The 67911-nt window shown below is 57.3% G+C and overlaps 4 protein-coding genes across 8 annotated transcripts in view; 3 read left to right on the forward strand and 1 right to left on the reverse strand.

Annotated features, from left to right (window-relative positions):
• Window positions 1-353, forward strand: part of LOC123364424 (zinc finger protein 773-like) — a 13670-nt gene extending 13317 nt beyond the window's left edge. The window contains exon 7 of the mRNA XM_045006553.1: window positions 1-353. This exon is cut by the window's left edge and continues 1476 nt beyond it. The gene's annotated coding sequence lies outside the window, so the exon portion shown is untranslated.
• Window positions 354-7618: 7265 nt separating this feature from the next.
• Window positions 7619-30972, reverse strand: LOC123363376. The gene is made up of 6 exons (XM_045004288.1): window positions 30778-30972; window positions 25229-25341; window positions 24820-24933; window positions 18231-18332; window positions 17692-17799; window positions 7619-10035 (listed from the first exon to the last, which is right to left on the reverse strand). Exons 2-6 carry the CDS (start codon window positions 25305-25307, stop codon window positions 7694-7696), a joined length of 2745 nt encoding a protein of 914 aa, XP_044860223.1. The 5' UTR covers window positions 25308-25341; window positions 30778-30972; the 3' UTR covers window positions 7619-7693.
• A 136-nt stretch (window positions 30973-31108) lies between these two features.
• Window positions 31109-36891, forward strand: LOC123363380 (tigger transposable element-derived protein 3-like). The gene is made up of 4 exons (XM_045004294.1): window positions 31109-31375; window positions 32717-32843; window positions 33643-33756; window positions 34888-36891. Exons 1-4 carry the CDS (start codon window positions 31298-31300, stop codon window positions 36507-36509), a joined length of 1941 nt encoding a protein of 646 aa, XP_044860229.1. The 5' UTR covers window positions 31109-31297; the 3' UTR covers window positions 36510-36891.
• A 14436-nt stretch (window positions 36892-51327) lies between these two features.
• On the forward strand, window positions 51328-65806 carry LOC123363382 (oocyte zinc finger protein XlCOF20-like). Of its 5 annotated transcripts, none has more exons than XM_045004297.1 (4): window positions 51328-51399; window positions 54064-54190; window positions 54561-54674; window positions 64167-65806. In XM_045004297.1, exons 1-4 carry the CDS (start codon window positions 51343-51345, stop codon window positions 65399-65401), a joined length of 1533 nt encoding a protein of 510 aa, XP_044860232.1. In that variant the 5' UTR covers window positions 51328-51342; the 3' UTR covers window positions 65402-65806. The 5 variants fall into 5 exon arrangements, with proteins under 5 accessions (XP_044860232.1, XP_044860234.1, XP_044860233.1 ...); XM_045004299.1 differs by lacking the exon at window positions 51328-51399 and adding an exon at window positions 51424-51479; XM_045004298.1 differs by lacking the exon at window positions 51328-51399 and adding an exon at window positions 51761-51867.
• The last annotated feature ends 2105 nt before the right edge of the window (window positions 65807-67911 follow it).

Consider the following 67911-nt stretch of genomic DNA (forward strand, 5'->3'; position numbering starts at 1 on the left):
TCTCCAATGAGCCCCTGGCGCCCAGCCCTGCCGTGCAGCCCGGGGACGTGGTGGGAGCCCAGAGAGCAGGGCAATGGTAATACCAGGCCGTTCCCCCGGGGGCTGGGAGCACGGCCCTCCCTCCACCCTGTTGTAAACCCCCATGCGACTGACTGATCTGCAACGACTGAGCTGTGCCAAGCGCTCGCAGAACGGGGCTCTGGGCCAGGCTCCGCAGCCTCTCGCTGGGGATCGCCAGCCACCAGGCGTCCGGGGCCATGTGCGGGCATCAAACCCCTGCCAGGGCGCGGGGAGCAGAACCTGCCTTGGGGGCTGGTGTGGGGAGAAGGGCCAGCAGCAGCATTGGGGGCGGGGGGCTGAACTCCCCACAGGTGCTGGGGAGCTGCGGGAGCAGGCCTGGCTGCTGGGGCCCAGTGCTGCTGGTGAGAGCCCTGCTCCAGCTCCCTGACCCTGCGGCCGAGGGACGTGCCATGGCCCACAGGGGGAGGGATCTGGATTCTCACCCTGAACCCATCCCTGTGCTGCCTTAGCCCGGCTTCTCCCCGCCAGCCCCGGCGTGTCGCCCACTGGCCTTGGGGCTGCGACTCCACCCTCCTCGCCCCGTGCGGGCGTAGATGGGAAACCAGGGCTAAGGGTGCCCGCAACACCACTGGATGAGAAACAGTGGGAGCCTCTTGGCTCTCGTGGGTTGGGCGCCTGTGGGGGTCTGTAGAGGTGTGTGACATTGATATAATCTGGGACCATATAGAACATGGTTTGCAACCAAGGTCCTGTAGTAGCACCAAATCTTGTGTAAAGGGGTCATGAAAGGTGTCTAAGACCAGGTTCTGGGTTGCTGGTTATGATTGTGCTGTCTGGGTGCATGTGTCATTTTGTAGTTGAAGTTATGAATATTGGCTCTATACTGTCTGTATTTCAAACTTGTGCTCTGCTTCTGGGAGACACCCCAGACAAGTTGGTGTTAGCTCTGCCTAGCCTGCTTGATGGCCCATTAAGGACCATCAGCTACACAATTGACCCATGGAGAGAAGGCAGATACACCTTGTAACTCAGCAAAGTGCAGGGACTGGCCCATGTGACTCCAGACTCCATTTTGCTGTAATTTTCCACAGTAAGGACAAAGAGGTTCTTACACCTGGAAAAGCCTATAAAAGGCTGATGCCTCATCTCCGTCTTGTCTTCAGTCCTGCTTCTTACCTCTGGAGGGATTTTGCCACAAACTGAAGCTCTGAACAAAGGACTGAATGACCCATCCCAGCGGGGGATGTTCCAGAGACTTGATTTGAACCTGCAGTTTATTCCATCACTGCTACAAGCCTGAACTAAGAACTTTGCCATCACTGTATGTAATTGATTCCATTTAACCAATTCTAGCTCTCATCTCTATCTTTTTCCTTTTATGAATAAACCTTTAGATTTTAGATTCTAGAGGATTGGCAACAGCGTGATTTGTGGGTAAGATCTGATGTGTATATTGACCTGGGTCTGGGTCTTGATTCTTTGGGATCGAGAGAGCCGTTTTCTTTTATTGGGGTGTTGGTTTTCATAACCATTCATCCCCAGGACGAGTGCACTGGTGGTGATACTGGGAGACTGGAGTGTCTAAGGGAATTGCTTGTGTGACTTGTGGTTAGCCAGTGAGGTAAAACCGAAGTCCTCTTTGTCTGGCTGGTTTGGTGCCTTAGAGGTGGAGAAACCCCCAGCCTAGGGCTGTGACTGCCCTGTTTAAGCGATTTGTCCTGAATTGGCACCTCAGTTGGGTCCCGCCAGAACCGCATCGTCACAGGGGATTGTCACATTTACAAGCTCTCGTCAAATGTGCGGAGCAGAAAGGTTGGCTTGGAATGAAAGCTGAGATGACTCTGTGAGCACCTCAAGGGTAACAAGGGGCTGCACTACAGTCAGTGTCAAACCAACTTCACATCCTTTTCTGCCCGGACCACAAGGCTGGCGGGAGGTGACAGAGCTCGGCTTTAATACGGTTTGTGACGCTGTCTCCCATGACCTCATTAGCGCCCTAGAGAAAGAGAGGCGGCAGGAGCCTACGGGTGCATGACTGGTTGGAGACCCGCTCCCAGAGAGTAGGTACCAGTGGTTCACAGTCAAGCTGGAATCCCAGAACGAGTGGGGTCCCACAGGGATCTGCCCTGGGTCCAGTTCTAATCAATACGGTTATAAATGATTTGGCTACTGACAGAGAGAGAACGCTGATAAAGTTTGCCAATGATACCAAACTGGGAGGGGTTGCAGGTGCTTTGGAGGATGGAATTGGAATTCAAAAGGACCTGGACACTCTGGAGAAATGGTTTGAAGTAAACAGGATGAAATTCGATAAGGACAAATGCAAAGTGCTCCCCTTAGGAAGGCACAGTCAGTTGCACACACACAATGGGCAGTGACTGCCGAGGAAGCGGGGCTGCGAGAAGAGATCTGGGGGTGCTAGTGGATCTCCGACTAAAAAGGAGTCAATAATACAAAACGGGTGCAAAAAAACCCAACATTGTGGGATGTGGCAGAGTTTGGATTTTTTCATACTATTTTGGATGAATGTGTGTGCCTCAGTTTCCCCCATGGGCTGCATGGTTAACAGTGGGGGGAGGAGGGGGAGGTTTACTCTTTGCGGAGACCCAGGAGTGGCTGATGCCTGGCTGTCTGGGACCTGGAGAGGACAATGGCCACTCCATCTGCCTAGCCCTTTGGTACCTAGCAAGTAACGACCATGGATGGCCCATCCTCTGCAGGAGGCCAGCCAGTAGTGACCAACGGGAGGACAAAGGATGGAGTGGGGGCAGCTGAGTTGTTATGTGTGGGCTGCTGGAAGCAGGATTCCCTCTTCTGGACTGGAGGTCAGAGAGGGCCCTGGGCTCAGGACTGGCCCGGATGGACTATGCTGTAACTGTGTGTGTGAACTAAGAATGTCCTATGTTGTGTTCCCGACATCTAATAAACCCTCCTGTTTTACAGCGCTGGCTGAGCGTCACTCCACTCTGCGGAAGTTGGGGGGGTGCATTATTCCCTGGGGTGTGTAAGTCCTTCCCAGGCTTCCAGTCCAGAGGGATTCGCTGCCGGGGGCTCAGGGTGTGACGCAGGGGTGCTGAAGGCACCAAAGGTTGGTCCCGGAAAACATGAGCTACAAGAGAAGATAGAAAAAATTGGGTCTGTTTAGTCTGGAGAAGAGAAGCCTGAGAGGGGACAGGAGAACAGTTTTCAAGTACATAAAAGGTTGTTACAAGGAGGAGGGAGGTAAATTGTTCTCGTTAATCTCTGAGGACAGGTCAAGAAGCAATGGGCTTAAATTGCAGCAAGGGCGGTTTAGGTTGGACAGTAGGAAAAACTCCCTACCTGTCAGGGTGGTTAAGCCCTGGAATACAGGCAGTCCTCGGACTTACGACACAATCGGATCCTGAAAACTGCATCATAAGTCAAAACATCATAACTCAGAACCACAATCCACTCCATTGCGGGACCGAGCATCGGCGGGTTGAAACTGTTGTCGTAAGTCGAATCAGGATGTCAGTTCAGAAACGTGGTAAGCGCTGTTCGTTGTAAGTCGAACGTCATAAAGTCAAGGACTGCCTGTAAACTGCCCAGGGAGGTTGTGGGGAGTCTGTCACTGGAGGTTTTTAAGAGCAGGTTGGACAAACACCTCTCAGGGCTGGGGCAGGAAATACTTAATCCTGCCTCAGCACTGGGGCTGGACTGGATGACCTGTCAAGGACCCCTCCAGTCCTGCAGCTCAGTGATCCTGTGCTTACCATGTATTCACATGACTCCAGGAGCTGGGGCTTTATGTAAAACAACAGACATTGCACAATTTGTGGTGAGTGGTGGCAGCACAGCTGCAGCAATCAGAGAACGACCCCATTGTGGGAAATGTGCACTCACCAGCACTGTCTAAAGCAGCATCCCCAAGCAAGGCTTCCTGAGGCGTGCGCCACTCCACCAAACCCCCTGCGGCGGGGACAGGACAGAGGTCTCCTTCCAAGGAGCCTGCCGGGCAGTTCTGGCTCTTGCTCCCCGAGGCCCAGGGGTGTGTGCAGAGTCTGCTGGGGCAGGACGACACCCTCCAGCCGGCGCCTGCGTGGCCGTGAGGAATGGGAAGCAGGAAGTCAGCGCGTTTCATCGCCATTCTCCTGGCTGCGGGGGCTGAAGCCGAGGGCTGGTTTGCGAAGTTGTTGGCAGAGCTCTGAGCTGCCCAAGCTTGGGAGCAGGGCTGAAGCCGGCGCATAAGCCCTTAAATAGATACTGTGATACCCTGGGCGGGCTCCATCCCCCAGCCCTGTGTATGGGAGACCCAGCCCCGAGGGTGCTAGGACCAGGGCACCCCTCCCCTAGCCACGCAGCCTAGGAGAATGAACCTGCAGGGAGGTGCTGGCCCCCGGGCAAAGCCAGCCTGGCAGCTGCTGCAGCAACTGGGAACCCTGGGGTCCCCAGCTGCTCTCTGCGGGTTTGGCAGCCCCCTCTCTCCTGTGTTGACAGCCTGTTTGCTCCAAGCCGCCTCCCCCCATTGCCTGCCTCTGAATGGGACCCACCGGTGGAAGTCACAGCAGCCATCTCCGGTCTGCTGGCGGCTGGGCTCTCCGCTGGCCTGGGGCAGGGCTGTGATACACTCAGGAACGAGTGTGTGGGGGCAGTGGACTCTGGGTACCGGCTCGCTCCAGCCCTGCTCTCGGGCTGTCCGTTCTCCTGCCCGAGGGGCTTTTCCAGCTGCGATTCCCGGGGTCTGCAGTCGTAGCCCTGGTGCGGGGCCCCTGGAACCGGCCTGCTGGCTTGCGGCAGCTCTCAGATCCGGTAGGCGGCGAGGACAGTGCGTAGTTATCAGGACGTCACACACTCCCAGGCAGCACCAGGAAAGGTTCTCCCTGTCCCGGACTGCCGGGGAGAGCCGGGGGGCACGGACCCACAGCTCGCCCTGACGCCACTCAGCCCTGCTGGCACAAGGAGGGCAGGAGTGCTACAGGCAAGCTCCATGTCCTACCTCTCCTCTCAGCTGGGCCACGAGGCCACTAGACAGCCAGCTCTGGGGGCCAAGCAGGGCCAGTCGCCGGCTCTCGTGCTTGGGGCAGTCGCTAAGCTTCCTTAGTAGCATGACTGTGCCTGGTGCTAGGGTCAGCCTGTGACCCGAAACCCTCTTAGTCCAGCTGACAAGGGGGTACCGGGGACTTAGAGAGCTCCGGCGGCTGGTGTGAACATTCTGGGTCATTGAAGAATGTCACGTGAGGTTTGACACAAAAGCCAGAATCACACTGGTCCTCAGCATCCCTGTGACGTGTCTACACGTGCACTGCACGGGAGTTACGGGTCTCGGTCAGCCGACTGTGCGTTTCAGCCCGTGAGGTCGCGGTGATCACCAAACGGCGCCACGCCTTAGCCGGTTCCTCTGGGCAGGAGGGGAGGATCCCGCGTCTCCCTCTTGGGGTGTAAGTTCTGCCCATTCACATACAAAGTCGAATGTTACTGAGGAGACCGGAGGTCAGTAGGAATGGAGCACACAGGAAACACCCGGCCCAGGGGTTGTCCTGGCTGTGGGTAAAGCCAATGAGCTGGGGGGGTCAGTCTCGAAGGCAGAGGAGACACACTGGGGTGCTGCACCCTGGCGGTCAATGGACAGCGCAATTGGAAGCAGGGTCTCAGCCAGCCTGGCTTGAAAACACGGCAGAGGATTTGGGGTGGGATGAACTCCTTCAGGGCGTGTGTAATCTGTTACGTTCAGTCTCTAGAACGCGTGTTACGGTTTGTTTTACCCATAACCATTTGTTTCCAGGGTCCTTATTCACCAGCCCCTGAATCTCTAACGATAAACGTGCCCTTGTTTTCGCTAGTAAAGTATTGAAGGGTTGTGTGCTCAGCTGGGGTGTCCTGGTCCTTTGGGAACAGCCAGCCTGGTCCGTCTGAGGGGGGCCAGTGGCTGGACACCGCAGGGATGCTCCAAGGACTCGGGCTGGTGTGGGCCTGGCGCTACCGATAGAGAGAGGGGCTTGGTGGGCAGTGATTGTGCCGTCAGAGGCTGGTGGGTCCAGGGAGCTGATCCACAGCAGGACCAGACGAGACTCCTTCATGCTAAGGGCAGCTGGTGGTGAGGTGCCTCCCAACCTTGGGTGCCCCTGGGGAGCATCACACTGCATTGCTGGGGACACGGGTTCCAGTCCCCCAACTGCCAGAAGTGACCTAGTGCCATTTCTCCATTACCCTGTGGGAATGATGGCTGCTGCCTCCTAAGGCAGGGGGATGAGCATCTGGTCACTGATTGGTTGTGACTTGCACAGACTTATTAACACCAGCCAATAGGAGAGGAGCTTTGAACTCCGTCTCCAGGCTCCCAGCCCACTGCACCTTCCCCTAGGTTTGAAGGACTTTTGAACAAGGTGTGAGGCCCTTGCTCTCGTGTGCCCTGCACACCCAATGCTGGCCCTGGCGAGGCTCACCATTAATTACAGGGACAGCACCCATTGCAAGAAGCGGGGAGAAACCCACGGTAGGAAGGGTGGCGTGAGGGGGAAACTGACTTTAATCTGCCTTCACTCCTGTCAAAATGGAGGTGACCCGGGGGTGAGGGGCAGCCGTTGCTGTCAGGGTGAATTGATTTAAATCAGAGCAATTTAAATCATCAGTTTTAATCATTTAGGGGGAGGGGTAGCTCAGTGGTTTGAGCATTGACCTGCTAAACCCAGGGTTGTGAGCAGGAGCGGCACCAGGGTTTCTGGTGCCCTAGGCAGAATTCAGGGGGTGGCATTTTGTGCGCTCCCCACGGGGCGCGCGGGAGCTTCCGGTTCTGCTCCCATCGCGCTGCCGAAGAAGGACCCTCCGCCGAAATGCCACAGGCGACAGTGGCAGTCACTGAGCTGCTCAATTGCCTGCCGCTGATTTCCGCGGCACGTCAGCAGAAGGTCCTTCTTTGGCGGCGCGACGGGAGCAGAACCGGAAGCTCCCGTGCGCCCCGTGGAGAGTGCACAAAATGCCACCCCCCGAATCCTGGCGCCCTAGACAACCGCCTAGGGTCGCTTAATGGAAGCGCCGGCGCTGGTTGTGAGTTCAATCCTTGAGGGGGCCATTTAGGGATTGGCCCTGCTTCGAGCAGGGGGTTGGACTAGATACCTCCTGAGGTCCCTTCCAATGCTAATAATCTATGAAATCAGCAGCTAGTAAACCTTGATTTCAACCCTCAGCTTAAACCACCAATGTAGACCTCTTGCATTGTCCTTTTTTAGTCCTTTCCCTAAAAAAAGGTTGAGTCTCACTGGTTGGGAAGGTGCTGATTTCCAACCAAATGTGGCCTTGACACTAAATTTGTGCTGCTTTTTGCTACCCCCGGGATACACTATGTCTGCACACATTGATTGAAGCAGTTATTATAAAGCTTGATTTACATTTATTCAGATTCTTGCATTTTACATTTTTATTATAAACTGGTGAATACAACATTTCTAATTTACTAGATTAATTTATTTTTTATTTCTGTCAAGCTCTCCTTGATTAAATCAGGGATTTGGAGCAATCCAATTTTTTAATTTCTCCGCTCCAGCTCCACTCCGGCACCAATAGTGACTGCTCCAGCTCCGCTCTGACTCGCTCCATGCTCTGACTCAAATGAATTAACTAAATAAAAAAGTTCATACTGTAATTTTGAAAAAAAACATTTTTATTCAGACTTTGAAAACAATTTAAATGTCATCAACAATGATATAAACTAGAATCATTCATAATTCATTCTGTAAAAAATTATTGCAGCAATCAAGTCGTCTTTCATAGTCTGCCGCAAATCATTTAAAATTAACTTTAAAGCTGAAAACAGTCGCTCTACACTAGCTTGAGTTGTTGGCATGCTCGAAGCAATTCTACAGGCAGCCTGAATGCGGTGTGGGTAGCTCTGAATGGCCTCAAAAACAGACTTAACTTTTAGCCTACCAATAGACTCCATCGCCTCACAATCATCCCGAAAGTTTCTCTCGAATAATGCTTCATTACAATTATGAATCACAGAAACTCGCCGGCGTCTTTCTTGTTCATCCAATTCCTTTTCAAAGTCGTCATCTTCTGAAGAATTGATGCTTGAATTATCGCCATTTCCCCATGATGGTTGAAGACGTCTCAGGGATGGACGCTCGAACAAGTTCGGAGTGGAGACAGAAGTTTGAGAACAGCCTGCTATTTCTGAAGGATGTGAGCTTTCTGAAACCGCAAATTCGATTGTTGATGACTCCTTTTGTTGTGTTTTGTTTTCTTCAACCTCTTTTGCCAAGTTCAAATGTAACAATAGATTTTGTTTTTCGAGTCGTCGAGCAATATCAAGGAGCCCTTCCTTTGCCTTTGGTATTTCCCTTGAGGTAAGAAGAATCCGATACCGTGGGTCAACATAAACCCCAGCAAGGAAATGAATATTGTCAAAAAGCTTCTCTTCGTGTTTCTGCATGGAGGATAGAATTCCTTCCGCAATTTGTCCACCATTTTCTTGCAAGAATTTTGACAGTTTTCGCCATTCCTTCATTAAAACTCCTGGAGTTACATCGACAGCTTGAAGATTCACGGTTGTTTGGTTTGGCTTTGCCAAGAGGTCTCGCAGGTTCTTCACTTCGTCCCATTCAGCTTTTGTTAACTTGAGTTCTCTTGTTCCAGCAGCAGCCACTTGTTCACAGTAAGATTGAAAAACAAGAAGCTGATCAATCATTGCAAATGTTGAACCCCAGCAAGTCTCATTATCCAATGACTGAGTTATCCCATGTAGATCAAGCAGAACACTTTGAATACTTGGGGTTCGTAGTTTGAGAACGACTTGTCGAATTTTTGCCAGAAATTTCTTCGCATGTTCTTTGTTCAGTCCATCCCAGATTGCCAACTGAAGAGTGTGAATACCACACCTCATCAGCTGGACTTTTGAGTCGTCCTCCTGAAGCCATGTTGGAAGTATGAGACTAGGGTCATTAGCCCATTGCGCAGCAGCATCCATGTTGAGTTCAATTTCATCCATTCCTTTAGTTCCTTCATCAGGCAAAATAGCTTCAGTTCTGTCCACATCCCTGTTCTCAGAGGTAGAAATGGTTTCATTGTCCTCGCTGACATTTTTGACAGCACACGTCATGTTTGCTGCATTGTCAACGCAGATGCTCAGCACTTGCATTTCACTGATTCCAAATTTTTCTAAAATAGCTTTTACTTGACCTTTCACGTACGAAGAATTGTGACGCCCTTCAGTGTCGATTATGTCCAAGGTTTTTACCACAGCTTTATCTTTGCCTTCTTCGTAGTACTGAGCGTTGATTGCAAGGAAATTTCTGTTTCCACGGGTTGCCGCATCCATTTTCAGGTAGCACAATTTTTGCTCCAAAGCTTTCTTGAGCTCTTTGCGGCCAGACTCAGCTGTGCTGACAACTAAATGACGAACCGCATCGTGCCCCATCGAAACGCCAAGCTGCCGACCCATTTCACCTGCAATTTTTTGGAATCCTTTGTTCTTTAGCCCGAAGGTAGTGAGCGGTGTTGAACTCAAGCAAACCATTTCCATCAGCCCTTCACGGAAAGTATTGACATCCATGGTGACTGTAACCTTTGAGGACTTCAAATATGAGGCAAGTTTTGTTTGCTCAATTTTGGGTTTCTTTTCGGATGAAGCGCCGCAAAAAATCTTTTCTCCAGGAGTTTTCAAAGAGCCAGATGAACGTCGTTTAGCCGCGTCAGCTTTCTGTTTTGCCTCATCTTCCTGATCCTTTTTTGTAACCAGAGCCGCATAGTTTTCAGGATGGTTACGTTTTACATGCCGCCAAAGGTTGAAACTTTTCACGGCACTTGCTTCACTTGTCTTGAAGCTACATGTTTTGAGCTCTCCGTTCACTTCCTTTTCCACCTTGCATGTTGCCGATTTCTTCTTGGCTTTTCCCAAAAGCCCAAATTTGGGCTTTTCAAATTCAAAAGTAAAGACGTCGTTGAGATCCTTTTCCGTAAATCGGCTATCAATCATGGGGGGCAGACTTGATTTTTTTGTTGAAGCCTTGGCCAAATCTTCTTGTGCTGCTACCGCATCCAAATGTTTCTTGTTATGATCTTCGAAAACCAATGAACAAAAGCATTACATTGTTTTATAATGTACCTGCTTGTGATATCTTAACCACTTAAGGTACTTCCAATTTATTTTGGATTTTCTGGACAAAAATGATCGCATTTTCTTTTTACACAATTATTATTAAAGTATATTTTAATATGTTAACATGTTTCTTGCAGTTTTAATGAAGAAGTATTTTTAATATACATTTTTATTTATATATATTAATATAAATTTTTATTTATAAATTGCAAGTTAGTTTTTCTTATAAAATTTTGCGGTAAAAGTATTTGAAATATTTTCCAATTTTTTAATTAATATCTCAAAAATGGGATAGCTCAGTGGTTTGAGTTAAACCCAGGGTTGTGAGTTCAATCCTTGAGGGGGCCACTTAGGGATCTGGGGCAAAAATCAGCACTCGGTCCTGCTGTGAAGGCAGGGGGCTGGAGGAGATAGGTATATCTCCAATTATTTTTTTTAATAGATATAGCAATGAAATTTGGTATGTGCCATAGCATTAGTACATGGTCTGACTGTTCTACAACATTAATTGTTGGGAAGTAATGAGGCTACACGTTACAAGGTTGAAAATAAACTTTAACGGGAAAGCAGATTCAAATTGTAAAAGCAGCAAAGAATCCTGTGGCACCTTATAGACTAACAGACGTTTTGCAGCATGAGCTTTCGTGGGTGAATACCCACTTCTTCGGATGCAAGAAGAAGTGGGTATTCACCCACGAAAGCTCATGCTGCAAAACGTCTGTTAGTCTATAAGGTGCCACAGGATTCTTTGCTGCTTTTACAGATCCAGACTAACACGGCTCCCCCTCTGATAACAGATTCAAATTGTAAGCACAGTCCTTTTAGTAAAGAGAGCACATTTTTTAAATATGTTTTTGCTTCATCAGCCTGAATAGATTATACAAGATAGAGCAAATAACAGGTTCTATCTTGTATAAATGTTTCCAGCCTGATGAAGCAAAAACATATGTCTGAAAATTTGCTCTTTACTAAAAGGACTGTGCTTGCAATTTGAATCCACTTTCCCATTAGTTTATTTCCTATGTTCTATCATACAACATCATTCAAATAAAATTATCTAAACTGCAGGCGTTGTGAACTGGGGGGATTGGGCCAATTTTATTTAGTATTTTTTAAATCTTCGACTATTTAACAGATATGACCCTGAAATATGATTTAATGCATTAAAATGGTATTCAATTTATTTTGTATAATTAACCATTTCCGAGAAAACTGTTTAAAAAATTTAATCTGCTTAGATGCTTAGAACAATACAATTTTACTTATTACTTATTTTTCAACTTTGGAACCATACATTTTAAACGTAATAATAAATAACCAAAAATTATTAACTTATTATGGAACATAATATTACCGCTCGTAGCCAACAGTAAAAATGACCAACCGCCAGTTCGGGATGCCTATGGTTTAAATAATTTTGGATAATGTAATATGGTAGCACATACTAACGCTAAGACCTGGACATAATTTCATTACTTTATATTAAAGCGTTTTTGAGATATTAATCAGACATTAACTTTTCATCACCTCCTTGAAGGGACACTAGCTCCCTTAGGAAGAATTTTAGGACACATGTTCACAGAAACATTTTTTCTTAAGATGACCTAAGAATTCACCCCCAAAGTTGTGTTGGACATTTTCCAATCACTCTGGATATATCACAAAAATCACTTCTAATTTATGCAAAAATGTTTACTGTATATTTCTATGCCTGCTGCACGCGACTTTTTCAGTAAATTTAGAATTACAAACAACGCTATCAAAAGACCATTGAACAGATGACATATAAAATAAGTCTGCCAAAGTGATACGGGGACATGTACAAATGAACAGATGTACTGGTAACGGGAGCCCGTGTGAGAAATGAGCTTAAGTGGTTAATATCGCAGCGAACAGCAGAGGCTAACAGAGGGAGTTTGCCTGGGATCTGTCCGAGAGGAGGTCCGCTAAGTGCTGCACTGGGGGGCCGTGTTGGGGAGTATCTGAGTGTCTGTTGCAGGAGACAGTTTGTCAGTTTGACCGTGTGCTTGACTGTTTGTTTGAACAGTGTGAATTGGGAGGCTTTGTTCTAGTGGGCCTTGAGTGGGCCTGACTGTTATAAAAAGGCAGTCGGCAGCGACCCAGCTGAGCGGCGAACAGAGGAGAGGCTAACAGAGGGAGTTTGCCTGGGGAGAGCCCACTGAGGCTTTCATCTTGCGGGCTTCTGTGAGTAGTTTCTGCAACAGCTGAGGAGGCTCTTAGAGGGAAGGTAATATGGAAGGTGAGCGTTCAGGTGTTGTAACCTGCACAGGTTGTGCCATGCTTGTCTTTCTTCCACAGGGCAGAAGCGACTTTGTCTGTGCAAAGTGCAAGCTGGTCTCCATATTGGAAGAGAAGGTTCGAGGTCTGGAGAAACAAGTATCGACCCTGCGTTGCATATGAGAAAATGAAGATTTCCTGGACAGACGTCAGGATATGCGACTAGGGGCACAATGTTCTGAAGAAATCGGAGCAGGCTGCGCAGCGAGGAGAGAGGGACAGCAAAGAAATTTGGCAGCATGTGACCTCCAGAAGAAGAAAGAGGAGCATCCATGTACCAGCAACGGAGATACAGATGAGCAACCGTTTTCATGTTCTCTCCGCAGGTACTAGTGTGGAGAGTGGACTAGATGGTCCATCTGAGGGAAGGGAGCAGAAGGAGACTCCACTGATTGGAAGGCATGAGATGTACTGTCCTAGGGATGGGGGTTCCACGACCACCGCTCCCAAGAGGAGGAGGAGGGTGGTGGTGGTCGGGGACTCTCTCCTCAGGGGGACTGAGTCATCTATCTGCCGCCCTGACCGGGAAAACCGAGAGGTGTGCTGCTTGCCAGGGGCTAGGATTCACGATGTGACGGAGAGACTGCCGATACTCATCAAGCCCTCGGATCGCTACCCCTTCCTGCTTCTCCACGTGGGCACCAATGATACTGCCAAGAATGACCTTGAGCAGATCACTGCAGACTACGTGGCTCTGGCAAGAAGGATAAAGGAGTTTGAGGCGCAAGTGGTGTTCTCGTCCATCCTCCCTGTGGCAGGAAAAGGCCTGGGTAGAGACCGTCGAATTGTGGAAGTCAACGAATGGCTACGCAGGTGGTGTCGGAGAGAAGGGTTTGGATTCTTCGAGCATGGGATGGTGTTCCAAGAAGGAGGATTGCTAGGCAGAGACGGGCTCCACCTCACGAAGAGAGGGAAGAGCATCTTTGCAAGCAGGCTGGCTAACCTAGTGAGGGGGGCTTTAAACTAGGTTCACCGGGGGAAGGAGACCAAAGCCCCGAGGTAAGTGGGGAAATGGGATACCGGGAGGAAGCACAAGCAGGAGACTGCAAGAGGGGAGGACTCTTGCCCCATACTGGGACAGCAGGACAATCAGCGAGTTATCTTAAGTGCCTAGACACAAATGCAAGAAGCCTGGGGAACAAGCAGGGAGAACTGGAAGTCCTGGCACAGTCAAGGAATTATGATGTAATTGGAATGACAGAGACTTGGTGGGATAACTCACATGACTGGAGCACTGTCATGGATGGATATAAACTGTTCAGGAAGGACAGGCAGGGCAGAAAAGGTGGGGGAGTTGCGTTGTATGCAATAGAGCAGTATGACTGCTCAGAGCTCCAGTATGAAACTGCAGAAAAACCTGAGAGTCTCTGGATTAAGTTTAGAAGTGTGAGCAACAAGGGTGATGTCGTGGTGGGAGTCTGCTACAGACCACCAGACCAGGGGGATGAGGTGGACGAGGCTTTCTTCCGGCAACTAACAGAAGTTGCTAGATCGCAGGCCCTGGTTCTCATGGGTGACTTTAATCACCCCGATATCTGCTGGGAGAGCAATACAGCAGTGCACAGACAATCCAGGAAGTTTTTGGAAAGTGTAGGGGACAATTTCCTGGTCCAAGTGCTGGAGGAACCAACTAGGGGCAGAGCTCTTCTTGACCTGCTGCTCACAAACAGGGAAGAAATAGTAGAGGAAGCAATAGTGGATGGGAACCTGGGAGGCAGTGACCATGAGATGGTCGAGTTCAGGATCCTGACACAAGGAAGAAAGGAGAGCAGCAGAATGTGGCCCCTGGACTTCAGAAAAGCAGACTTTGACTCCCTCAGGGAACTGATGGGCAGGATCCCCTGGGAGAATAACCTGAGGGACAAAAAGAACAGGAGCACTTGTGGCACCTTAGAGACTAACACATTTATTTGAGCATAAGCTTTTGTGGGCTACGGCCCATTTCATCAGATACACGGAGTGGAAAATACAGTAGGAAGATAGATATATACACAGAGAGCATGAAACAACGGGTGTTACACACTCTTATAGTGGGTATGGCATAGAGTGATCAGTTCAGGTGAGCTGTTATCAGCAGGAGAGAAAAGGAACTGTTTGTCCTGGTAATGAAAATGGGGCAAAGGGGTCCAGGAGAGCTGGCTGTATTTTAAAGATCCTTATTGAGGTTGCAGGAACAAACCACCCCGATGTGTAGGAAGAATAGTAAATATGGCAGGCGACCAGCTTGGCTTAACAGTGAAATCCGTGCTCGTCTTAAACGCAAAAAAGAAGCTTACAAGAAGTGGAAGACTGGACAAAGGACTGGGGAGGAGTATAAAAGTATTGCTCAGGCATGCAGGAGTGAAATCAGGAAGGCCAAATCACACTTGGAGTTGCAGCTAGCGAGAGATGTTAGGAGTAACAAGAAGGGTTTCTTCAGGTGTGTTAGCAACAAGAAGAAAGTCAAGGAAAGTGTGGGCCCCTTGCTGAATGAGGGAGGCAACCTAGTGACAGAGGATGTGGAAAAAGCTAGTGTACTCAATGCTTTTTTTGCCTCTGTCTTCACAAACAAGGTCAGCTCCCACACTGCTGCACTGGGCAGCACAGTATGGGGAGAAGGTGATCAGCCCTCTGTGGAGAAAGAAGTGGTTCGGGACTATTTAGAAAAGCTGGATGAGCACAAGTCCATGGGGACGGATGCGCTGCATCCAAGGGTGCTAAAGGAGTTGGCGGATGTGATTGCAGAGCCATTGGCCATTCTCTTTGAAAACTCATGGCAATCGGGGGAGGTCCCAGATGACTGGAAAAAGGCTACTGTAGTGCCCATCTTTAAAAAAGGGAAGAAGGAGGATCCGGGGAACTACCGGCCAGTCAGTCTCACCTCAGTCCCTGGAAAAATCATGGAGCAGGTCCTCAAGGAATCAAACAATGTGCCCTTGTTGCCAAGAAGGCTAATGGCATTTTGGGCTGTATAAGTAGGGGCATTGCCAGCAAATCAAGAGACGTGATCATTCCCCTCTATTCGGCACTGGTGAGGCCTCATCTGGAGTACTGTGTCCAGTTTTGGGCCCCACACTACAAGAAGGATGTGGATAAATTGGAAAGAGTCCAGCGGAGGGCAACAAAAATGATTAGGGGGCTGGAGCACATGACTGATGAGGAGAGGCTGAGGGAACTGGGATCGTTTAGTCTGCAGAAGAGAAGAACGAGGGGGGATTTGAAGCCGCTTTCAACTACCTGAAAGGGGGTTTCAAAGAGGATGGATCTAGACTGTTCTCAGTGGTAGCAGATGACAGAACAAGGAGCAATGGTCTCAAGTTGCAGTGGGGGAGGTCTAGGTTGGATATTAGGAAACACTATTTCACTAGGAGGGTGGTGAAGCACTGAAATGGGTTCCCTAGGGAGGTGGTGGAATCTCCTTCCTTAGAGGTTTTTCAGGCCCGGCTTGACAAAGCCCTGGCTGGGATGATTTAGTTGAGGTCGGTCCAGCTTTGAGCAGGGGGTTGGATTAGATACCTCCTGAGGTCCCTTCCAACCCTGAGATTCTATGATTCTATGATATCTCTTGTGATATCTTAATATATCAATAAACAAAAACATTTGTTTTGCAATATACCAGTTTGTGATATCTTAAATGTTGCATCTCACATCACACTTTTCCGTAATCGCAGCACTCAGCGCGTCTCGTTGATCAGCACATACTAATCTAACTGCTCTATGTGTGTGCGTACTCGCCTAACCTTGGCACAAGGGTGGGAGCAGCCTGCCTGCACGGTTGCCGAATGTCTGATAATTATCTGGTTCTCTAACTGTAATTTTGGATCTGTACATTTAAATCTCGATTTTGGCCGAAGTGAGAATAACTGTGACGCTTTACGTAAAGTGGTAAAGTAGATGTTAATATCAATTGTTATAGAATCAAACTTTTTGGCATCTTTAGGACTTTCTTGCTAAATGTCATTCATTTCGGATTGGAAAAAAAAAAACTGGAGCAGTGGAGCAGTCAAGATTTTCTGTGCTCTGGCTCCGCTATAGCTCTGGACAAAAACCTGGAGCTCCACTGCTCCGTGCTCCAGCTCCGGGTTCCGCTCCAAAGCCCTGGTTACAGTGAGAGGGGAGAGGTCAGGGGGCCGCGCAACGCCCACGGGGGAGAGGTCCACTGTCAACATCATAAAACCAGCTCACCGAGCGGCGGTAGCGGGGGAGCATCTCCCCCCACCATGGCACTATGCAAACTAGCACTTATGCTGGCGACACTTATATCACTCGGGGGGTGTTTATTCTTTTCACACTCCTGAGCAACAGACGTTTTACCGATGTAAGTGCCAGTGCAGACGTGGCCTCACTTCAGGCCCCGTTCCCTGCTGCACAGTCCAACACCTCACCGAAGCCAGAGGCAGCTAGAAAGACTTAAAGCATCAATAAGACAAGAGAGAAACATCAGAGATCCAGGTGTTGCTATTTTCATGTTTCCAGGCTCCTTTCTAGGCCCAAGATGCCAGGGCACCATGGGAGCAGGCTCGGCCCTTTGCTGGCTTATGTGAAACAGAGACTCTCGCTCCCCTGAGGCTGCCTGGCAGGAAGAGTTGGACTGGATCATGCTGTGAGGAGCTGGTGAAGCAACAGCATAATTCGCGCTCCACCGTTACCGACCAAACGGCACCCAGCTCTCCCCTCGGTTTGCACCCTGCTCGTGGGACTCGCTAGCTTACCGGAGACGTGCTTGGGAAGGAGGCCAGGGAGCTGGCGGAGGGCAGCCCTGTCACAGTCTGACCCAGGAACCCCGCTGGAGGCCAGGCCATCGCACTCGCACAAGGCAGTGGAGAAATTTCTCTTGGCTTCTCATTGGTCACAGCCAGGGCCGGCTGCCCCCACCCCGCTGGGTCAGCGTCGCAGCCGAAGAGGCCTGCGGAGGGTGCGCTGGTCCCGCGCCTGCAGGAGGTCCACCGGAGCCGCGGGACCGGCGACCGGCAGAGCGCCCCCCGCGGCATGCCGCCGTGCTTGGGGCGGCGAAATGTCTAGAGCCGCCCCTGGTGGGGAGACCTGCCTCCTGCCTTGAGGGGGCAGTTCAGGCCTCCTGCCAGCACTGCAGTGGGCACTCTCTTAACGCGAGCGCCCCCAGGTAACCGGGGCTTAGCCTCCGGCCCCCCTGCAGTGGGACGCTCTCTCGCTCGCGAGGGCAGGGAGATTTGCAGTTCTGCACCCAGTGGCTATGCAGGGTCCACGTGCCAGGAGCCGGCACAACGCCGCGAGCCTGGCTCGCCAATTTCATACAGGGCCCCCCTGAGTTTCCAGCTCTTCCCGTCCCCGGAGCTGCTCCGGGGATCCGCACGGCTCACCTGGCCTGGGGTAGCCGGGAATTCTGCCTTCGCTCAGGCCCTGGGGGTAGCCAATGGCCGACTCATCGTCTGGCTCCACTTTCACGATGATCTCTGGGTTTGCGTCACCTGTTCACAGGAAGGAAAAGCCTGAGCCGCTGTTTCCTGAGGTCACTCGGGCTGGGGCAGGAGAACCTGCGAAATAGCTTTAAATTGGCGTTTGACTGCCCCTGGGAACACTGCCTGGGGTGTGTCTGTCAGTGTGCGGCAGACACAGCAAGAGACCTCAGAGCTCCTGTCCCTGCCTGTGAATATACCCCAGGGCCCCCCATCCTGTCCTCCTCCCACTTACTGCAGTCTGCCCCAAACCCCCCGGCCGCAGGGTGCCCCAGCTGCTGGCGACTCCTGTGGGCGAACCAGGACGCCAGACACTGGAGCTGGGTGTGCCAGGAGCTGGCTACAGCAGGGGGCCACCTTGAGGAATCTACAGGCGGGTCCCCGAGTTCTTCCCCTCACACCTGCCCCCGGCGACCGTCCCGGTGGATCCCAGCATCACTCACAGAAGGGGTCGTCGGGACCGTCTCCTTCACTGTAATGCTGGGCACACTCGCCGTAGGCGTCGTCCTCGGGCTCCGTTTTGACCACGATCTCTGCTTTGATACCTGCGGAAAGCCAAGCACGTTGCACGCTCCCTGCGCCCACGGCAGGGCTGCGAGGGAGAGACTGGCTCCGGGGCAGCGTTCGACTCCCGCTGAGCTGCTCTCCCGCGGTCAGCGGCGTTCGTTTCTAGGAGCTCTTCCCTGCAGCGCGTTCACCCCTCGGGCACGCCAGGAGGGCTTATCCCCGGTTACCGTCAGGGAGCTGAAGCACCAAGGGACCTGTCCCCAGCCAGACCCCAGACCCCCGGCCACCCAGCCTGCCCCAGTTACACTCGGGGACGTGCAGGGCACTGGGGGAAACACAGCCCCTGTTCATCGTGTCACTTCCTGGCAGGGATCCAGCCAGTTTCAGGGCACCGAGGGACCTGCTGCCTCCCAACATCCTTGCAGAACTCTTAGGTTTGCTGCTGCACTGGGGGAGCCAGCCCCAGTCCTGAGGCCCGGCCAGCGCGCTCGCACCGTGGGGACGCACGGAGGCTCTTCTGCATCCTCCCAGCGCGAGGGCAGAGATGCCCGGCCAGCGCGCTCGCGCCGTGGGGACGCACGGAGACTCCTCTGCGTCCGACCCAGCACAAGGGCAGAGATGCCTGGTGGCCCCTATTCGGGCTGCCCCATTGCTGCCAGACAAGGAGCTGGACTGGCTCCAGCGAGAGCCGCCCCCAGCACTGGGCAGAGCGGCAGACCAACCCCATTGCCCAGCCGGCTCAGCGGGCGCTGCCCTGGGGCAGAGCAGGGCCAGTGGGACAGGGCTCGCTGTGCTCCCGGGCAGAGCTGGGTCACCCGCCCCGCGAGGGCAGGATGTGCTTGTGGGTCTAAGCCTTCTCTGCAGCCATTGCCCAACTCCTAACCGCCTGAGCCCCACCCCCACGCCCCCAGCCAGCCGCCTCGGCTCTTCCCAGACCTAGACTGGGAGTGCTGCAGGGCAGGGCCTGGGCTTGCCTGGCTGGGAGGTGTCTGCACCTCCTTTTCCAGGGGGGCTTCGGGGGGCCGGCCACTGCCAGCCCTGCCCAGCGTTTAGCCAGGCTGGGCCTGGGGGGTTCGCACCACGCACCAGTGCTGGGGTAGCCAGGGAGGTCTCGGTCCCCCAGGCCCTGGGGATACCCCACGTACGACTCGTCATCTGGCTCCACTTTCACCACAATCTCATGCTTCCCGTCAGGCCAGCCAGGACAAGCTGCTACTAATGCTGGGGCAGTCCTGGGCTGGACTAACCCTGGGAGCCTCTGGGCTGAACGGCCCCCGGCTGGGGAACCTGGGCTGGGACTTTGGGGTTCCTGCGTGGGGAACAGTTTGGGCCCGTCCTTTCCCGGCCCAGGGCAGACAAATAACGCTCCTTTCTCCAGAGAGCACCGGGGCCCTTTGGGGCAGGAGAGCCAGACCCGCCGCGCAAGCGTCCCTGTGCCGGGGGCTCAGCCCCACTCCCTGGGGAGGGGCCCACGTCCCACGGCCGCGCTCCTCACAGAGGGGTCACTGTGACAAACTGGGAATGTTCTGAATGTTTGCTCTGAATACGGTGTTGGTGCCTCAGTGTCCCCTCTGCAGTTCTTAATATCTAGGTGGTGGATCAGGGGGTGTGATTGCTGCAGAGCGAGGGGCCAGTGCACCTAAATGCCTGACACTCTGTCTCCTAGCAACTGATGGCCTGGGCCCCTCCTCTGCAAAGGTGCCAACTGAAGGTGTTGGAGACAGAGAGATCAGGTGACCTCCTGGCCCGGGAAAGAGACAAAGGCCAGAGAGGAGGGGCTGGGGGGGGTCAGTCTGGAGCTGGCTGGGGACGAGGAGTGAAGGGCAGACGTGGGGGTCTGGCTCACTGCCCCCCAGGATGGACCCGGCCGAGGGGTCCGGCTCGCGGTACCTACAAGCTCTGTGTTAGACCCTGTTCCTGTCATCGAATAAACCTCTGTGTTACTGGCTGGCTGAGAGTCACGTCTGACTGCGCAGTGGGGGGGCAGGACCCTGTGGCCCCCCCACGACCCCGCCTGGGGGGACTCGCTGTGGGAAGCGCACAGAGGAGCAGAGGATGCTGAATGCTCCAAGGTCAGACCCAGGAGGTGAAGCCGTGGGAGCTTCTTGCCCTGGGGACAGTCTGCTCCAAGGGAGAGGAGGCTCCCCAGAGTCCTGCCTGGCTTGGTGGGGAGCAGTTCCAGAGCAGCGCCCGGGGACTCCGTGACAACTGGTGGCAGTAGTGGGATGTACTGCACCCCGTGAATGGTGATTCTTGCAGTAAGTGACTGGGGAGCAGTAAAACGAAGGGGGGATAATGAGGACCAGGCGTGCTGAAGGCTCAGCGAGGGACGGTTTCAGGGGGCGGTTAACCGCTGGGAGTGTGTGACCAGCGAGAAGGACTGTTGGAGTAACAGGGTCCCCCTGAGGACGGCAGGGAGCAGTCCCGGGGTGGAGGAGCTGCCGCTCGACCCTGGGAGAGAGAAGGATTTTTGCAGTAGCAGGGTTCCCTGGGGATTGCAGGAGCAGTCCCAGGGGCGGGGGAGGCTGCAGCTCGACCCTGGCAGAGAGGTGGTGACACGAGAAGGGCTGGCACACCAGGGGTTCTTCCTGGAAACCACGGGGGAGCCAAGAGCACACAGGCCTGTGAGCCCAGAGCCACTTGGGAGCGGTGCAGTGATGGCCTGTCACCATCCCCTTAAGAAGGATATTGTGATCCTGTGCACAGAGAGAGGGTGACGCATGGGGAAGTTCACCCAGGCCCAGTTAATCGTGCAGCTGGAGGAGGAGGACCGCTCTGAGGAGCAGATTCCTGACCCAGATGGGGCTACAAGAGGATCTGGGAACAGCTGGAGCAGCAGCCAGGCATCCTCGAGAGTCTGGTCCCCAACCAGACGAGGGTCTTCACGATCGGGTTCCCCATCAGGAGATTGGAGATGGATGGGATGGGAGCAGAGCCCGAGGAAAAGCTGCAGGAGAAGCAGCAGCAGCATGGACTGGTGATGGTGGAGTGGAGAGACATAGGGGGCTGCCCAGGGGTCAGTGGGGAGACACGCCTGGGGTGGTGAGACCCTGGGACAGAGAGAACTGGGGTGGTGCAGCCGCAGATGCTGAAGGGCTGGGGGACCTGGGTGAAGGTCCCCAGGGTGAAGCCCCTCGCCCTGCCTATGGCCCGGATCCCTGTGCAGACCCAGGAGGGGTCGGGCTGGCTGGTCGTTGGGGTTCTCCAGGATATCGGCTGGGAGGCCCTGTTGGGCGGTGACTGTGGGCTTGGCTACACTGGAGAGTTGCAGCGCTGGTGGTGGCTTTACAGCGCTGCAACTCACTCCCCGTCCACACTGGCAAGGCACATACAGCGCTGCATCTCCCTGGCTGCAGCGCTGGCTGTACTCCTGCTCTGCCTGGGGAATAACGGCTGCAGCGCTGGGGTGCCAGTGTAAGCAGTGAGTAATCTGACTACGCTGTAACTGACCTCCAGAACCTTCCCATAATGCTTTTAACTAAATGACTCTTTGTTTTGTTGTGAACTCCCGGAGCTGCTTATCTAAAAAACAAACACAGCTCCTGTTTGCTGTGAATGCGGCAGGCAGGGGGATGAATGTCCACAGCTAGTGTTTGCTTGAGGAGAGAAACAGCACGGCGAGGGGGGGGGGGGGGAAGGGAGGCTGGCCGAGCAGCTGCTTCTCTGGTCTGCAGGCTGTTTGCATTTAAGAGTGAATGAGAGAGGGGTGGGGGAAGGGATCAGAATTTGCAAGGCAGGGATCAGAATTTGCAAGGCAGGGAGCTGACCCTGTCGGCTCCAAAAATCCACTCACTCTCTCTCCCCCCCCCCCCCCCGCTCCCTGTCACACTCCACCCCATCCCCCTCTTTTGAAAAGCACGTTGCAGCCACTTGAATGCTGGGATAGCTGCCCATAATGCACCACTCCCAACACCGCTACAAATGTGGCCACACTGCAGCGCTGGTAGCTGTCAGTGTGGCCACACTCCAGCGCTTTCCCTACACAGCTGTAACTCCCAGCGCTGCAGACCTGCAAGTGTAGCCAAGCCCTCAGTCTCTCTGGGACAGGATCCAGGCCCTGCTCCTGTAATGGCCGAGGGTTTGAATTTAGATCCAGGGAACCAATTGGGTAAGATGGAAATGGTCAGTGAAAATGCGAATGACCTGGCTGGCACGGGGGAGGGGCTGCTGGGCTCAGGATACCTGCCTGTCTGTAACCAGCCCCCTGGGGCTGAGCGGGAGGGAGAGATGCTCCCTGCCCCTCTGCACACCGGAGAGGGGCTCACGCTGGCTCTGAGGCTGTGGCCGGAGCAGAGAGCTCGCTGCCTGCCCCCACGGGGACAGCCAGGGCAGCGCTGAGCACGGGGGGAGCGGAGACCCCAGCTGAGTGGGGGGACACCCAGGCAGGGCAGGTCGGCTGCCAACCAGGTTTGCCTGGTCCAGACGTGCTGCTGGGAAGTGATTACACAGCAGGGAGGGAGCTACCAGGGACAGGGCTCAGGGGGGCTGTGACCCCAGGCCCAGCCAGCGATGGGGAGCAGGTCCCACTCCCTGCCCCAGCAGCTGAATCCCAGACCGAGCTGCGGAAGGATCCCTCCTTGGAGAAGCTGAGGGAACTTGCTGGCCCCAGCGCTGCAAACCCCCTTGGGAAGGCTGCAGGGACAGAGTCCTGCGGGGAAGGGATCCCTGTACCGGGAATAGGCTCCCCAAGGGGAAGCAGAACTGGGGGGAGATTGGGAGGCAGCTGGTGGTGCCCCAGGAATCCACAGGGTTCTTCCCTCTCGAGCTGCTGGATGGGGGGAGAGTGAGGGGACCCCTGGACCTGGAAGGGGAGGATTGGGAGGAGAAGGGGGAAGACCCCCTGGGGATCTCTTCCCTGAGGTGGGAGCCAATCTCCCCATCAGGTGTCCCCCATTCAGAGTCACTGGGAAAGCAGCCCAGAACCTGGAGAGAGGTCAAGGACTTGCTGGCTTTAGATGGGATCCAGCCATTCAACAGCCCACGGGCCTCACCCGCGGGGCTGGTCCCCAAGGGAGACAGGACTAGTTTAGTGGTTTGGTTTAGTGGGGACTATTGGAAGCTTAAAGCCATCACAGTGTCCGATGCCGACCCCATGCCTAGGCCTGGGGAGAGTCTAGACAAGCTGAGGGGGATGGAGAACCTGGCCCTGGCAGACACTGATGACATGGGCATCTTTAGCCAGACCTGGGAGGAACAGGTGTCCCAGGTGAAGAGGGGGCTGGGCTGCCTCAAGGAGGTGGGACTGACGGTAACAGCTGGAAAGTGCCAGGTGGGGACGGCAGAGGGGTTGTATCTGGGCACAAGGTGGGGAGCGGCTGCCCAAGCCCAGCGCTGGCCAAGGCCAAGATGGGGGCTCTTAACCAAGGGAGCCCGAATCGCAGCCCAGGGTGCTGGGAGAAGACCCTGTCCCAGTTTGAACCCCAGGGGTATTGGGGTGGCAAAAGGGTTCGGGCCGCATAAACCTTCCCACATGCAGCCTGCGAGTGCCACCAAGCTCACCCGGCCTAAGGGAGGGCGCGAGACTGGACTGTCCTGGTGTAACTCCCACCAAGGAAGGGGAGAGATGCTGGGGCATCCCTGGGAACGTTGGTGGGTTCGAACTTCCCCAGGTCACTGGCTGAAGTGACCTCGCTCAGTTCGGTCTTGAAGGGGGGAGAGATGTGACGAACTAGGAATGTTCTGAATGTTTGCTCTGAATACGGTGTTGGTGCCTCAGTGTCCCCTCTGCAGTTCTTAATATCTAGATGGTGGATCAGGGGGTGTGATTGCTGCAGAGGAAGGGGCCAGTGCACCTAAATGCCTGACACTCTGTCTCCTAGCAACTGATGGCCTGGGCCCCTCCTCTGCAAAGGTGCCAACTGAAGGTGCTGGAGACAAAGGGATCAGGTGACCTCCTGGCCGGGGGGGGGGGGGGGGGAAGGGGCGGAGCAGAGGAGGAGGGGCTGGGGGGGGGTTCAGTCTGGAGCTGGCTGGGGACCAGGAGTGAAGTGCAGACGTGGGGGTCTGGCTCACTGCCCCCCCCCCCCATGGGCCCAGCCGAGGGGTCCCGTTCTCTGTACCTACAAGCTCTGTTTTAGCCCGTGTTCCTGTCATCGAATAAACCTCTGTGTTACTGGCTGGCTGAGAGTCACGTCTGACTGCGCAGTGGGGGGGCATCGCCCGGTGACTCCGTGACAGTCCCGCCTTGCTCTGGGAAGCAGGGGCCCGGCTGCACACGAGCACAGGGACTGCGCTGCTGCTCGACGAGCCCCTACGTCTGCTCAGCTCGTCTAGCTCCCAGTCAGTCCCAGCTTCCCGTCTGTGGCAAAGGCTCCAGTGCTGGTAGCGACCCTGCAGCTCCAAGCACACCCGGCTTTGATCAACTTCTGGTGCAGCTCGGGCCGTCTGGGGCCCTTCCATGGTCAGAAACAGCTGGCAGGCCGCAGGCAGCCCGACTGTAGCCGTTTATACGGGTTCCCCAAGACCCTGGCTCTTCCTGGCCTCCCTTTGCCTGATCAACCCCAGGTGGAATTTCGCAGCACTCACCTGTGCCGGGGGCATGGAGAATTCCTCTCTCCCTCTGCGCTGGGGGCCCCCCCGGGCCTGGCTCCTCTTCCTGCTCCGTTTTAATAACCACCTGGGCTCTGGGGTCAGCAGAACCTGCAAGGACAGAGAGTCACAGCCTGGGTCCCGGGGCACCGGCACTGGCAGAGCAGGTTCAGAGGTGACGCCGCCGAGCTCTCGAAGCCCCTCTGTCCCGAGGGAGCCGTTCAAGCCGCGGGGGCTGGAAGCTGCAGTTAGAAACGTTCCAGCTGGACAGAAGATGCACCGTGAGGGCTGCGGGGCGGGGGATGGGCCGTTCGGGCAGGGTGGGCTCTCCCTGGCGTGGAGTCGGTAAAGCGAGAGCGGCCGGTTTCCTGCTGAGCAGCCCGGGGGGGCTCAATGCACCACTCACCTGTGCCGCAGGCGTCAGGCGTTCCCCTCGCTCGCCTCTCCCTGCGCTCGCCCACACGCAGCCTGTCCCCTCGCTCCATCGGAGCTGGGCTCTCCGCCTCGAGCCACCGGCGCCTGCCCGAGGGAAAGACGAGTCACGCTCTGGGCCTGCCGGGTCAGCCAGGGCGGGGCAGGAATGATCCAGACCCCAATTCCCAGGCAGCACCTGCCTTTAACCAGAGACACGGTTCCTCCATGGGGCAGGGGCTCAGGCCAGGCGGTGAGGACGAGGGGCAAGTCTGCAGTGTGAGGATTTGAACTCCCCACGCATTGGGGTCCCAGTAACCCAGGGCCGTGTGCTCCCCAGTGTCTGCCCCTGCCCACGCCCACAACTGTGCTGTGCTCACCCCTCTCCAGTTCCTTCCTTCCCCCGCCCCCTCTTCAAATCCCAGCACCCCCCGGGACTGGCCACTGACGGGGGTCAGGCAGAGCCAGTTATCCCAGCCGTGGGCAGGGATTTGCAGGGGGCTGTAGACCCCCCTCTCCGAGGCAGGAACCAGCCTCTAGCTAATGGGGGCAGAGGGAACTGCCCCAGGGCAGGTGATCCCATCGCTGCCCCCTCAGAGTTCTTGCCCCTTCCTTTGGAACGACTGGCCACAGTCAGACCCAGCACCCCAGGGCCCCTGGCCTGACCCAGTGCGACCGTCCCTCCCCCTCCCCGAACGCTCGGCACGCAGCCATCGCCGAGCTCCTGGGGCGCCAGGCAGCCCCAGCGGGAATGCAGCACGAGAGCAAGGAGACGAACCGGAAACACCCGAGCTCTGTTAGTGGTGAATTTCCCCGGCTCCTGCCACGCCCTCGGGAGCCGCTCCTCCCCGCGTCATCCCTCCAGAGCAGACTGGCTCCTCGGGGCCCGGGATGCTGCCTTCCCACCCGCCGGCAGAGACCGAGCCGCACGGCCCCACGGGACACACACTCTGCTGGGCCCTCCCCACACTGGCATCTCAAAGGCCCCTTTGTGTCACTTCTCGCGCGTTCTCCAACCCTTCCCCGGTGAGCAGCAGCGAATGTCGCCCATGCCGCGTTCACCCTCCTCCGTCACTCTGACAAACTGGGAATGTTCTTAATGTTTGCTCTGAATACGGTGTTGGTGCCTCAGTGTCCCCTCTGCAGTTCTTAGGTATCTAGGTGGTGGGATCAGGGGGTGTGATTGCTGCAGAGGAAGGGGCCAGTGCACCTAAATGCCTGACACTCTGTCTCCTAGCAACTGATGGCCTGGGCCCCTCCTCTGCAAAGGTGCCGGCTGAAGGTGTTGGAGACAAAGGGATCAGGTGACCTCCTGGCCCGGGAAAGGAGCTGAGCAGAGGAGGGGCTGGGGGGGGGGTCAGTCTGGAGCTGGCTGGGGACGAGGAGTGAGGGCAGACGGGGGGGTCTGGCTCACTGCCCCCCAGAATGGACCCGGCCGAGGGGTCCGGTTCGCGGTACCTACAAGCTCTGTTTTAGACCCTGTTCCTGTCATCGAATAAACCTCTGTGTTACTGGCTGGCTGAGAGTCACGTCTGACTGCGCAGTGGGGGGGCAGGACCCTCTGGCTTCCCCAGGGCCCCGCCTGGGCGACTCGCTGTGGGAAGCGCACCAGGGGGCAGAGGATGCTGAATGCTCCAAGGAGAGACCCAGGAGGTGAAGCCGGGGGAGCTTCTTGCCCTGCAGACAGGCTGCTCCAAGGGAGAGGAGGCTCCCCAGAGTCCTGCCTGGCTTTGTGGGGAGCAGTTCCAGGGCATCGCCCAGTGACTCCGTGACAGTCACTCACAAAGCCGTTCAATAAATCCAGGCGCCCCGTCCATCTCACAGGCACCCCCGGCAGAGCATCTTACTGCCTCCCTTCTCCTTCACTCATGGTCCCGCCGCCGGCCTAAGCCAGAACTCTGGCCAACTGGCTGCCACCCTGTGTCCTGGTCTGTGCCAGAGTCACCCATGGGCTCTGCTTTGCGCCAGCCAGCGACGCAAAGCAGAAGGAACATGAGAGGAACACGGGTGTCAGGCAGAGCAGCCCGGAGAACAGGGGCTAGAGCTCGGAGACCGACACACCTGCCAGGCTGTCCCGGAGCTGTGAGATCCGTGCTCCCTTCCCGACTCGTGGCAATAACTCCTACTCGGAGAGCCCAGCAGGACAGGGAGGGGGTGGGTAACAGGATGAAGCCGGATTTCTAGAGCTCGATTCCTGGCTAGCAATGGAGACGTCAGAAACCCATCGGATACGACAGCACCTAGACAGACGAGCCCCAAAGCGCGTGAGCTCCTCGGACGGCTGATCTCCCTAGAACAGCCTCACGATTTTCAATATCACATATTTGAACCCAGGGAAGAAATGACGTGGAAAAAGGGTTTTAATTTTGATTTTCCTTGGACCATTTCTACGCCCGGTAAAGTCTCTTCATGGGGTGTCCTCCTGGAATATCACCAGCTGCCTCAGGAGTGGGGGGGGGCAGCTTTCTGCCTTTAACCCACCGCCCAACCCAAGTAAGACGCAGCCACTTCCCAGAGACACAGAGCCAAGGGTGTGCACACGTCCCAGTGCCGCTCACAGCCAGCTCGGCTTCCCTGCTTTTATCACACAGGAGCACCAGAATAGCTGCCTAGTAAAAATATAAGACAGAGAAATCTAGCCCGGGGTGATGGCCCAAATTCTGTGCTGACCATCTCATGCCCGGCAGGCTTCTTGGAGTCAAGGCAGGATTTTGCCCTGCAGCTGGAGAGGAATGGAGCACCCTAGGTTATACCATATGCTGTTTTTTTTCTCGCAGGAGGCTGGTTGCTCTTGGTGGCCAATCTCACAGGTTCGCCAGGCCTTCTTCTCAATTCCAGGCTCACCCAACTCTCCCAGCAAAACCAAGGAATCATAGAATATGAGGGTTGGAAGGGACCTCAGGAGGTATCTAGTCCCACCCCCTGCTCAAAGCAGGACCAACCGCAACTAAATCATCCCAGCCAGGGCTTTGTCAAGCCTGGCCTTAAAAACCTCTAAGGAAGGAGATTCCAACACCTCCCTAGGGAACCCATTCCAGTGCTTCACCATCCTCCTAGTGAAATAGTGTTTCCTAATATCCAACCTAAACCTCCCCCACTGCAACTTGTTCTGTCATCTGCTACCACTGAGAACAGTCTAGATCCATCCTCTTTGAAACCCCCTTTCAGGTAGTTGAAAGCAGCTATCAAATCCCCCCTCATTCTTCTCTTCTGCAGACTAAACGATCCCAGTTCCCTCAGCCTCTCCTCATCAGTCATGTGCTCCAGCCCCCTAATCATTTTTGTTGCCCTCCGCTGGACTCTTTCCAATTTATCCACATCCTTCTTGTAGTGTGGGGCCCAAAACTGGACACAGTACTCCAGATGAGGCCTCACCAGTGCCGAATAGAGGGGAATGATCACGTCTCTTGATTTGCTGGCAATGCCCCTACTTATACAGCCCAAAATGCCATTAGCCTTCTTGGCAACAAGGGCACACTGTTGACTCATATCCAACTTCTCGTCCACTGTAACCCCTAGGTCCTTTTCTGCAGAACTGCTGCCCAGCCATTCGGTCCCTAGTCTGTAGCAGTGCATGGGATTCTTCCGTCCTAAGTGCAGGACTCTGCACTTGTCCTTGTTGAACCTCATCAGGTTTCTTTTGGCCTGGTTTCTCTAAGTCCCTCTGTATCCTATCCCTAACTTCCAGCGTATCTACCACTCCTCCCAGTTTAGTGTCATCTGCAAACTTGCTGAGGGTACAGTCCACACCATCCTCCAGATCATTAATGAAGATATTGAACAAAACTGGCCCCAGGACCGACCCTTGGGGCACTCCACTTGAAACCGGCTGCCAACTAGACATGGAGCCATTGATCACTACCCGTTGAGCCCGACGATCTAGCCAGTTTTCTATCCACCTTATAGTCCAATCATCCAGCCCATAATTCTTTAACTTGCTGGCAAGAATACTGTGGGAGACTGTATCAAAAGCTTTGCTAAAGTCAAGGAATAACACGTCCACTGCTTTCCCCTCATCCACAGAGCCAGTTATCTCCTCATAGAAGGCAATTAGGTTAGTCAGGCATGACTTGCCCTTGGTGAATCCATGCTGACTGTTCCTGATCACTTTCCTTTCCTCAAAGTGCTTCAGAATTGATTCCTTGGGGACCTGCTACATGATTTTTCCAAGGACTGAGGTGAGGCTGACTGGCCGGTAGTTCCCCGGATCCTCCTTCTTCCCTTTTTTAAAGATGGGCACTACAGTAGCCTTTTTCCAGTCATCTGGGACCTCCTCTGATCGCCATGAGTTTTCAAAGATAATGGCCAATGGCTCTGCAATCACATCCGCCAACTCCTTTAGCACCCTCGGATGCAGCGCATCCGGCCCCATGGACTTGTGCTCGTCCAGCTTTTCTAAATAGTCCTGAACCACTTCTTTCTCCACAGAGGGCTGGTCACCTCCTCCCCATACCGTGCTGCAGAGTGCAGCTGTCTGGGAGCTGACCTTGTCTGTGAAGACAGAGGCAAAAAAAGCATTGAGTACACTAGCTTTCTCCACATCCTCTGTCACTAGGTTCCCTCCCTCATTCAGCAAGGGGCCCACACTTTCCTTGACTTTCTTCTTGTTGCTAACATACCTAAAGAAACCCTTCTTGTTACTCTTAACATCTCTCGCTAGCTGCAACTCCAAGTGTGATTTGGCTTTCCTGATTTCACTCCTGCATGCCTGAGCAATACTTTTATACTCCTCCCTGGTCATTTGTCCAATCTTCCACTTCTTGTAAGCTTCTTTTTTGTGTTTAAAGCTTTGGCTACACTTGCATTTCAAAGCGCTGCCGCGGCAGCGCTTTGAAGCGCTAAGTGTAGTCAAAGCGCCAGCGCTGGGAGAGAGCTCTCCCAGCGCTGTCCGTACTCCACCTCCCTGTGGGAAATAACGGACAGCGCTGGGAGCGCGGCTCCCAGCGCTGGGGCTTTGACTACACTGGCGCTTTGCAGCGCTGCAATTTGCAGCGCTGCAGAGGGTGTGTTTTCACACCCTGCTGCAGCGCTGCAAATTTGTAAGTGTAGCCAAGCCCTAAGACCAGCAAGGATTTCACTGTTAAGCCAAGCTGGTCGCCTGCCATATTTACTTTTCTTCCTACACATCGGGATGGTTTGTTCCTGCAACCTCAATAAGGATCTTTAAAATACAGCCAGCTCTCCTGGACCCCTTTCCCCCTCAGGTTATTCTCCCAGAGGATCCTGCCCATCAGCTCCCTGAGGGAGTCAAATTCAATTGAAAATGCACAAAAACAGCATTTTATTTATTTCATTAAATAAAACTACCTTAAATGTGCTGGATACACAAGAAATAATGATAAAAGGTGTTTGGCCTGTTCCCATAACCGACTGGTTGAACACAGCTCGCATTAGCTGGAGCTGGTCCCCCCGCCTGTCCCCCGCAGTGAGCACCCCAGAGCGGCTCCTCGCACCGCGCGGTTCACAGGCTGCGGGAGGAAATCACACGGTCCTGCTTTTTCAGCTCCCCGCCGGTTCCTGACCGCGCCCAGGCACTGGACTCACTGTTCCTGCCGAGGCTCCTGCTGCCAAAGGCTGGGCCGAGCCCTCCGCCCGGCTGGGGCCAGGGGCCTGGCCGGCGTCTCCGCGGCCCGGCCGGGTTTGCTGGGTCCCCGCAGCCGGCACCAGCTGCCCCGCTCGGGGCGTTGCGAAGGAACCCGCAGGCTCCGGGCCTGGCCACGGGCTGCGGATTTCAGGCTGACTTGTAGCCGGCGCTGCCTGCACCCCCGCCGGGGCTGAGCACCGCACACAGCGCCGCGGGTCCGGCCGCAATCGCCTCCCGCAGCCCGGTGCAGGCTGCGCGGCCGGGGCGCTGCGCGGACCCCTGGGACGCGGGGCGGGGCGGGGCTGCCGCTGGCCCGTGTTGCCAAGGCACAAAGCCGGGGCCGGGCCGGGACTACGGGTCCCAGCGTCGCCAGGAGCCGGCTGCGCCCGGGGCCGGTTTGGGGTCTGTGCCGGGCAGCGCCGGGGCGCGTCTCTCCGCCTGCCGGGCCGGGGCGCGCTGCACCGGGGGCCGGGCTCGGGCATGTGCCCGCTGGGCAGCCGCGGCGCCATCGCTCGCAGAGGGGCGAGCGGGGAAATGGCTGCGGGGGCTTCGGCGCAGGTAGGGCCGGGCCGGGCCGGGGGGCTCTGGGGGGCGCGGGGCGGGGCCGGGCCGGGAGGCTCCGTGGGGCCGGGCCGGGCCGGGCTCTGGGGGCGCGCGGCGGGGCCGGGGGGCGCGGGGCAGGGCCGGGCCGGGAGGCTCCGTGGGGCCGGGCCCTGGGGGCGCGCGGCGGGGCCGGGGGGCGCCGGGCAGGGCTGGCCCGAGGGTTGGCGGCGCCTCCAGCCAGCAGCGCTCTTGCTGCTTCCTAGGTGCTGCAGTTGGGCCCGGGAGGAGGGGGTTTGGGAGCCAGGACTCCTGGGTTCCATCCCCAGCCCTGGGAGAAGAATGGGGCCTAGTGGCTGAGGGGAGGGGGCTGGGAGTTAGGGCTCCTGGGTTTTGTTCCTGACTTGCTGTGGGACCTCTTGAGTCCTTTCCCGGCTCTGTGCCTCAGTATCCCCCTCTGTAAAATGGGGCTAGGTGAATAACCACCCACCGTGCCAGGCAGTGCAGACTGATACAGGGTAATTTCCTCCTCCCCCCTCCCCCCTGTCAGGGCATCTCAGTCCAGCGCACCTGGCAGCATTGCTGCCACTCAAACCCTGCTGCTCCCCACCTCTGCAGAGCCCCCCCCCCCCCGGCCGCAGTCCCTGCCATTCTGGGGCAGGGGCTCCCCAGCACACCCCACTTGGAACAGCCAAGCCGGCGAGGCCTGTCCCTGGCTCGCTTCCCATCAACAGCAAAGGGCGATGCCTGGATCCTGCCCTGGAGCCCGGCGTGAAGGGGGCTGAGGCCCTGGGGCGCTGTGTTGCCTCCTGGGCGTTACACTGCACACCCGCTCCCTGCGAAGAGCCGCAGCCCCGCTCAAGCCTCGGCTCGGTTATTAGCTAGCGACTGCCTTGTCGCCCCAGGCGTGGGCCGGGCCAGGCCCCCGTGTGGGACACGCTCCGAGCAGGAACCCTGGGCCCAGGAGCTGGTCAGTAGGTACCAGCCCAGAGACAGCAGAGATCGGGGGGGAGCGTGGGGACACAATGCAGCGGGGCTGAGCGTGGCGGGCAGCGGGCTCAGCGGGTGTCGCAGCCTCGCAGCACAGGAGGCTCGTGAAGGTGGATAATCAGGTTGTTTTGTGGGGGCGCCGAGGGGCTTGTTTGACAATGTACCAGGCAGGCCCTGGGCCGGCTGGCAGCTGAGAGGGGGAGAGAGCGGGTGGGTGAGGACGGACAGTGAAACTAGCAGCGAAGGAGCCAGTGGAGGGCAGCAAAGAGGGGGCGACGTGGTCGAAGCGAAGGGCCCCGAGTCCGGGCTGCGAGCGTCCACGGGCCGCCGAAGCGGGTGGTGCTGAGCAGGGGGTGGTTTGTTTCCCAGGGGCCCGTGACCTTTGAGGATGTCGCTGTGTATTTCACCAAGGAGGAGTGGAAGAAACTGGCCGGATGGCAGCGGGAGCTGTACCGCCACGTAATGCTGGAGAATTACCAACTGGTGGCCTCACTGGGTGAGCTCCTCGGCCATCCCTTGTTAGCAGCAGCCCCCAACATGGACGTTACTGGAGTCCCCCACCGGTTCCTGCTGTGGGGAAATCTGATTGATTGTGACAATCATGGAACCCCATGGGGCATGGCAAGGCATGGGGTGGGCTGGGATCATGGCAGGCTGGGGCAGGCGAGGTGTGGGGTGCGCAAGGCATGGGGTGAGCACTGGGGTGGGCGAGGCATGGGGTGGGATGGCAGCAGGGCAGGCGAGGCGTGGGGTGGGCACCGGAGTGGGCGTGGGGTGGGCTGGGCTGGCATCAAGGCGGGAGAGCCATGGGCAGGCTAGTATGGGGCTGCATAAGCCCCTGTCCGTGCACTGCAGCTGTGACCTGCGATACCCCCTGCTGACTCCGTGTGGGTCTCACTCGGTCCCTGTCTCCGTTTCACCCCGGTTGTGCCTGGTGCCCAGCGCTGAGCCCCAGGAGCCGCTTTTGCCCAGATCTGGCCTCGTAGCCCTGGTCACCGCATTGCTTGTGCAGGCCTGTCCGAGCGCCCCAGGCGCTGGCGGGGTGGGGAGCCCTGGCAGGGGACGATGGAGGGTTGGGGGGCAGGGTGTGGGGGGAGATTCTGTCTGGCCCCTGTGGGCATTAACCACTCTGACTGTGCCTCATACGAGACGGCCCCTTCAGCGCCAGCTCTGACGCCTGTTCCACACCTGACCCCAAGCACCGCCCCGCCCCCCCCGCACCCTCCCCAGCAGCCCGGGGGAGCCTGAGCCTGGGGCAGTGCCAGAAACCGACTGTGCTTCTCCCCCCGGCCCAGGCTCTGCGAGCCCCAAACCTGAGCTGGTCTCTGAGCTGGAGCGAGGGGAAGAGCCGCGTGCCGGGGACAGCCAGGACCTGCGAGCGAGGGAGAGCCCCAAAGGCCCCGGCCCAGGTGAGTGATGCACACACCTCTGCAGACCCAGTTCCCAGTCGGCCCGGCCCGGCATGCCCCCCCGAGGCCCTGCCCCTCGCCCCCCTTGCTTTGCCCCGGGTTGTGGCTGGCGGCTGGGCAGCATGGGCGTGCGATGGCCCAGGCGCGAACAGCGGCACGCGGCCCGAGACGGGAGACTCGGGCCCGGAGGCTTCCAGGCCCATAGTTTGTAGCCTGCCCGTACGCAGCTGTAGAGACTGCGCGTGTGCATGGCCAGGTCCCCGTGTAGCATGGCCAGTTCTCACCCGTGCAAACGCTGTCTCTGCATTACTGCTCACGGCTGGTTCTCCGCCCTGCACCTCACGGAGCCTTGGGTCCTGTTAGCGCGTCTGACCCGTCTCCGCTCCCGGCGATCTCTCCCCGCTGCTGGGGAACGTGTCCCCCGCTCTCTGCAGGCCGCGCTCGCAGCCGCTCGCTCCCGGAGTCGATTCCCCACCAGGGTTTAGTGCCCACGTCCCAGCGGAGGGGCCCAAGCTCAGACTCTGTCTGAAGAAGCCCCATGTGAGTCTTGCTGGGCCTGACAGATCGTTCCTGGGAACTCCCGGCTGCTGCTCCTTACAGGGAATGTAGGCCGGGCTGCGGCAGCCCCGTGGTCTGGGCGTGTTATGGTCTTGGGGTTTCCTATTGCTCAGAGCCCCCCAGGGCGGAGGGTGACCAGCTGCTAGCGCAGGGGTTGAGAACAGGGTGGGCTCCCCACTCCTGGGTCGCAGCCTCTCATCGCAGGTGACTCATTCAGGGCTGCACGTGGAGGGTTTCCAGTGGGACTGGGAGCCGGGACTCCTGGGTTCTTATTCCCAGCTCTGGGAGGGGAATGGGATCTGCTGGGAGGTGGGAGCCAGGACTCCTGGGTTCTGTTCCAAGATCTGCCAGTGAGGTGCTTTGAGACACTCTCTGTGCCTCAGTTTCCCCATCGGTAGCCAGGGATGATCTTTGCTCCCAGGAGGGCTGCGAGGCTCAGAGCCTGGGGCTGGAGGGAGTACGACTGCTCCAGAAAGATGCGGGGTGTGTGGGGCCCAGGGCTGCCCTGGGAACGAGGCGTGGGAGAGGCGCTGGGCAGGCTGCGGAGAGCTGACGGGGTCTCTTTCCCCGCAGACCCTTCCAAGCGCCGGCTCTCGTGCTGCACGACCACAGTCATTTCCAAGAGGAAGGAGCTCTCGCTGGCCGACCGGGTCAAGCTGCTGCAGGCCCTGGAGTCGCCCTCTGCCTCCCTGTCCAGCGTGGCCAAGCTGTTTGGGATCTCCAAGAGCCAGGCGGGCCGGATCGGCCGCAGCCGGGAGCAGATTCTGGCCGACTGGCGCACCAACGCCAACCCGCTGCGGAAGCGCAAGCGGGAGGGCAAGGGCGGGGAGGTGGAGGACGCGCTGTTCCTCTGGTTCCAGCAGGCCCTGGCCAGGGGGGAGAGGCTCTCGGGCCCGATCCTGAAGGCCAAGGCCCAGGAGCTGGCCCTGCACTCGGGCCGGGAGTTCGAGGCCACGGACGGCTGGCTCTGCCGGTGGAAGACCCGCCACAACATCGTCTTCAAGCGGCAGCTCGGCGACAAGCAGGACGCGGACGTCGGCAGCGCCCAGAGCTGGGTGAGCGAGGTGCTGCCCTCCCTACTGGCCGGCTACAGCGCCGAGAACATCTTCAATGCCGACGAGACTGGGCTGCTGTACCGCGGCTACCCCGGCCGGGACCCGCCGCTCCTGGGCAGCAAGAAGGCCAAGGACCGCGTCTCCGTCCTCTGCTGCGCCAACCACGCCGGCACGGAGAAGCGGCGCCTGCTGGTGGTGGGCAAGAGCCGGCGGCCGCGGTGCCTGCCCAAGGACCTGCGCGCCCTGCCCGTCGCCTACGCCAACTCGGCCAACGCCTGGGTGACCGCGCACATCTTCCAGCAGTGGGCGCTGCAGTGGGACCAGGAGCTGCGGCGCGACCGGCGCAAGGTCCTGCTCTTCCTGGTCCACAGCAGCGCCCACCCCCGCGAGCTGCAGGCTGAGCTGCGCCACATCAAGCTGGCCTTCTTCCCCCCGCACACCCGCAGCGTCACCCAGCCCATGGACATGGGCGTCGTCCGCAATCTGAAGGGCCACTACCGGGCGCTGGTGGCGGCCAAGGCCCTGCTGAGCCCGGAGCAGGGGCGGGCGGGGCGGGCGGCCGAGATCGCCGGGCGGGTCACGCTGCTGGATGCCATTTACATGCTGCACCAGGCGTGGAGCCTGGTCCGGCCGGCCACGGTGCAGAGCTGCTTCCGGAAGGCCGGCTTCCACCTGGCGCCCTTTGAGCGGGAGGAGCTGGACCTGCCGCCGCTGGCCGACGTGCCCCGGCCGCCCTTCATGAGCGAGCAGGACTTCAGCGAGTTCGTCGGCATGGATGCCGAGGAGCCGGCCGTGGGCGAGATGACCAGCGAGGAGTGTGCGCTGGCCCGGAGGAGCCAGTGGGCCGAGGCCACCGAGTGCTCAGAGGAGGATGGGGACCCGGACCCGGGGAGCCGTGTCACCGCCGCCGAGGCGCTGGCCGGTCTGTCTGCCGCCATGAAGTGGTGCCAGCTGCACGGCCTGGTGTACCACTGGGAGAGACTGCTGGAGACGGAGAGTGCCGTGCGAATGGCCGCTGTGGCCGAGGCCAGCCAGAGCCGGGCCCCTGCTCGCTCCCACCACGTGCCCGGCGTGGGGCTGCCGGCTCCGCCCGGGCTGGGCTCAGCCTGCTCTGACCCCTCCTGCAGTGCTGCCCTCTGACCCGTGCCCCACCCTTCCCCCCGGGGGGCCTCGGGCAGCATGGCAGGGCGAGCCCAGTGCCGCAGGCTGCCCGCAGGGCGGGGAGGGGAAGGGCCGGGGTTCCCCAGGGCTCGGTGTCTAAACTGCGAGTAGATCAGGCGGGGGGGGGGGGCACCGGGGCTGGGGGTGTGGACAAGAGGAGAGGGAAGGACGGACAGACAGACAGCATGGGTTGGGGGAGAGATGAGGCTTCCAGTGGAATGGTCATTCCCCGGGAACGGGTGTCTCTGTCCCCCCCAGTAACCCATTCCAGTGCTTCATCACCCTCCTAGTGAAACAGTTTTTCCTAATGTCCAACCTAAACCTCCCTCACTGCAACTTGAGACCATTGCTCCTTGTTCTGTCATCTGCTACCACTGAGAACAGTCTAGATCCATCCTCTTTGGAACCCGCTTCCAGGTAGTTGAAAGCAGCTATCAAATCCCCCCTCATTCTTCTCCTCTGCAGACTAAACAATCCCAGTTCCCTCAGCCTCTCCTCATAAGTCATGTGCTCCAGCCCCCTCCCCTTCCCCCGGGAGGGTGGCCAGGCGCCCCGGGGACCAGCTCCCCTCCCCCGGTAGGGTGGCCTGGCACTGGGTCTCTCCTAATAAGATGGTTTTCCCCAGGCGGGTCTGTCCTTGGAGGAGATTTCTTGGTGCCTGTGACTGGCTGGCTCTGCCCACGCCCTCCATGACTCCTCGCCGCTCCATGGGGCGCTGGTCCCCTGCCGTGGGTTTAACCCCTCTGCCGGTGCTGGCCACGGGCTTTCTCCGGACACAGATCCTGTCACACGATGGTGGTTCTGCTCCGAGTGCTCCCTCTGCCGAAGGAGCTGCTGGCGTCCCCTGACCCCCCACTGCTGGCTCTGGCGCTAAGGGGCAGGGGTTGCCCTGTGGGAAGCTTTCTGCCCTTGGCATCTCTCCTTCCTCTGCCCCACGCCCGCAGGTGACAGCTGCACTGGTGCCAGGGCTCTGCTGGGGGTCCCACCACCCGCTGCAGCCCTGGCCCAGGGGAATCCCACCCGCTGCGCCAGGGGCTCCCAGGCATCGCCTGGCCAGTAGAACTGGGGCCAACAGCAGGCTCCAGCCCAGGCGGGAGGTTGGGGGCAGCTGCAGAGCTCAGCCCCCCGAGGTGTCTGGGAACGCCGGTTCCTGTGCGCAGGGTGGCGGTAGCTGCTGACACGCCCTTTGCATGGTCCAGGTGACGGAGGCCGGGCCCAGGTGGTGTCTGTGGACTCGGTACACATCATTAGCGCCACTAAACACTATATCCGTAGAGCAGCCTCGGTTCCCGGCCAGGCCGACAGAAATCCCTGGGCGGTGGCAGGTCTCTGGCTGTGAGGGAACGTCGCAGCCTAGTCCGGGAGCCAGGCCTTCCCCCCGTATGACCAGGCACCAGCAGCCTGGCTGGGGGCCCGTGTGGCTGGGCTGTGCTAAGCTGCTGGATTGGAGAGCTGCTCGAGCACTGTCTGTCGCGCTGGCCTTTGCCTGGGCCATGGCTCCCCGCCGCAGCGGCTCGGGGGGATCTCGCGCTGTGAGACGGCTGCGGAAAGGCAAGTTGGGCTGACTCCAGTCGCCTTTGTCCTCAGCGGCATCACAGCCCTAGGCCAGGGGCTTTCAGGCTGTGGGCCGCAGCCTCCGGGGGGTGCTCAGACTGTCTAGGATTTCCAAGGGGGGCTGCCCCTCCAGTCGAAACTTTGTAGGGTCTGCAAATGAAAGAAGGTTGAAAAGCCAGGCTGACCTGGTTCCTAGCCCTGCCTGTAGCGAGCTGGGGCCAGAGCAGGGCGGCTCGGCAGCACATGGCCGTGATGTGTTCTGAGTCTTCGAGAGTAAACCGGGTCTTAGAGCAGCAAACGCTCCAGCGCAGAGCAGACTGAGGTGCATGGTGGTTACAGACGCATGTTTAACCCTTTAACTGCTGCTCCTCCGATTAGAAACCTCCCGGTCCCCTGCAGCGAGGCTCCTGCTTTGGCTGGCTGTCCATGGGGCAGGTTGGCCACAAGGCGTAAGGCTGTGAGCGTCGACTAGGTAAAGTAAAATAGTCGCCCAGTGATTTGGCTGCCGGCTCTCCCAGCGTGGAGGGAAGAGGGATGTCAGGGATGTCCTACCAGCCCTACGGGACACCTGCCCTGGGGCCTGGGGCTTTGATCCTGCAGGGGGGTGGGGGGGTCGTTCATCCTGCTAATCTAATTTATCCATTGACCCTTTCTGCTGTCCTACGACAACATCTAGTGTTAACATAGTCCTCTGGTAGACTAGAATGTCCCAATCCCCGTTGCCTTGGCCAGAATCCCCCGTGGATTATGCAGTAGGAGTCCCTGGGAATAGGGGTGTTTGCCTCCTAGCCTGGCTTGTGTGTGTGTCTAGAACAGAACCATGGGACTGTACCAGAGTGGAATAAAGTGGAGCTGTTGGACACGGCCAGTGCGGGGTGTTGCATTGCTTTCAGTGTAACGTGCTGCCCCTTGCTGCCGGGGGGAGCCGAGCATTGCCTAGCCAGGAGCCCACTGGCAGCTTGTACTAGGCCTGGGTCTTCACTTGGTTCTGGTGCTGATCCTGCAATGGGACTGGCCCCCTGCAACACTGCACAGTCAGGCTTTGGCTACACTTGCACTTCAAAGCGCTGCCGCGGCAGCGCTTTGAAGCGCTAAGTGTAGTCAAAGCGCCGGCGCTGGGAGAGAGCTCTCCCAGCGCTGTCCGTACTCCACCTCCCTGTGGGGAATAACGGACAGCGCTGGGGCTTTGACCACACTGGCGCTTTGCAGCGCTGCAATTTGCAGCGCTGGAGAGGGTGTGTTTTCACACCCTGCTGCAGCGCTGCAAATTTGCAAGTGTAGCCAAGGCCTCAGACACCAGAGCCTGCCGGCCGGTGAGGGGACACTGGCTGGGGAGGGCTCTGAGTCACTAGAGAGAATTCTCTTCCAGGTGTCTGGCTGGTGGGTCTTACCCACATGCTCCAGGTCTAACTGATCACAGTATTTGGGGTCAGGAAGGAATTTTCCCCCAGGTCAGATTAACAGAGACCCTGGGGGGTTCCACCTTCCTCTGTAGCATGGGACTCAAGTTAGTTTAAACCTGCAAGTGAACTTGAAGTCTTTAAGCTATGATTTGAGGGCGTCTGTAACTCAGCCAGAGGTTGGGGGCTGTTACAGGAGTGGCTGGGGAGGTTCTGTGGCCTGTGACATGCAGGAGCTCAGAGAGCTGATCACGATTGTCCCTTCTGCCCGTGCAGTCTGAGAGCTGCATGCAGGTTGGCGGCTGGCTTTGCAGAGGATGGCTGCAGTGGGCATCGTTCATGCTTTGGTTCAATACCCTCTTTTCCTGATCGCTCTCCTGCGCTTAGTGGGTTTCATGTCTGTTGAAACTCTTCTGTTTCCCTCCGACATCCCACCGGGACCCTGTCGGCTTCAGCTACCTTCTGCCGGCGAGAGCCAGGCTGAGACGGGGCCTGTCCCAGCCTCCCAGGGTCAGGCCCCGAGGGGGTGGGTGATGCGCTCTGAGCGGGGGTTCTGCTTGTTGAGGCTTTTCTGGGGTTCATTGACACTCAAAGGCCAAGATATCCGAGTGACTTTGGGTGCCTGGTTTCTGGGGGTGCCCCTCGCGGCCCGGTTCTCTGGGTTCTTCGCTGGCCCCCTCACCATGCTGGCTGTGCACTATGGCCGCCTGCGACCAGCAAGACTCCCCTGCGGGGTGGAGAAGAGAGGCCCCTTTCCTTGTGGCTCTGGCTGTTCCCCAAAGAGGAGAACCTGCGACTTAGCGGCTGTTACGAGTGCACGCGCTGGGCACGGTCGGGGAGCTGGCAGAGACCTGCGGAGATGGATCCTGGGGGCAAGGGGAGCAGTTACCCACGGGGCTGAAAACCAAACCCAAATTGGCGCGTACACATCCGTGGTGTTTGTTATCCCCAACACAGGCCTAGTGAACTCAGCGGTGGTCAGAGCGGGGACAGTCAGTCCCTGCCCTGGGGTCAGCCCAGGGGGTGGGAGGGAGGCAGCCAGAGAACAGCCGGGCTGTGCCAAAGTGAGGCTTTTCACCTTACGTTGCATGTGAGTCTTACTGTCCTATACCAATGTTGTGTGCCTCAGTTTCCCTGTGTGCTGCACCAATGCCTAGGTGGTGGGAATTGGGTGTGAGACTTTTGCTGAGGCCGTCAGGACAAGTGAGGTGGCTCCAGTTGCCTGCGTGTAGGCGATGGCTAATGCCCTTCGTAACCTGAGACTGAGGAGGGGGACGTGACCGGGTCACACTTTCCTCTGGAAGCAGGACAAAAAGACTGGATGGGGGAGGCCGGGGAGCTGGGTCCAGGGCAGTCTGCGGTGGGGGACTGGAGGGGGCAGGCCAGGGTGTCTGGGATTCTCCAATATGGACTTGGCTGAAAGTCACTGATTTCTGTGCTAACAAGTTCTATTCTACACCATGTTCCTGTCATCTAATAAACCTCTGTGTTACTGGCTGGCTGAGAGTCACGTCTGACTGCGCAGTGGGGGGGCAGGACCCTGTGGCCCCCCCAGGACCCCGCCTGGGCAGACTCGCTGGGGGAAGTGCACAGAGGGGCAGAGGATGCTGAATGCTCCAAGGAGAGACCCAGGAGGTGAAGCCGTGGGAGCTTCTTGCCCTGCAGACAGGCTGCTCTGAGGGAGAGGAGGCTCCCAGAGTCCTGCCTGGCTTGGTGGGGAGCAGTTCCAGAGCAGCGCCCGGGGACTCCGTGGCAATTGGCTCTTGTGTCCTTTCTCCCCAGCCGTGGGCTCGGCTGCAGCGGTTCCTGGCCTCGCTGCCCGTCGGGCTGGGCTGCTGGAACGCCCTGTCCCGGGGGCTCTCCTGGGCTGTAGGGACCCAGCGCTAACAGCGGGTAGCAGCAGGGGCCTTCACCCGCCAGACGTGGGGACACCCTGCCCTGCCCGGCTCTGCACACTGGGCTTGTGATCACTGCTGAAAGCCTCGAGAAAGGGGGAGGAGGGGCCTGTGGGCTGCCTGGGCCCTATAAGCTCCTGGCCATCCCCAGCTGTGACCCTGGGAGCAGGGAGGGGCTGGCACTGGGGCCTGGGGCTTTGGTATCGGCTTGGCCCGAGCGCCACGTTTACCGGCACAGAGTTAGTTGTCCCCTCCCCTCCTGCTGTGCACCCAGAGTGAGACAGGGCCCTGCCCCGCGGCGTCACCACCTCCTCTCCTCAGCCAGACCCGCGGGGTGATTGCAGGCCGCTGGGATCCTTAGGCTCTGCCTGAGCCCAGTTAGAGCCCAGCGCACAAGGCAGCGGTGTGGGCACGGCCGGGTACCCGCCTGCACGGAGTCCCTGGGCGCCGGGGCAGGGCTGGCGTAGACGTGCCGGAGGGCGGGTGGGCTGGGGGCATTCCCAGAGCAAGGCACAGCAGGGTCCTTCAGAGAAAGGCTTTGGCCGCCTGGTTCTAGGTTTGGTGCGTTGTGTGGGGTGGTGGGGACCTTATTCCGGGGGTTGGAGGAGGGATGTGGAATCTGTTTTTCCTTCTGTTCTCAGCCCCCAGCGTGAGAAGACAGCGGGGAACGTGGCAGCTTCCCACGCCGACCAGGCTTCTCCGCCTTGTGCTCCTGATGCTCCATGTCGTGCTCCCCGACCTGTGTGTTCCCCACTCACGCTCCCGGGCTCCCCGGGGCGGGGCAGGGCCTGGGAGAGCTGGGCAGACGGGAGCCGCGGGAGGGGAGGGCTGGTGCCCAGCAGGGTCTGTTCCCTTCCAGCTCGGGCAATGCAGGAGAAGCCGGGGCCTGGCCTAGGGAAGGGGCCATGTTGCTGGATCCGAGGCCCAGAGCCCAGGCCTGGCAGGCGGAAGGGAAGGTCTGGGCAGGGGCGGCGAGGGCACCCGGGGGCCGTGCCAGGGAAGGGGGAGCGAGGGAGCAGGCTCCTGGCTGGGGGCGCTGGGCAGGGCCCGGGGGGCGGCTGGGGCGGCTCTGCCAAAGGGAGCGCCCAGTCGAAAAGGGATCCTGGTGGCTCCGGTCAGCACTGCTGAATGGCCACTGACTGTCCGGTTGGCAGCTCCCTGCCAGCCCCCAGCCCAACACAGCCGAGCGGTCGCCCTGCCCAGCCCCTGGCACTGCCCAGCCCTCGCTCCCACCTGTCTGCTGCCTTTGCTCACCCCCTGCTTTGGGGCTCAAGCTACAGCTGCACTGAGCTCGCAGGGCAGGGCTGGTCTCATGCCGGGGCACTGCCCAGCCCTGGGGGGCCCCATCCCAGCAGAGACGGGGACATGCAGCACAAGGGGGGGGGGGAGTTCTCCAGTAAAGCGGCTTTGCTCTAGCTCAGGCTGCCCGGCTGCTCCCTGTGGGTCCCTCCCCGGCTCGGGAGCAGGGCTGCGGGAGCGCGGAGGCGGGTCCGTCCCCGGCTCGGGAGCGGGGCTGCGGGAGCGCGGAGGCGGGTCCGTCCCCGGCCCGGGAGCGGGGCTGCGGGAGCGCGGAGGCGGGTCCGTCCCCGGCCCGGGAGCGGGGCTGCGGGAGCGCGGAGGCGGGTCCCTCCCCGGCCCGGGAGCGGGGCTGCGGGAGCGCGGAGGCGGGTCCGGCCCGGGAGCGGGGCTGCGGGAGCGCGGAGGCGGGTCCCTCCCCGGCCCGGGAGCGGGGCTGCGGGAGCGCGGCGGCGGGTCCCTCCCCGGCCCGGGAGCAGGGCTGCGGGAGCGCGGAGGCGGGTCCCGGCTCGGGAGCGGGGCTGCGGGAGCGCGGAGGCGGGTCCCTCCCCGGCCCGGGAGCGGGGCTGCGGGAGCGCGGAGGCGGGTCCCTCCCCGGCCCGGGAGCGGGGCTGCGGGAGCGCGGAGGCGGGTCCCTCCCCGGCCCGGGAGCGGGGCTGCGGGAGCGCGGAGGCGGGTCCCTCCCCGGCCCGGGAGCGGGGCTGCGGGAGCGCGGAGGCGGGTCCCTCCCCGGCCCGGGAGCGGGGCTGCGGGAGCGCGGAGGCGGGTCCCTCCCCGGCCCGGGAGCGGGGCTCTGGGAGCGCGGAGGCGGGTCCCGGCCCGGGAGCGGGGCTCTGGGAGCGCGGAGGCGGGTCCCTCCCCGGCCCGGGAGCGGGGCTCTGGGAGCGCGGAGGCGGGTCCCTCCCCGGCCCGGGAGCGGGGCTGCGGGAGCGCGGAGGCGGGTCCCTCCCCGGCCCGGGAGCGGGGCTCTGGGAGCGCGGAGGCGGGTCCCTCCCCGGCCCGGGAGCGGGAGCGCGGAGGCGGGTCCCTCCCCGGCCCGGGAGCGCGGAGGCGGGTCCCTCCCCGGCCCGGGAGCGGGGCTCTGGGAGCGCGGAGGCGGGTCCCTCCCCGGCCTGGGAGCGGGAGCGCGGAGGCGGGTCCCTCCCTGCACTCTGGGCTGCAGCTTCTCCAAGGAGCCCGAATGTTGAGATGGTTTTGGTGCAGAAAGCCGCCAGGGGTACGATATGGAAGGTGCAATGTTGTGTTGCTCTCCCAACAGCTGCAAAGGCCTTTGGCCCACCCACTCCCTCTGCCGCTAGCCAAGCGGGAGCTTGAGGAGAGAAGACTTGTTCCACCGAAATCTTTGTTGTGGCTAAAGCGGCATTCGCCCTAAGGGGAGCTGCTTCCACCTATTTGGAGACTGGATCAACAACAAGAAGATATTGATTTCTCCTGCTCATAGTGGTTGGGCCCACCTACAGAAAAGCCATATGCATCTATGGGTTTTATTTTGGGAGGTATTAATATGAAAAACTGGGTGAAGGTTTTTCCCAGAAACAACAGGGCCCCAGGCACCGGCGAAAGGGTACATGGGGGCCACGATTATATCTTCGTCATGCACCAACGCAGTCCAGGGGGCTAGTCGGGCTTTGCCGCCCGTCCAGCCTCCATTCGATTCGACATTGAGAACTGGGGACGGGGGGTGTGGAAGGTAGAGCTATTGGCTTTAATGCTGGGTTGTCCAGCTGGTGACTAATCAATAGCTGAGTTCCACTCGGCTCATTCTCCTAGACCAGGGGCGGGCAAATGTTTTGACCTGAGGGCCACATGGGGGTTCCAAAACTGGATGGAGGGCTGGGTAGGGAAGGCTGTGCCTCCCCAGACAGCCTGGCCCCCGCCCCTATCCACCCTCTCCCATTTCCCACCCCTGACTGCCCCCCTCAGAACTCCCAACCCATCCAATGACCCCTGCTCCTTGTCCCCTGACTGCCCCCTCCCGGGAACCCCTGCCCCTAACTGCCCCCTAGACCCCACCCCCATCCAACCACTCCCTGTCCCCTGACTGCCCCCCGGAACCCCCTGCCCCTAATCCAACCCTCCCTCTCCCCTCCCCCTTACCATGCCACTCAGAGCACCAAGACTGGCAGCTGCACCGCCCGGCCGGAGCCAGCCACACCACAGCGCAGTCTAGAGCACCGGGGCAGGCCGGCGGGTCTCGTAGCGGCGCTGCGCAGTGAGATGAGGTTGCAGGGGAGAGGTGGGGGGCGAGCCTCCCCGGCTGGGAGCTCAAGGGGCGGCAGAACGGTCCAGTGGGCTGTAGTTTGCCCACCTCTGCCCTAGAGCATAGGTTACTGGCCTACATTTTCCATGCCTCTCTAGAAGCTACTGTTGCACTCAGAGAAGCCTCTAAGTGAGACGGGTTGCTGGGAGCTGGAGCGATCAGCACAGGTGCTTGCATTGCTGCCTGCTTCAATTTTACAAATGCACGCGCAGGCCGGTCTGCCCTGGCTCAAGCAATCCCTTTTTTCAGACGTTTATACAGTGGACCTGCAATGGAAGCAAAGTTAGGATTGAAGTCTCGATGGTGTCCTGCCTACAGGGCTGGCTGTAGGCCAATTCGCCCAATTCCCCGGAATCAGGCCCTGCGCCGGCACCTTTTTAATTTTTACACACCCAGTGGCGCTCTGGGGGGTCTTCAGCGGCTGGCCCTTCAGTCGCTCTGGGGGTCTTTGGCGGCATTTCGGGAGCGGGTCCTTGAGTGCCGCCGAAGACCCGGCGCGCCGCCAGGTGAGTACGAATCGGGCCCCGCACTTGCTAAAGCCAGCCCTGCCTGCCAATCCGAGAAAAGATCATAAAGAAGTTATGTCAGTGGCATGGACAATTCACGGATTGCATCCGCCTTGTGTCAGGCTGGTGTTTGACCTTCTCAAGACAAGGCAATACCTTAAAAAGCCTTCTGTGGAGGAAAACTTCCTCCTGTGATTGCAGCAGTCACTGCCGTCCCTTCATGCTCAAGCTCGTGTTTAGCAATAGCATCTCCATGTTTAGTCACTACTGGCTGCACATTTGCCCTTCTCTTTGCAATGTTTTCCTTTGGGGAAATAACTGCCCAGGGCCTGTTGGCTTCATGCTATCGGTCATTACGGGTCCTCATGCTCCCCCCACTTCCTGGCTTTGATACTGCATAAGCGGAGCTCAAGTCCAGGGTAATGTTCCAGGAGCAAATGCAATGGGCTGTGTTATGCAGACAAAACTACACAGGATCGTTTTGGGGGATAAGGCAAAGATGCCCCATTTATTATGATAACACAATTTGATTTATGACCAATAACTAATACCTAATACCTATACACACATCTACACACACGCACACCCATCAGATGGTCTGCAGCTGTTGTATAGTTACCAGTCCTGGACATAGCTTGAGTCCGTGGCTTGATTTTGCAGCTTGGGTTTGCAGCTTGTGGCGGCTAACTGGCCAGGAAAGCCGGGCACAAGGACGAGCTGGGTCTGCGCTCCCATGTTGGCAGCAGAACATTACCCTCCAAAGTCTCCCATCTCACCCATTCTTTTTGTAGGCTTCAGTTTGAATCCAGAGTCTATAGGTCTTGCTGTGTCAGGCTGCCTCTGGATTTGGTGATTGATCACCCGTCAATTGCAGGCCTGACTTTCAGCCTCGGACCTGGCTTTGATCTTCCTTCTATTGCACCTTTTCTGTTTAGGGTGGACTCTTCTCACTTTGTTAGGGCTCTTGTCTGCATCTTCAGCCGGTGGGGTTTGAACTTTATTTCATCAGGACAGGCTGGGGCTGGAGGTTGATTCCATCACCCATCCATACCTCAGTCACACATCTAACCTAAACTAATGAGATTACAGCAGGGTTTGCAAAAGTGAAGGTTGGAGCAAGCTTACAAAATGCAGTGAGTGTTTTAAAATGGAGTTTGAATTACAATTCGGCAAACAGTGAACAGAAGTTACAATGTAGGCAAGTGTAGTGAATGGTGAACAGAAGTTACAATACTGAAACAGTGCAAGTCTCAGTGATTTAAGCAGGAATTGGACTGATAGTGAAACTTACAAAGGCAACTGACTGAAAAGCTGTGGCTCTTAACAAGCATCTGCATTGTCAATTAGCCAGTTATTGGGGTAACCGGTTTTATGAATGAATGTTGTTTCATTCATAAAACTTTCCTTATGAAGTTACATTAATAAAGTGAACAATTAAAAACAATTTCATTCATCAGTTCTACAGCTGAGGTGGGGTGGGCTGGCAATTCACAATCATAGAGTTCATCTGCTGCTGCATTTCCTCGCCTCGGAGAATCCAGTGGTGCCCCTGTCTGGCAAAGGCCTTTGACAATCACGTCCATTGTAGGACTAGGGGGTCGAGTGGCTGGGCTTCTCGACCAGGAACGATAACGATTCACGTCAGGTATGGAATTGTCTCCTGACTGTTGTTGGTGAAGAGCGTGTAGTGATCACGTGTGCCTTCAGTTGGGTTCCTGTGATTGTAACCCAACACAACGCAGGCCACAGAATCCCACCCACTCCTGTAACAAACCCCTGACCTATGTCTGAGCTATTGAAGTCCTCAAATCATGGTTTAAAGACTTCAAGGTGCAGAAAATCCCCCAGCAAGTGACCCGTGCCCCACGCTGCAGAGGAAGGTGAAAAAACCCCAGGGCCTCTGCCAATCTGCCCTGGAGGAAAATTCCTTCCCGACCCCAAATATGGTGATTGGCTAAACCCTGAGCATGTGGGCAAGACTCAGCTGAAAGGTTACAAGCGAACAAAAGCACCTGGGGTTAGCACAGAGGAGTCCACAAGCCAAAATAAAGAAAGAAACCTGATTGCGTCTATCTAAACATTCCCTGTCTCAGTGATTCCTTGTAGGTCTGGAAGATAATTTGTCATACCTGGTTCAAGCCTTACACACCATTCCTGCTTATAGCAGAGCTGCTCCGTGTCCCTGCAGCCCCGAGAGAACAACAGACAACAAGGGGGAAAGTTTTCCCCAACTTTAAAAGGTTTAAGCCTGCCCATTGGCTCTTTTGTTCAGCCCCCCCCCCTTTTTTTTTGGTACCTATGCAGGGACCCTCTTTAACCCTCTTCAGGTAAAGCAAGCAGAAAACAGCCACCAAGAGGGATTTTACAGCTAACTGGCTGGCTGGGTATCCATAAACAGGAGCTACCCCCACCCACACACACACACCTTCATTTATCACAGGGCCACACCACGTCCCCAAATCCATAATGATCATAATGGTCCCTTCTGACCTTAAAGTCTATGAGTCTATGAGCTGAACCCCCAAGAAAGCTAGTTTGGGTCCTTACTTATTGGAATTGCTCCTTTCAAATCTAGTAAAACCCTAAGTTCCAAATGTATTTTCTTTCTTTTTGTTTTTAATAAAATTGATCTCTTTTAAGAACAGGATTGGATTTTTGGTGTGCTAAGAGGTTTGTGCATGTTGTTTGATTAGCTGGTGGCAACAGCTAATTTCCTTTGTTTTCTCTCTCAGCTGCGAAAGCATTCCAGCCTTGCATGAACAGCCGCTGGTCTCCTCAGCTGGTGGGGAACAGAAATCTGCAGCCTGTATCCAAGGTGGTGCGGTGTTGGGACCCCGCCCTCAGAGCAGACACGGCTCGTGGTCCTGCCTGGCACAGCCGCTATCTCTACAGGGCTGTCTTAAACGCCTCTGTGTCCTCCCTTGACACCCTGGGCCCTGTGTGAACACCACACGTTGTGATGCATTGTCCTACTTGTGAGCTGCGTTAGTTCCCAGGGACGGGTATGCTCAGCGCTCCGCCCAGACCAGGATGGGAACAGGCAGGTTCCACTCCAATATCTGCTGTGTCCCAGGCAGCGGGGGAGGGCTATTAATGTTGGTGTATGCGGTGGTGCTACAGTAATCACACGGGTGGCAGTGACGTTATAGGAGCCCTCAGTGGGTCCAGTCAGGGCTTGGCCCCCGTGTCCTGCATCCAGCCCAAGGACAGAACGAGCCAGTCTCTGCGCTGAGGAGTTTATGGCCTAAGGCCCGGATCCTACACCCCCCTCAGAGTGCCCAGCCAGCGCTCTGCTGCGTGAATTCAGGACTAGATGGGACCCAGCCATCACCCAGTCTGACCTGCGGCCTAGCAGGGGCCAGAGAGTTTCACGCAGTCACCCTGCGCCGAGCCCTGGTGCTCAGCTCCCAGAAAGGCCCCAGCCACACAGCACAAGCCCCCAGTGGGTGACCCAACGAGCCCAGGCAGGGCCGGCTTTAGGCCAATTCCCCTGAACCGGGCCCTGCCCCTAAGAGGGCCCCGCGCCCAAGGCCCAGTGCGCGGTACCGGGCTGGCCCGGCTTCTCCAGGGGGCAATTTACAGGGCCTGGGGCTCCCAGCAGGGGCTGGAGCCCCAGGCCCTTTAAATTGCCACCAGAGCCCCCCTGCTGGAGCCCTGGGGTAGGGCTGCGGGGCTCTGGGGGCTATTTAAACAGTCCAGGGCTCCCGTTGCTTCTACTGCCCCGGCCCTTTAAATAGCAGCAGGAGCCGCACTGCTTCCCCAGGGCTCCCGCGGCTATTTACAGGGCCGGGGGAGTAGAAGCAGGGGAGCCCCGTGCCCTGCTGCTGCTACTCCAGTGGGGGAGGGGGGAGGAGGGGGCACTTACCGTACAGGGTGGGCTGTACCCCCTGTACCCGCACCCCCTGCCCGCAGCCAGCCCCTGCTGCACCCCCTGCCCTTCCCACACCAGCCCCGCACCCCCTGCCCTGTCTCCAGCCAGCCCCTGCTGCACCCCCTGCCCTGCCCTTCCCGCACCAGCCTCATAAGAACATAAGAAAGGCCGTACCGGGTCAGACCAAAGGTCCATCTAGCCCAGTATCTGTCTACCGACAGTGGCCAATGCCAGGTGCCCCTGAGGGAGTGAACCTAACAGGCAATGATCAAGTGATCTCTCTCCTGCCATCCATCTCCATCCTCTGACGAACAGAGGCTAGGGACACCATTCTTACCCATCCTGGCTAATAGCCATTTATGGACTTAGCCACCATGAATTTATCCAGTCCCCTTTTAAACATTGTTATAGTCCTAGCCTTCACAACCTCCTCAGGTAAGGAGTTCCACAAGTTGACTGTGCGCTGCGTGAAGAAGAACTTCCTTTTATTTGTTTTAAACCTGCTGCCTATTAACTTCATTTGGTGACCCCTAGTTCTTGTATTATGGGAATAAGTAAATAACTTTTCCTTATTTACTTTCTCAACATCACTCATGATTTTATATACCTCTATCATGTCCCCCCTTAGTCTTCTCTTTTCCAAACTGAAGAGGCCTCTGTCTCCAGCCAGCCCCTGGTGCACCCCCTGCCCTGCCTGCACCAGCCCCGCACCCCCTGCCCTGTCTCCAGCCAGCCCCTGCTGCACCCCCTGCCCTGCCCTTCCCGCACCAGCCTCTGTCTCCAGCCAGCCCCTGCTGCACCCCCTGCCCTGTCTCCAGCCAGCCCCTGCTGCACCCCCTGCCCTGCCTGCACCAGCCCATCTCCAGCCAGCCCCTGCTGCACCCCCTACCCTGCCTGCACCAGCCCGTCTCCAGCCAGCCCCTGCTGCACCCCCTGCCCTGCCTGCACCAGCCCGTCTCCAGCCAGCCCCTGCCACACCCCCTGCCCTTCCCGCACCAGCCCCGCACTCCCTGCCCTGTCTCCAGCCAGCCCCTGCTGCACCCCCTGCCCTGCCTGCACCAGCCCGTCTCCAGCCAGCCCCGCCCGCAGCCAGCCCCTGCCTCCAGCTCCACACCAGCCTGTCTCCAGCCAGCCCCGCACCCCCTGCCCACAGCCAGCCCATCTCCAGCCAGCCCTGCCCGCAGCCAGCCCCTGCCTCCAGCTCCGCACCAGCCCTTCTCCCACCCACCCTGCACCCCCTGCCCTGTCTCCAGCCAACCCCTGCCGCACCCCCCTGCCTGAAGCCAGCCAGTCCCGCACTCCTCTGTCTCCAGCCCTGCCAACCCCTGTAGCACCCCCCTACGGCCCTGCCTGAAGCCAGCCAGCCCACCCCACACCCCCGTCTCCAACCAGCCCCGCACCCCTTGCCCTGTCTGCAGCCAGACCCTACCTCCAGTCAGCCCCGGCCCTGCCTCCAGCCAGCCCCATGTCCACTGCTGCCCTGCGGTTCCCAGGGCAGTAACCCTGCACACCTGCTTCAACGAGGGGGGCAGAGAGCAGCTGGGACCCACACATGTACACACCCGAGGGTGACCAGACAGCAAGTGTGAAAAATCAGGATGGGGGTGGAGGGTAATAGGTGCCTATATAAGAAAAAGACCCAAAAATCAGGACTGTCGCTATAAAATCGGGACATCTGGTCACCCTAGCACCCCCCCAGGGAGTGGCGGGGCCCCACCCGTGAAGCGGAGCTCAGTTCTAGTTCAGGCCCAGCTGCTTACAAACGAACGGTAGGTGGGGTTAACATGCAGCCGGATTTCTCCGGACATCTCAGGCTTTCTGGTTCTTAAATTGCCATCCGGGATTTTTAACATTTTAAAAATTCCTCCTGGGAAAATACGGACGTACGGTAACGCTATGGGTACAAAAATCCATAGTGTGGCACAGCCCTTACATCCGAACTTGGTGCAGGGAGCCGGTGGCTAAGAGACGAAAGGCTCCTTTTTACATGTTTTGTTTTGAGTCATCCCGGCCGGGGCCCTGCCTGCGGGATGCGCGGCTACAGCCTCGCTTGGGGCGAGTCGGCTGGTCCCAGCATCCGCCCACAGGTCCGGGTGACCCCAGGGCGCGGCGCGGGCCCTGGCTTGGGGCGGAGATGGCGCAGCTCCGGCTGCTCTGCACAGGGGAGGTGCGGCCCTTCAGGCGGCCTTTTCCCGAAGCACGTTGCGAGCCCAGCGGTGCCAGCTCTGGGGTGGAGGCACCCGCGGCTCCCTGAGTGGCACGCGGGGGAGCGGGGGGTAAATCCGGGCCCAGCGCCCGCCTGCAGGAGGCGGGTCCGGGCAGTGCCCGGGGGGGGGGGGTCGTCTCCGTCTCCCCCTCCCCCTCCCCGTCCCCGTCCCCGTCCCCCAGCCCCATTGCAGCGAGTTAAGCGGCTCTGACGCGCCTGGGTCCGACTCCGCGAAACCTCCCCCGGCCCGGAGGAGCCGCTGGGAGCGGCAGCTACAAAGCCGCGGCCGGAGCGGATGGCGGGGCCCAGGGCCGAGGCCACGGCGATGGGCGCAGGAGGCTCCGCTCAGGTAGCGCTGGCCCCGGGCAGCCCCAGCCCACGTGGCCCTGGCGGTGAACGGGGGGGGGCACAGTGACCCCAGCGCCGCGGAGACACGCTGCGGCCCAGGCCCCCCCGCAGTCCCGGGAGGGGCCATGGCCCGCCCCGCTCAGCCGGGGGTCCCGGGCCCCTCCCCGCCGCCCGCGCCCGCCATCTGCTTGGGGGCAGCCGGTCTCGGGCGGCGGCGGCGGCGGCCACCATCTTAGCTAGGGCAGCCCCGCCCTCCGCGGGGGGGCACCTGGGGGGGAGGCGGGAGGGGGGGGCTGCCCGTCAGTGTGAGGAAAACCCCCAGGCCCAGGGGAGTGGAGATGGGGGGGGGCATCCCCGGGAGGCAGGAGGGAGGGGGGGCCTGCCCCTCAGTGTGAGGAAAACCCCCAGGCCCAGGGGAGTGGAGATGGGGGGGGGGATCCCCGGGAGGCAGGAGGGAGGGGGGGCCTGCCCCTCAGTGTGAGGAAAACCCCCAGGCCCAGGGGAGTGGAGATGGGGGGGGGGATCCCCGGGAGGCAGGAGGGAGGGGGGCCTGCCCCTCAGTGTGAGGAAAACCCCCAGGCCCAGGGGAGTGGAGATGGGGGGGGGGATCCCCGGGAGGCAGGAGGGAGGGGGGGCCTGCCCCTCAGTGTGAGGAAAACCCCCAGGCCCAGGGGAGTGGAGATGGGGGGGGGGATCCCCGGGAGGCAGGAGGGAGGGGGGGCCTGCCCCTCAGTGTTAGGAAAACCCCCAGGCCCAGGGGAGTGGAGATGGGGGGGGGATCCCCGGGAGGCAGGAGGGAGGGGGGGCCTGCCCCTCAGTGTGAGGAAAACCCCCAGGTCCAGGGGAGTGGAGATGGGGGGGGGGATCCCCGGAAGGCAGGAGGGAGGGGGGGCCTGCCCCTCAGTGTGAGGAAAACCCCCAGGCCCAGGGGAGTGGAGATGGGGGGGGGGGATCCCCGGGAGGCAGGAGGGAGGGGGGGCCTGCCCCTCAGTGTGAGGAAAACCCCCAGGTCCAGGGGAGTGGAGATGGGGGGGGGGGATCCCCGGGAGGCAGGAGGGAGGGGGGGCCTGCCCCTCAGTGTGAGGAAAACCCCCAGGCCCAGGGGAGTGGAGATGGGGGGGGGGGATCCCCGGGAGGAATGGGCAGGAGCGCTGGGGGGCACCCGGGAGGAGGAGGCAGGAGTGTGGGAGAGGAGTGCAGGGGGCCTGCCCCTCAGTGTGAGGAAAACCCCCAGGCCCAGGGGAGTGGAGATGGGGGGGATCCCCTCCCCCGCGCCGGAGGAGCCCAGGCAGCCCCTGAGGCCGGGCCGGTCTCTGGGTTCCGGGGGCGCTGGCGGTTCTCTCAGCGCCTGTCTCAGGACACTCGTGTTTCTCTGAAATCCCCAGCTCCTGGGTCTGTGCCTGGGTAGCCCGGCTCTGGGGAGAGGCCTGACCCCAGAACCCCCGAGAGCTGGGAGGGCGGGCGAGATGCCCCCGGGCAGGGTGGTTTTAACGTCTCCTGGCTTGGGGCCTGCGGCTCTGGCCATGACGTCAGTGGGGGCTTTGCTCCGGCCGTACCCAGGGGAAGCCCCCCGGGGGCGCTGGGACAGGACGGGAGTGAAATGGACAAGCGCCGGATTTCTCCTCTCCTGAGATCAGGCTCCAGCTCTGGGCACAAACAAAATCAGGTCAGGAGTCTGGCACCAGCCCCTGGTGGACACTGGTCCACATCCCAAGTGGGAGTCTCCTCTCTCTGCCCGGCACAACGCCCTGGCTCCGCTCCTCATTCACCCTGGGGCACACGCCACCTTGTCCACCAAGGAGGAACTTCCCAAGCCGCAGCCAGGGCAGGCTGGCGTAGGTGTGTGACTCCCAGCAGGGTTAGCCAGGCATGAAAGGCTCCTCCCTTCCAGCCTTGTTCCAGCTTTACCCCCAGAGCTTTGTCCAAGCTTGTCATTCAGAGGACTAATTAGTGGCTGCTAATTATTAATAATTATTAAATGCATTAGATTTAAATCCAGAAACCAAGATACCGGGGGCTCAGTGGGCCCCTGTGCAGGCAGCGTGAGGATGGGACTTCAAAGGGGTTTGGAACCAGTGCGAGTTCCTGACCTAGGGCCGCGGGCTCTAACCCTAATGCCAATTCCTAGCAGCCACCTGGGGGGTTTCGCCGGTAGCTCTCCCAGTGCTTCACGAAGGGGTTTGCAATGTTGTTGCAGGTGCCGGTGGCGTTCGAGGACGTCGCGGTCTATTTCTCCCTGGAGGAGTGGGCAGCGTTGGCCAAATGGCAGAGGGAGCTGTACCGGGACGTGATGAAGGAGAATTACGAGCTGGTGGCTTCATTGGGTAAGGCTCCTTTCCCACTCTTCTCTCAGGGCCGGGGGTCTGGGACAGAGTCAGAGGATGTCAGAGCAGGTCAGTGCACATGTCACTGAGGCTCAGAAGAATCTCAGACCCTGGAAATGCTGTGCTCTTCCCCCCCCCCCCCCCCAGGGCTCTTGGCCCTGTAGCTAGAAGGGTTTATGTTGGACAGCAGAGATTCTCAGGGGTCTGTGCTTACTTGCTGGGCTGCTTGTGGAGTAAAGGTACCGCAGAATCAGGCCCATAGACCTGATCACAAATTGCTCTTCATAAGCCAGGGTGAACCCGCAGCCAGGAAACCTACTCAGCCTGAGTTCATCACTCACCAGGCTGCAATTCTCTGCCCCCTGCACAGGGCATCCTGCTGTCAAACCTGAGATCATCTGCCAGATGGAGCGAGGGGAAGAGCCGTGTGTGGGGAATCCCTGGGGCTGGAAAGACAGAAGCACAGCCCAGAACTCCTGCTCAGGTGAGTCATGAAAACGCCAAGAGCTGGGGGAGAGATGGAGGGATGGGCTCAGACCCAGGGAAACTGCTCCAGGACAAAGAATGTTTCAAACAGTGGCTGGCTTTCCTGGGCCCTGGAGGCAGCTGGGATCACTCGTAGGTGACATTGGAAAAGCCCAGAGAAGGGCAGGGAAGATGGCAAGGGGTCTGAGCAGGTATGGGAGAGCTGTCAAAACTGGGTTATTCCTATGGGAAGAGTTAAAGTGGAGTAAGGCCTTGTCTACACTAAACAATTAAGTCGACTTAAGTTATGTCAATGTACAGCCGCTGCAGGAATTAAACCACTGTTGTGTGTCCACACGACGCTCCTTGTGTCTGCAGTGTGCATCCACACTAGCAGTGCTTGCATCGACACAGAGAGCAGTGCACTGGGGGTGGCTATCCCACTGTGCAACTCACCACCATCTAGTGCGCGATGTTCTGGGAAGGGTTTGCAGTGCCTCATGGGCAAGAAACAGTCACGTAGGGGTGAGATGGAATATGGGTTCAGCATCCCATGATGCAGTTTTCTCCATCCCGTCATTCCATGGGTATCCTGTTAGGTTTCACATTTTTTTCCGGCAAGCCTGCGTGTCCGCCATCTCTGTGAGAATCATGGATCCTGCGCTGCTCTTCAGTATTGTGCTGAGCGTTATGAACACAACACGTCTGATCCTGCAGTATTTCCAGAGCTGCGAGGAGTATGACCATTCCTTGCAGGCTGCCTTGCTGTGTGCCATGGAAAGAAACAATTCAAGATTGCTGTTGGCATTTACAGAGCAGCTGCACGCGGCAGACTGCTGGTTCTGGACCCGAGAAACAAGCAATGACTGGTGGGATCGTATTGTTATGCAGATGTGGGATGACGAGCAGTGGCTGCAGAGTTTTTGGGTGCACAAGGCCACATTCCTGGAACTGTGCGGAGCTCGCCCCAGCCCTCCAGCTCAGGGACACCAAAATGAGAGCGGCGCTCACGGTGGAAAAGTGAGTGGTGATCACTGTGTGGAAACTTGCAATGCCAGATTGCTATCAATCAGTCGGGAATCAATTTGGAGTTGGGAAATCCACCGTGGGTGTTGCTGTGATGAAAGCGTGCAGGGCCGTTCATCACATCCTTCTACAAAGGACAGTGACTCTGGGCAATGTGCAGGAAATAGTGCATGGTTTTGCAGCATTGGGGTTCCCAAACTGAGGGGGGCCATCGATGGCGCACACACATCCCTATTTTGGCCCCAGACCACCTTGCGACGGAGTACGTCACAGAAAGGGATCCTTTTCCATGGCATTACAAGCGCTGGTGGATCACCGGGATTGTTTCCCGGCATCAGCGTGGGCTGGTTAGGGAAGGTGCATGACGCACACCTCTTTAGGAACACAGACTTGTGCAGAAGGCTTCAAGCAGGGACTTTTTCCCAGACCAGAGGATTACCACTGGGGATGTGATCCTGGGAGACCCAGCCTACGCCTTTCTACCATGGCTCACGAAGCCATACGCTGGCCACCTCGACAGCAGCAAAGAGAGCTTCAACAACAGGCTTGGCAGGTGCTGAATGTTGAATGTGCCTTTGGCCATTTGAACGGGCGCTGGTGCTGTTTACTCATGAGATTAAACCTCAGTGAAGACAGTGTCCCCATGGTCATAGCTGCCTGCTGTGCGCTTCATAATATCTGTGAAGCAAAGGGGGGGAAGTTTCCACGGGGTGGAGTGCAGAGGTGCATCGGCTGTCTGCTGATTTTTGAATAGCCAGTTACCACAGCTATAAGAAGAGCTCAACGGGGAGCTATGCGTCTCAGGGAGGCTTTGAAGGCGCATTTTAACAATGAACCACGGTAATGTGTGGTGCTGTGCCTAGCATCGTTTATTTTTACCCTCGTATGAACCTTGTAATGAAGGCCGTGTGCGCTAATATAACATCGCAAATGCACTTACTGCTATTATCTCTGAATGTTAGCTGTAGCCATTGTCATGTCGGACACAAATAAAGGTGAATTAAGTTTCCATAAATGGACTTTTTTATTTCACATCCATGCAAACATACCTATTAAAACCCAAAAGAAACAGGGAAAAGTATAGTAGAACCTAAGAGTTACGAACACCAGCGTTATGAATTGACCATTCAGCCACACACCTCATTTGGAACCAGAAGCACATGATCAGGCAGCAGCAGAGACAAAAAAAGAAAAGAAAATACAGTATAATACAGTGAAAGCTGCATTATCTGGCACTTCACCAACTGGAAAGCTCTAGAAACTGGCATTTCTGAGCTTCATTATAGGCTGGTTTATAGTCCTGTTAGCTCCCTACCGGGCTCCAGATGGCTCCCCGGAAGTGGCAAAGTGTCCCTGCTGCTCCTAGGCAGAGGAACGGCCACGAGGGGTTCAGAAGGTGGGAGCGGGTACGTGGTGCAAGTGAGGAAGTTTGGGTGTGGGAGGGGGCTCGGGGCAGGGGTTGGAGTGCGGAGCGGGATGTTGGATCCAGGCGGCACTCACCTCAGGCGGCTCCCCACAAGCAGCGACATGTCCCTGCTGCTCCTAGGGGGAGGTGGGGCTAGGCACCTCTGCGTGCTGCCCCCGCCTCACCCCGAACGCTGGCCCCGCAGCTCCCGTTGGCCGGGAGCTACCCAAGGTGAGCACCCCCCAGATCCAGCAACACGGACTCCCTCCCGCATGCCAGCCCCCTGCCTTGATCCCCCTCCTGCAGCCAAAGTGCTCATTTTGAGTTGATACTGTTTGGTTACATGAGGTAGAGCTGTCCTTTGTGTCGTAATATGCTAGAAGTGGGTTAAAGGATAGAAATGTACAAGACTAGCTGTGTTGGCATCTGCTTCGTTGTCCCTCGTGAAGCTACGCAGTGGGGCCCCGTGGAACAGCGTTAATGCGCCCAGAGATTTCATGGGAATCCTCCAGAGAGAGCTCGAGGAAGCTGTCCTGGAGGTACTTGCCAGTCCTCTGCGGAAGGGTCCTTGGCAGAGCTGCTTTGTTCCTTCCCCCACTGTAGGAAACTTTTCCCCACGAATTGGCAATAACTTGTGCAGGGAGCAAAGTGGCACGTAGGCGACCAGCGTAGGGACCAGTCTGAAGCCACATGCATGCAGGAGATGCAACCTTGCTTCCCTCAGAAGTGCGATATTGGCGTCAATGACCCCCGCCTATGGAAAATGGTCGGAGAATTTACAATATTGTCCCTAGTCGTTTGCTGTGATCCCCTTAAACTGCCTAGACCCTTTGCCCCATCTTAACCACCCTCTCTCTCCCCCCAGGCCGAACTCACCAGGTTTAGGGCATTTGCTCAGCTGTGTGCTTGCCAAAGGACAGTGAGAAAGTGCTCCAATGATTCAGTGCTGTGAGTGCACTAACAGTCATGCCTCCGTTTATTGTGCTTCTGCAGATGTGGCCGTTAGGGGAACCCCCTACACCAGGCCTGCACAACATGGGCCCGCGGAGCCTCACTGTGCGGCCGCGGGGGGATTCTGAATCCCCCACACACAGCGCTCTGCGGGCAGCCCAGAGCCCTTTGAATCCCAGCTGGCCGGGAGTCAGAGGGCTCTGGGCTGCCTGCAGCCGTGGGGAGCCCAGAGCCCTTTGAATCCCAGCTGCAGCCAGGAATCAGAGGACTCTGCGCTGCCCGCAGCCGTGGGGAGCCCAGAGCCCTTTGAATCCCAGCTGGCCGGGAGTCAGAGGGCTCTGGGCTGCCTGCAGCCGCGGGGAGCCCAGAGCCCTTTAAATCCCAGCCGCGGCCGGGAATCAAAGGGCTCTGCGCTGCCCGCAGCCGTGGGGAGCCCAGAGCCCTTTAAATCCCAGCCACGGCCGGGAATCAAAGGGCTCTGGGTTGGCCGCAGCGGAGGGCAGCCCAGAGCCCTTTGAATCCTGGCCCGCGACCGCTGATTGCCTCCTCCACGGACCCCTGCCCTAACTGCCCCCCAGGACTCCCACCCCCTATCTAACACAGCTGGTCCTTGTCTCCTGATATCCCTCTCCCAGGACCCCACCCCCTATCTAAATGCCGCTGCTCCTTGTCCCCCGATTGCCCCCTCCCGAGACCCCTGCTCCTAACTGCCCCTTGGGACCCCACCCCCTATCTAAATGCCGCTGCTCCTTGTCCCCCGATTGCCCCCTCCCGAGACCCCAGCCCCTTGGGACCCCAGCCCCTATCTAAGCCTCCCTTCTCCTTGTTCCCAACTGCCCCCTCCTGCGATCCCCCCCAACTTCCCCTCAGGACCCCACCCCCACCTGTCCCCTGATGAACCCCTGAGACTCCCATGCCTGTCCAACTGCTGCCTGTCCCCTGACTGCCCCCTGAACCTCTGCCCCATCCAACCCCCCCTGCTCCTTGTCCCTTGACTGCCCCCCGGAACCCCCTACCCCTTCTCCAACCCCCAGCCCCCTTACCGTGCCACTCAGACCAGCGTGTCTGGCTCCGTGCAGCTCCAGACACGTTGCTGCCATGCTCCCCGATGGAGCCCACAGCCCTCTCCCACCCCCAGCACCTGCCTTCCAGATTTGAACACCTCAAAATTCAGGAGTGCTCAAGCTCGGTTTGGGCAGCTGTTACTTCATTTCTCCCAAATCAAATATACTGATCCACTGTAACTTGCTGTAGAAAAAGTAGGATAAAATTGAGCAAGAAATGCTTATTAGGACTGGAATTGCTATTTTCAACAGCCATTGCCTTTTTGTTTGTTTGAAAGGAAGACAGTGAGATTGCATTGGCAAATTCCCCATAGAAAGAAAGAGTGGAACAAAAGAATAATAAAGGCACCTCAACTTTTCCTCATTTATGGAGGACAGTCTTATAATATGCATCCAGATATCCTCCAATCACACAAGCTGAAAATTGTTCCACTTTACTGCAGCTCTGTAACCATATGGGAACCAATCCTGTCTGTGTTTTGTGCACATCCAAAATTCCTGCTGAATGACGCACCCTGGGAGCGAGTTACTAGTGACCCAGGGCTGGGGTGGCAGAAGGTGGGGGGGGCACTGGTGGGGGGGAGCCCAGGGCTGGGGCAGCAGCGGGGTGGGGGGAGGGCACTGGTGGGGAGGAAAGGGGGAAGCCCAGCGCTGGGGCGGCAGGGGGTCAGTGGGGGGAGAGCCCAGGATTGGGGCAGCAGGGAGATACAGGGGGGAGCCCAGGGCTGGAACGGGGGGCAGCCAATTTTTTTTTTTTGCTTGGGGCAGCAAAAAACCTAGAGCCGGCCCTGCCGGGTTCCCCCAGCCGCCGGAGCCCCAGGCCCTTTAATTTGCCCCTGAGGGCTCCCAGCCACCCCTTCAGCTGGGAGCCCCTGGTTGATTTAAAATCAAAACCTCCCCACCCCCAACCTTCCTTTTCGGCCCACAGCTGTTTTGGTGGGGTGGCGCTGGGGAAGGAGGGTTTGTTTCCGCAGGGCTGGGCGGCCCTGGGGCGGGGTGTTTCTGCGGGGCCGGGAGGTTTCGGCCCTCAGCTGTTTTCTTTGGAGAAATGTGGCCCTCGCCGCTTTACGAGTTGTGCAGGCCTGCCCTACGCACTGGGGGAGAAACTCCGCCAGATAAGGAAGTGATCCAGGAGGAGCAAGGAGGACATGTTTTTGGAGGTGCTCCAATCCTCTGATACTGCAGATCAAGAATACAAGGCATGGAAAGAGACAGTTAATGAAGTTTAAAAATAGGTAGGACAGGAAGCAGGGCCAGGAGCGAATTTTAGTGGTCCAGGAGCAGATGATAAAAGTGATGGAGGAGCAAACGGAGATGTTGAAGTCCCTAATCACACAACAGGCAGAACACATGCGTGTTCAGACACACACCCTACAACTGTACAGAACTGCTTGCTATGTCCTCCCCAGACTCCCACATATTCCTTACATCTTCTCTGCCCATCGCAGTACCTCTTTCATTCCACCCCTTCAGACAGCTTCCCAAACGATAGCTGGAGTTACCCAGCTATGAGAGCCTCCATCACAAGAGTGCTCCTCTCAGTATTCTGTCCTTTTCAACAAAGCGTTTTCTCTGTGTTGGTTATTACTGTTTAAGGAAAAAAATACTCCGTGAAAGATAATCCATCTTTGTGTCTCCTACACACCGTGGTTGCTGCTGGAATTAATACACAGGGGCAACTGGCACATTTGCAGACTACGCATCGTGGTCAGGAAGCAATCATCAACATTTTCATTCAAGGCGGCAAGTTAACCAAGCATGGCAGAATGCTTTATAGAAAGACACATTACTGGAGCTTATTGGCAAAAAGGTGCCTCAAAGCCTCCCTGATTCCAGTAACACCTCTCCCGCCCCCCTCCCCCCCCCCGTTGTGCCCCTTTAATAGCCCTGGTATCTGGCTGCTCAAAATCAGCTACCAGGCAATCCGCCTCCACACTCCACCCCAGGGGGAAATTTTCACCCTTAGCCTCAAAAATATTATGCAGCACTCAGCAGGCTGCTGTGACCATTGGAATATTTTCCTCTTTTAGGTCTAACCTGTGATTAAGACAGCGTCAGCGAGCTTTTAATCTGCCAAATGCACATTCAAGAGTCATTCTGCACATGCTCAGCCTATTCTTGAAGTGCTCCTTGCTGCTGTCTAGGTTTTCTGTGTAAGGCTTCATGAGCTCTGGGAGTAAGGGGTACGTTGGGTCTCCCAGGATCACTGGGCATTTCAATATCTCCCATTGGAATCTTCTGGTCTGGAAAGAAAGTCCCTGCTTGCAGCTTTCTGTACAAGCCAGTGTTCCCGAACATGCATGCATCATGCACCTTCCTGGACCACCCCGCATTGACGTCAGTGATCCACAAGCGCCTGCAATACCGTAGAGAAGTAGCCCTTTCTATTGATGTACTCTGCCACAAGATGGTCCGGGGCCAAAATTGTGATATGCCTTCCATCTATCGCCCCGCCACAGTTAGGGAATCCTATTGCTGCAAAGCCATCTATTATTTCATGCACATTTCAAGTGTCACAGTCCATAGCAGGATACAATTAATGGCCTTGCACACTTAAATGTGAACGGAACGCCCATGGTGGACTTCCTGTCTCAAACTGATACGCAACTGACCAGTGGCAGTCTGGAGTTGCCAGCTTCCACACAGTGATTGCCACACGTTTCTCCACTGAGAGGGCAGCTCTCTTTTTGGTGTCCTTACGCCGCAGGGCTGGGGTGAACTCTGCACACAATTCCAGGAAGCTGGCTTTGCACATCCGAAAGTTCTGCAGCCACTGCTCATCATCCCAGACCTGCATAACGATGCGATTCCCACCATGCAGTGCTTGTTTCCTGAGCTCAATGGCAACAGTCCCCTGTGTGCAACTGCTCCGTGAATGCCGAAAGTAATCTAGGGTTGTTTCTTTTCATGGCACACAGCAGGGCAGGTACCGTGGATTCCTGTTCAGATTTAAAGCTCATGAGATACTGCATGATCAGCCACATTGTGTTCATAACCCTGACTGCAAGAGTAAAGAGCAGTGCAGGATCCATGCTTTCAGGCAGAGATGGCAGGCGCACAGTATACAGGGGCTGTTCAAAAATGGCACGAAACATAGTCAGAAGCCAGTGGAAGGATGGGACAGAAAAAACTGCATCATGGGATGTTGAGCCCACACCCACGATGCACTGCAATCCACTTCACCTTCCCACAACTCCTAGCTGCAGAAGGGGGTGAGTTGCACAGTGGAATAGCTACCCACAGTGCACTGCTTTCACTGTCGGTGCAAGAGCACCAACTGTGAACGTGTTCTGCTGACACAAGGAGCGATGTGTGAACATGCACAATCAATGTAATTATAGCGGTTTATGATCGTCAGCGTCACTCGTGTCAGCTTAACTCTGTAGTGTAGACATAACCTGAGTACTTACCAGAGGTTCCCTCCCCTGTATCAGGCTCACCAGTGCTGGACTCCTGGGAGCAGCTGGACTGCTTAGGAGTCAAAAAGAGATCCTGGCTTGTCATGACACTGGATCCCCCTGTCACCTGTCCTCCATACTCCTCCTGCTCTTCCTCCTCCAACACCTCATCCTCAGGGTTCACTCAGGTGGCCTGTGACTCCAGCTCCCCGCAAGTATCCCCAGAGCATTTTTTGGGGGGGGGTCTCCCCTGAGGATGGCATGCAGCTCCTTGTAGAAGCGGCATGTCTGCAGCTCTGCACCAGAACGACTATTTGCCTCCCTGGCCTTCCGGTACACGTGCTGCAGCATCTTGATCTTCATGCAGCACTACTGTGTGTCCCTATCGTAGTCCTTCTTCGTGTCCCGAGCAATCTGGCCGTAGATGTCGAAGTTCTTACAGCTGGATTGGAGCTGTGCCTGCACAGCCCCCTCTCTCCACAGACCTAGGAGAGCCACATCGGCCGTCTGCTCCAGGCAGGAGCGTTTGCCATGTGGAGTTGGCATGGTCAGCTGGGCAGTTGGTACGTGAGCTCTCCAGACCGAGCAAATAGGAAATGGAATTTCAAAAATTCTCAGGGCTTTAAAGAGGAGGGGTATTTACCCGTGTAACTGGCTGCCGGGCAGTGGAGTTCAAAATTGTGACCAGAACGGTCATGGTGGGACACTTCCTGGAGGCCATTAAAGTCAACGTAGGCAACACAGTGTCTACGCTGCCACCGTGTTGACCTAAGCACTGTGTGTCTCATGGAGGTGGATTTATTAGGTTGGTGTAGCAGACGAGTTAAAGCGGCAGGAGGAATATTGTAGTGTAGACACTTACACAGTTAGGTCGAGATAAGATTGACGTAAGGCAGCTAACTCTGTAGAGTAGATCAGGCCTAAGGCTGATGGGTCTGGTGAAAGCCAGCCAGCACCTCTGTCCCTACCTAGGTGTTTTCCATCCTCTGGTTCAATCCCTCGTGACTTCCCTGCACTCGGCCCATCCGAGCAATCTCGCTGTTTCACAATCAATCTAAACTGAGAGTCTCAGCAGCCCAGAGCAGACGCGGTTCACAGACACTGCTGAGTATTCCAGGGGGCTCTGAAATGTGTCCAGAGCCCTGTGCTCTGTAGTGCAAATGGCTGCGTTTGGGAGTCATTAATGCATTGCTGCATGGCTGACACCAGGGACCTCCTTAGACCTGTACAGCTTGAGCTAAAGAGTCGGGCTCTTGATCCAGTGCTTGTAACAGCCCCACAGGTCCAGCGGGGGGCGTGTAACATACTGGGGCCTGATCCCTTCGTTAGTCTGCTGGAGAAAGCAATGCTAACTTCCACCACTTGGGGTCGCTGTGGAGACTGTACTGAGCTCAGCCTCATGGCAGCAATTCGTGTTCAGTCAAATCAGTCTTTTCCCACTGGCTGTGTCTTTGCCAACAGAAACCCGAGGGAGCACTGAGACCCGCTTCTCTGCAGTTAGTGGAACCACTCCCCGAAGCGGGTAGCTTCCCAGGAGCTGAGGGCAGGGAGGTGGTTCTGTAGGCTTCTCCAAGAGACAGGTTCCTTGGGCTGCAGTTGGGAATGGAAGGAGTTTCCCTTGGTCACTAGCTCAGGAGATAACACCAGGGCTTTTCTCTCTGCAACAGATGGTGAGATGAAGGATGACGATGAGGAAGGTACTAGAACCCTGGATCTTCCCAAGACATCCCCAGGACAGACTGGAGGGGACCTCCACCAGCACTCAAGGAAAAAGCAAAGATGCAAGAGTCAGAGCAAATCACAAAAGCAGCAGAGAAATGTCATGCAAGAAAAACTCCTGCCCCTCCCCAGGCCCCAGAAAACACTGCTCCAGAGACAGGATGCAGAGCAGAGACATGGAGACAGCCAGCAGGATCAGACACACCCGGCTGCCCAGCAGGGAGAGCCCACAGGGAGGAAACCATTCACATGCCCTGAATGCGGAAGGAGCTGGGCGACGAAGGGCAGCCTCAAAATACACCAGCGAGTGCACACGGGGGAGGGGCTGTTTCCCTGCAGCCAGTGCGGGAAAAGCTTCACCGCCAAGGCCACCCTCAAAATGCACCAGCAGATCCACACGGGGGAGCGGCCCTTCGTGTGCACCGAGTGCGGCCAGGGCTTCACCGCCAAGGCCACCCTCAAAATGCACCAGCGCCTGCACCGCGGGGAGCAGCCCTTCGTGTGCACCGAGTGCGGCCAGGGCTTCACCGCCAAGGCCACCCTCAAAATGCACCAGCGCCTGCACTGCGGGGAGCGGCCCTTCGTGTGCACCGAGTGCGGCCAGGGCTTCGTTCAGAACGAATTTCTGAAAGTGCACAAGAGGCTGCACACGGGAGAACATCCGTTCCCCTGCCCCGAATGCGGGAAGCGCTTCATCAGCAAGGCTGTTCTGAAGGTGCATGGCAGGGTGCATGGCAGGGAGTGGCCGTTTCTGTGCACTGAGTGTGGGAAATGTTTCACCAGGAAAGACAACCTCAAACTGCACCAGCGGCGCCACACGGGGGAGCGCCCGTTCGCCTGCTCTCAGTGCGGGAAGAGCTTCGCCAAGAAGGGCACGCTCAGCATGCACCAGAAAAGCCATGTGCGTGAGAGGCGCTTTGCATGTGCTGAATGCAAGGAGAGCTTTGTCTCCAGCAGGGACCTCACGATGCACCAGAGGATCCACACCAGGGAGCGCTCATACATGTGCAGCCAGTGTGGGAAATGCTTCACGCAGCCAGGAAACCTCCTGACGCACCAGCGAGTGCACACGGGGGAGCGGCCATTCACCTGCACCCAGTGCGAGGAAAAGCTTCACCACCAACGGCAACCTCAAAATGCACCAGCGGATCCACACGGGGGAGCGGCCCTTCACGTGCACTGAGTGTGGAAGGGGCTTCACTGTCAAGGGGACGCTGCAAAAACACCAGAGAGTCCACACGAGGTGGAAGCAGCTCGCGTGTGCCAGCCCGAATCTGGAAGGGCTTTCCCAGCCTGTACTCCAGCAAGCCTCCCACTGACGCAGGGATCAGACCCAGGGTCCCGCCAGCCCGGCTGCTCTGACAGTGAGCAGCACCAGATGCATCGGAGGAAGGTGTAAGAATTGCACACTAGGCAAATGTAGGATAATCTGCCCCCCTACTCCTGGCCAATAGTAGGTCTCCTCCTAATCATTAGAAAGTTGCTTAAACCCTAAAGTACAAGGTTTAATATCCCTTCAAAATATCTGTTAGCATTAATTATAACTCTGGAGATCTTTGTTCAATAAATGTTTTTAACCTTTTCTAAATTCTTGCCCTTAACAGCGTCCTGCAGTGATGAGTTCCACAGTTTAATTGCACCCTGTGTGAAAGTCTTTCCTTTTTATCAGTTTGCCACTTTTTAATTCCTTTGAATGTCCCTTGTTATGTTATGACAAAGGGAGAACAGACGTTCCCCGTTGTTAGCTGTTGGCTGCGTGTGTCCCAGCTCTGTGCAGCTAGCGACCCAGGACACCACCATGGAACTGCCCACACAGAGCACAAGACTCGGTTTGTGGCAAAGGCACCCAGCCAGGTTTATTGTCGATGAAGCATGGTCCTAGCTCCCCGGATCAGTGTCTACAGGTACACTAGCACATGTATGCCCGTAACAGTGGAGCAGCTCAGTGAGCGGCAGGACTTTCCATTCCCCCCTCGGCTGGCGAAAGACACCCCCTCTGTGACCCTTCTTTCATACACTGATACAAACCAGTTACTCACGGCCCCTCCGACGTGGTTAGTGACTGCGCTTTACTTTGTACAGCAAACGTTTCTGCCCATCACCCTGTCCTTCTCTTTAGGAGGGGTCAGTGTGTCCTTGTATCATCTTAAGGGAATGCGTTTACACCACAACCCTGTATCAGGAGCTGCTGGTCCCACCCTTCTGGAAGGTGCTTGCGTGAGTGTCTTGTGCCTAGTACTTAGGAATGTGTGTGTGGTTTTGCAATACCAGCCCTGTTCTTGCCAGGTTCGGTGAACTTGCAAGCAGACGTGTTTTATAGCAGGGCCTGACTTCTGTCACAGCCTGACTTTTGCTAACTTCGCACTTTGCTTTCTATCAGCAGGGCCTGACTACTTCAGTTCAGGCCTAAGGCCTTACACCAGGCCTCATGTCTCAGGCTCTCTCTTTCTCCTACATTCCCAACCTGCCTTCTCCATCCCATTCATTATTTTATAGACTTGTCATGCTCCCTCTCCTATTCATCCCTTTTCGAAGGGAACGAGTCCAGTCTTTTCCGTTTCTCTTCAGAAGAGAATTTTCAGACCCTTGATCATTCTCTAGTTCTGGGATGGGGGCCCAGTGCCGGGCGCAGGATCCAGATGAGGCTGCACCATTGATTTATATAAAGGCATTGGAATATTTTTCCATATTTTTCTCCGTTTCTTATGCATCCAAATGTTTTGGTTGACTTGTGGATCGCAGCTGGGCATTAAACTGAGGTCTTCATTGAGCCGTCTACAATGACATCTAGGTCCCTTTTGATTACAGCTAATTTAGAGGCCTGTCAGGTGTACAGAGAGTTCATTTTTTCCCCTCCAATGTGCACTACTTTGCATTTATCGACATTAAACTCCATTTGCCATGGTGTTGCCCACTCACCCAGCTTGTTTATGTCTCTCCAAGTTCTTCAGAGTCTTCTCAAGATGTGACTAACCCAAATAACCTTGTGTCGTCTGCAAATGTTGCTACCTCGCGACTTGCCACGCTTCCCAGACCATTCGTAACTACTCTCCAACACGAGACCTGGTAGAGCACCTTGCGGCCTGGCTGTTACCTTCTGCCGTGATGAAAACTGACTATTTAGTCCTTTTTTTTTTTCTTGTCTCTTACTCAGTTTTTGATCCCTGACAATACTTTGGCCTTTCCCCTCATGATGACTTAGTTTCTCGAATAGCCTTTTATGCAGGACCTGGCTAGAAGCCTTTTGAATGTCTAAATTACATGAATTCATTTCACTTTATCCACTAATTTACTACTGTATTCAAAGAATTCTAGTAGAGTGGTAAGGCATGATTTTCCTGTCATATCATGATCTTCCAGGTGTTCTACTGTCCTCCTCTTCCTTAATTCACCTTTTTAGCCCCTGCTCATTCAGTGGACCGATTCTTTTGCAGGCTTCATCCTATTGATATACTTAAAGAATCTTATTTATTTTTATACCTTTAGCTTTTGGCTCTTCAAAAAATTTTCTGACCCTTCTGGTTTCCCTTTTACATACCACCTGCAATACGGTAACTCCTCATTTAACATCATCCTGCTTAACGTTGTTTCAGTGTTACGTCCCTGCTCAATTAGGGAACATGCTCGTTTAAAGTTGTGCAATGCTCCCTTATAACATCGTTTGGCTGCCTGCTTGTAAGATGCTGTGGAAGA

The sequence above is a fragment of the Mauremys mutica genome, chromosome 2 (genome assembly GCF_020497125.1).
Source record: "Mauremys mutica isolate MM-2020 ecotype Southern chromosome 2, ASM2049712v1, whole genome shotgun sequence".
NCBI lineage: Eukaryota > Metazoa > Chordata > Testudines > Geoemydidae > Mauremys > Mauremys mutica.

Bases quoted from the DNA above. Each gene is read 5' to 3' on its own strand.
- LOC123363376 (XM_045004288.1), bottom strand. From the start codon at position 25,307: ATGGAGCGAGGGGACAGGCTGCGTGTGGGCGAGCGCAGGGAGAGGCGA. The intron at 24,934-25,228 runs GTGAGTGGTGCA...CTGTCCTTGCAG, and splicing joins GCCTGACGCCTGCGGCACAG to GTTCTGCTGACCCCAGAGCC. The intron at 18,333-24,819 runs GTGAGTGCTGCG...GGCTTTCCGCAG, and splicing joins TCTCCATGCCCCCGGCACAG to GTATCAAAGCAGAGATCGTG.
- LOC123363380 (XM_045004294.1), top strand. From the start codon at position 31,298: ATGTGCCCGCTGGGCAGCCGCGGCGCCATCGCTCGCAGAGGGGCGAGC. The intron at 31,376-32,716 runs GTAGGGCCGGGC...TTTGTTTCCCAG, and splicing joins CTGCGGGGGCTTCGGCGCAG to GGGCCCGTGACCTTTGAGGA. The intron at 33,757-34,887 runs GTGAGTGATGCA...CTTTCCCCGCAG, and splicing joins CCCCAAAGGCCCCGGCCCAG to ACCCTTCCAAGCGCCGGCTC.
- LOC123363382 (XM_045004296.1), top strand. From the start codon at position 53,467: ATGGACAAGCGCCGGATTTCTCCTCTCCTGAGATCAGGCTCCAGCTCT. The intron at 54,191-54,560 runs GTAAGGCTCCTT...CCCCCTGCACAG, and splicing joins CGAGCTGGTGGCTTCATTGG to GGCATCCTGCTGTCAAACCT. The intron at 54,675-64,166 runs GTGAGTCATGAA...TCTCTGCAACAG, and splicing joins AGCCCAGAACTCCTGCTCAG to ATGGTGAGATGAAGGATGAC.